The sequence below is a fragment of the Sorex fumeus genome, unplaced genomic scaffold (genome assembly GCF_029834395.1).
Source record: "Sorex fumeus unplaced genomic scaffold, SorFum_2.1 ptg000131l, whole genome shotgun sequence".
NCBI lineage: Eukaryota > Metazoa > Chordata > Mammalia > Eulipotyphla > Soricidae > Sorex > Sorex fumeus.
In genome coordinates this window covers 21,441,160-21,499,440 of record NW_026606188.1, presented here as the reverse complement: position 1 = coordinate 21,499,440, position 58,281 = coordinate 21,441,160, and the positions used below count along the sequence as shown (strand labels likewise).

Below are 58,281 nucleotides of genomic sequence, written 5' to 3'. Positions count from 1 at the left end.
AACAATACAGGGTGCTGGGGATTGTATCTGGGTTGGCTACATGTAAGGCAAATACCCTCCCCACTGTACTATATCATTCCAGCCTGGGATGAAATCTTTTTTATGGTGCTGGGGATTCAACCTAGGACCTCATACATGCAAAGTACCCCTCTGTCATTAAGCCACATCCCAGTCCTTTCTTCCCCTCTTTGCTTCCCTTTGCTGGTGTTGTGATGTCCCAGATAAAACATTTGGTTGCAGTGCAAATGGAGATCAGATGGCACTTGGTGGTGATGTTGGCAGGGATGTTCTCTACAATGTGGGGCAGTGCTGAGGATCAAATCTGCTACTCCAAGCCTGCAAGACAGGTGCTTGACAACTGATATATTCCCTGAGCTATACAAGAAATCATTCTTTAATAGTTACCTTCTCAAGTAGGGTTCAAACTTCCTTATTCTTCAAATGAGTCAGAGCAGTATTATAGTTAGAATCCATGTTCTCTGCCTCCTAAATTCAAGCTTCTCTAGCTTTATCAAGATTGGTAAACTCTGGAGTAATATAAAGATAGAATAAATGATTCCAATGGTAGTTTTTGCTTTAGGGGACAAACCTGCTGGTACTCGGGTCTTACTTTGGCTCTGTACTCAGGGACCACATGGTGTGTCATGTGCAAAGCAAGTCCTTTTTCACTGTACTATCTCTGGCTCTTCCAATGGTAGTTATAAGCACTTCATATGACAATCAGATTTATAGCTAGAAACTGTGATTACAAATCATCTCCATGGTGAGTTCAAAGCAGGCTTTGACATATTATATATAGATATGAGGAACTCAGATCTGCTGACATTGACATCCCAAAGTCTGAAATTCACATTGACTTTCAACAAAGAAACTTACATGGAAAACAGATTTATGACTAAGCAAAGAACTTCCAGTTTTTATTTTTACACATTTAAGAACAAAAATACAACCAAATCTTAAAAAAAATTAGGATGGATTAATTTATAATAAAAACAACTTAAACTATTAGCCCTTTTATTTAGGGCAAGGAGGCCAATATTTCCATTTAAACAGCAGAATTACACAACTGATAATTTTACTCCTATATGATGGCACAGAAACACAAGCCATGAAGCTCCCACTGGGAGCCCGCCTTTCCTCTAGAGTAGAATTCAGACAGTTGCTTCTAGGTCAGTCCTCAGGCTTTTAAAAACTACCAGTCTTATTTTAAAAAAGATCAACAACCATTCTGATGAAGAGAACACTTGTAAAACAATTCTCATAGAAAACACCTTAAGATAATTCTGTGGCATATTGCACTGTTTAAAGAAACAGCAAACATTAAACATAATGTACAAGGATTAGTCTCCTGTTAACAAAAGCCTAAATGGTTTCTCTAATTGTCCTTGCTTCTTGCAATTTATTAGCAGAGAGATGAACTTTAAGAAGCAAAATGCATTATATTTTTGGTTCTTGGCTGTAGTATGAACAAAAATGTAAAGCAAAAATGAGAATGTCACAAATTTTGGAATGGAAAAAAATATCTTTTGAAAGTGTTTCTCTATCCTTGCCTCCAAGTGAAGACAAAAAATTCACAGCAGTTTAGAGGATGATGTAAGATTCGGGGCCCACTAAATTATCTATTGATCCTACTGTACTCTTAAGGTGAAAATGATTTTAAAATTCTGTTATGGAGAGAGAGCCTATAGTAAGCTGTTGGAGCTCACACAGCATATGACGGATTCATTTAGATGAAGCACAGTTGCCTTTAAATACAGTATCTTATTTCCATACTCATGGAGAACAACTGTTAAACACAAACACACATAAAGTAATATGTAACTGATCATAGTGGGCCAGGCACTTAACTTGGGAAAAGAATCATAATTCGAGGTAAAATAGGGTTGTTTTCAACAGTCACAAAAACATACTATTAAAAAAACCCATTTTATATACCTAACTGAAGCTATTCAGTTTTTAGGAGTTTGTCACTGAACTGTGCCAAAATTCACATCTAAGTACATCTTACTAAGAAGTTATTACAAGGACATTTCAAATGTGAATTCTAGCCCCGTGTAGATAATCTGCTTAGAATAAGCTCAAGAAAACAGAAGGTACATATGAGGGCTATGGTTCCAGAGCCTGAATGAGTATCTCTTTCCCTGTGTTTGAGAAAAGGCAGATAAGAGGAAGCCTAAAAACATATTTTGACAACTGAGGTGGTAAGTCTTAATACAGCTTCAGCAAATTAGAGCAATTCTCTAAGATGGGGCAGGAACAAAGGAACAGAATATTTCTGCTTACAGAAAATGATACTCAGGAATACAACTCTCTGGATTTATCATACTCTGGGCACAGTATATGATCTCCCCTCTACTGAATTCATGTAAAGGCAATGCAGTGTTTGCTTAATATATGAAAGTTCATGTTAAAAAAAAGGACCTTAGTACAATATTTCTTTTGGGGGGGGAAAGAGGGGGAAGCGGCACATCCAGCAGTGTTCAGGGATCATACTTGGTGGTGCTGGGGAACCGTGTGGGAATGAGTGAGTGAGTGAACCAGAGACAGCCGTGTGAAAGGCAAGCACCTTAAACCCATTATGGTAAGTATTAATATTTAGTAAGTATTAATTAGAAGGCCAGAACAAAAGGGGGTCATTAAAGAAAAAAATTTCTTTTTTAATTTCAAATTTTTGGTCACACTGGCTGTGCTCAAGGTTTCCTATTGCCTCTGCACTCAGGAATCACTTCTGGAAGGCTTGGGGGAGAGATGGGGGGAAATGGTAATTTTTTTAATAGTCTTTTATCAAAAGTTATTCAAGTTTATCTTTATTAAAATTAACAGGAAATTATCTGCAAACGGAAAAGTCAAATCTTCTAGTCCCTTCTTGAACTGCAGTTTTGATTTGACGTCTGCTTTCGAACAAACTCATTAGCTTTATTATCTGGTATGCACAGACTGCTGGTAATCACCACAGCATTTAAAACCCTTCAAAGAACAGAAGAAAAAAACTCAAATTTTGATCTAAGACATCATCATTCTCAAAAACATGAGAAACAAAACTGCGTTTATCTTTGACAGAATGAGAAGGGCTCAGGGTGGTATGGCATTAGTGGGTTTAACCAAGTTTCTACAACGGCCAAGAGTGAGGGTGGAGAGTGTGGAGTCAATACTTAAGAACACTAAAGTGATACCAAGTGTGTCCAGTCACAGTAAAGGATTTGTAATGATGTTTTCTTTCCTGCTGGGACTATTAGCATGCATCAAGCAAAGCTACTAGCTAGAAACTAATTAGAGTTAGGGTGCCAAAACATGAGAATATGTGTTACAATTTCTTTCTATGATGCTAACTGGCTTGCTCAAGTTTTGAAACTGTGACTCTGGTCCATTAGCACCATGCTTAACTGAAATTATTCCTCAAGTCATCAAAGCTAGTCGTGTGAAAGAGGCTGAGAGAGAAGGGGACTGAGAGCAATTACAGAGATCATTAAGATACCACAATAAGCAGTGAAAATGGATCTGTTAATGTATTCAAGGTCTGAAAATCATTATTCACAACAATAAAATGGTATCAAATTTTTAAAATTCTGAGCACCTGCAAATGTAAAGCTTCCTAATGATTCAAATCTAATAGAAATAGCAGCTCATTGAACATCAGATTATTGGTAAGCTTAAAGTAACCAATTACATTATTTGGTAGGTGGTAACATACCTAGAGAGTTGGTGAAAATTAAGTAAAATTACAATTACAGCTGTTTCTATTTTCATCTTTGAGAACCCAAAACAGGTCTCTAAACTAGCTTAAGACAGAAAAGAAATGGCATTTGCTTTTATCTATTTTTCACTCAAAGGTAGACAAGTCATAAACATCTTGGAAATTAGTTTCACATGAGTTTCTATTCTTCTCAAGTATTATGTATGATGGTTTTGAGATATAATGAGGCCTGTATAATGGTTTGGAGATATCTATTCTCAAGTATCATAAAGGAATTCTACAATCTGCTTTTAGGGAAAAGGCACTTCGTTGTGGATACTGGTTTTAATGACATGAAAGTTGAGAGCACAAAGATAAACTCAAAATCCATTCCTCACTTTCGTACGTAGGAATACAGAGGAGGTGCCGGTCTTACAGAATACAGCTGACAACATTACAAAAATAATTAGCAATATCAACTACATTCTCAGCACAACAGTAATTGGACATTTCTATAAACTGAACATATTTCCAGGTTCAACATGTAAAAAGAAGCCCCCTTAAAAAAAGAATAAAGAAAAGAAGAAAAAAAAAAGGAAAAAAGACCAGCAGTTGCTACTTTAGAGCTCAAGACATTGTTTTCTACAGAATCTGTCTCTAGGTTGGTTTTCTGTTTCAGACTACAAATTGTTTCTCAGATTAAAATCCTGGGGTGGCAGAGGTGTATGTGCTAGGGAGAACCCAGGGTGGAAAGATATTGGGGAGTGACAGGAGGTTCATTTCTCTGGTCAGACACCAAGTGAGGAGGTAGTTACTGAGATCCTTCAAGAGGAGAATATTGTACTGATGAGAAGTGGGGGAGTAGCAGGAGCTTCTTTACGAGACTGAAGAGAGCAACAAAATTCCTCCTCCAGGGACGTCGGGACCAGATGTCAGTGCAGCTGAAACACAGGCAGAATCCATCTTAGTGGCACATGAAGAACATGTGAAACCAAGTCAACAAATAGACACAGAAGTTCATTCTATCCCAAACGCGTCCTACCTTAACAGTCAGTGGCTCTTTTCTGATGCTAGAACTTTCTAATATCTGTAAGAAAGGAATACACATCATATCACAACATCTAATTTTGGTGATCTTGCAAACTCCTACAGTGCCAATTACATGGTAAGTATACTTTTTGTAAGCGATGCTTTTTAATTAATTGCATTGAAAACATCGTGATGTCTGTAAAGTATCCAATTATTTTAAGAAATAGTTTATACCCTAATACTTTCAAGAAGGATGCCATGAGGATAATATTTTACAAGTCAGCAGAAACTCTGTTATATATAGCAACAGAAAAAATAACAGTAACGACTCTCCAAATTATCTGGTGCTAAATAAGGTTTATAATTATGTCAAGAAAGTACACTCTCACCTTGTTACATCACCATACATGATAACCCCATACAACCTTGAGTCCCATCATCACTGCTGTTGAGTTTTTTCATTCGATACTGGCGTATTTCTCTGACCAGTGTGTAAAAGGCATCTTCAACACCCTAAACACAATTTTAGTAAGGAAATGGTCAAGACATTTTTAAGAACACCACCCAAAATATAAGCTATCTCAATTACACTACAGATGGACTTAAAATTTCAATTAGTAAATAGTTAGCTGATACATCAGGGTGATTTGGAACATTAAATATAACATTCCGAGTAAATCATATTAACAGGCTCACACACAAATAACATGTTTTGCAAAAATCACTGTCACTGCCCTCCCTTGTTCATCGATTTGCTCGAGCGGGCCCAGTAACATCTCCATTGTGAGACTTCTTGTTACTGTGTTTGGCATATCGAATATGTCACGGGTAGCTTGCCAGACTTTGCCGTGCAAGTGAGATACTCTTGGTAGCTTGCTGGGCTCTCTGGCAAGAGGGGCAGAGGAATCGAACTTGAGTCGGCTGGGCCGGCCTCGTGCAAGGCAAATGCTCTACCACTGTGCTAGCTCGGAATGCCTAGGAACCCAAATCTTTCAAATGGAGAATCCACAAACTGGGCACAGCATTCTTAAAGAGGGGTTGTGATGCAGAAATATCGTTCAAAAATGTAAAACGGGGGCGGGAGTGACAGTGCAGCAAGCAGGGTGCTTGTCTTGCATACAGCCGACCCAGGTATCACTCCCAGTACTCCAAAGCGTCTCCTGGGCCCTCTAGGAGTGATTCCTGAGTACAGAGCCAAGATTAACCACTGAGTATCACCAGGTGTGGTCCCGAAATAAAAAATAAAAATACACAACAACAAAAAAATTGACAGTAGTGTGGTCCCAGCAGAACTAGAGTTGTAAAGATTACCTATGCATAGTAGGAGGGGGTGGCTAATGTCCCACAAGGTGGTAATGAAGGAGAAAGAACTAAGGTTTACAAATCTGCAAGGGTCTTTGTTTTACAAACATTTGTGCTAGAATAAAAATGTCATACCAGATTTTGGTAAATTCACTGGGATTGATTTATTTGGGGGGATGGGGGCTCAGGGGAGAAAGGAATCTTTCCCTCAGTGGGCTCAGGGATGACTCCTGGTAGATCTTGGGGGATTAGGTACTAGGGATCAAGAAAAGGCTGGCTGCACGCAAGGCAAGTGCATTATTTCCTGTACTATCTGGTACCTCATTTGGGGTTTGATCTGAAGATCAGGAGCCACAGAGAGCTCAAAGGCTGAGTGCATGGCTTGCATGCATTCTATTTCCAGTACTGCTTGATCTCCCAAGCGCTGCTGAGTGAGTGACCCACCAAACACAATGCTGAGAGCAGCCCAGGAGTACTGCCAGGTGTGGCCTAAAAACCCAAATCAAAATAAAGGGGGCTGGAGAGAAAGTACAGCCAGCAGGATGCTTGCATTGTACCATGCTGACCGAGATTCAATCTGGAGTGACTCTTGAGTGCAGAGCCATGAGTAAGCCCTGAGCAAGGCAGGTGTGGACCCCAGACAATACAAAACACAAATGGGTAAGCAGTGCTGGGGAAACAGTGCAGGAGGTCAGGAGTATCTGCCCTCCCTGTATATAGAAAAATATATACCTCGTTGATGTTTAATGCAGAGATGTTCTGAGAAGTCATTTTCTGGTAAAAAGATAACTAGTTCACAGACCACGAAGGCACAAATAGAAAACTATACATACTACAGTATGTTGTGTACATCTTTATCTTTCTGGCTTGGGGCCATATCTGGCAGTGCTAAGAGACTACTCCCAGTTTGGTCTGACAATGCTCGGGGTACCATGCAGTAATGAGTCAAAGTAAATATATTGGCCCTTTGAGTTCTCTTGGGTGTCTGCGTTAGTTTTTAAGTACCATGAGATGGAAAAGGTTTCTCCAGTAACACTGTGCATGACTGGCAGGAAATGTCTGTGACCACACTGCCAGTGGAGACCCACTGTTTCTGGCTGCCAACAGGACAGCATGGGTTGTACTTTGTATGCTGAGGGGCCAAGAACAAAATATGACATTAAATTGAACAGAAAAGAAAAGGCTGCCAGCACAGACACTCAAGATAGGCTGTTCTCATGGGACCATTGGAATTTGGGGACCACTGTTACTTACGCAGTCCACCCTTGACCAAAATATATGCAGGGCCTGATTCTAGAACATTATTAAAAATGGTTAATATTCAATGCCTGGCACCATAAAACAAACCAAAAAAGTGAACACTATCTCTAGCAGAGTCAAACAGTCCTCAAAACAAACCTTTCCCAGATGCCAAAAATTATACTCTACCTGTCTGGTCTTGGCTGAGGTTTCAATGAATGGAATCCCGTAACTTTTGGCCAGTTCATGGGCTTGTTTTGTATCAACCGTTCTTGTTGGCAAATCACACTTGTTTCCTACTAGCACCATAGGTACATCATCTGAATCTTTAACTCGCTTAATCTGTTCCCTAAAAAATGGGAACATGTTATAACATAAGAAAGAACATGCTTGCCTTGCATGTGTTTGATTCCTAGCATCCCTTCTGGTCCCTGGAGCCCTGCCAGGAGTAATTCCTGAGTGCAAAGCCAGGAGTAACCCCTGAGCATCACTGGTGCGTCCCCAAAACAAAAAATAAACTTTTAGATAAATGAGCAGGGTAAGAAAAGATTCTAGAACACTTTATTTAGCCCTGATAGTATCTCATATTCCTCTCCCCCACTACTACACACACACACACACACACACACACACACACACACACACACACACAGAGCTTTAAAAACCTTACATACTAAGAAGACAGGTTTAAAGACACAGAGGCCACAGGGAAACCAATATCAGGTTGATTCTCCAAAGAGTTTGGCTTCGGATTTACTTGGCAATTAAAAATCACAATCTAGGATTGGAAAGATAGTCCAGAGGCTAAAGCACATACACAGGCCTTTCAGGCAGCCAACCTGGGTTCAATTCGTGGTACTTCACAAGGTCCCAGAGCCCCACTGAACTGATTCTTGAGTGCAGAGGCAGGAGTAAGCCCTAAGCACAACCAGGTGTGGCCCCAGAACCCTAAACCAAAAGCAAACTAAATTCACAGTCTAGATTAAACTCAAAAAACAAACAAAAAGAAAAAAGAAAAAAAAGTGCTCTGGCAGTGAATATACATTTCTCTAGATGGCTGGTGTCCACCAGAGCCTTCAAACAAAATTATAGCTACAAATCCAAGATCTAAAATAAAACAAAATTAAAGAGGAACTAAAGGCACTGAAAATGACAGCATTCTCTTCAGTGACATGGAAGAAATACCACATGGTAGTTTGAAAACAACTGCTCTAAAATCCTTTTTATTCCCCCCAACTGATCAACTGTCAATTTAGAATTATTATAATCATGGAGATACACCCTATATCCACAACACTGTTCAACCTGATCCCTGAGTCAACAAAGCTTCTGAATACTTAATGATTCATTGTGAAATGAAATAAAGTTAAATTCAACCCTATTTAATTTTTAAAATCACATATGACATACGGCTCCCCTACCATACAGCACTTCTCAACTCTACCCTTGGACTATATACAACATCAGGACCTGAAATGCCTTTGTCCCTTGTTGAAGGTGATAAGATCTGAGAAGAAAAATGACCTCTAGGGGACTGGAGAGATAGTACAGTTGGTGGCTGACCTAGGTTCAATCCCCTGCATCCCATATGGCCCCCTGAGCACTGGCAGAAGTAATTCCTAAGTACAGCGGCAGGAGTAACCCCTGAGCACAACCAGGTGTGATCCCAAAAGAGAAAAAAAACCCTTCTAGATATTTCTTGGGTGCTTGGCAATTATGAAGTACTGCTATTATTCCAGAGGGAAAATGGGAAGTAAAGCAGTTCAGAAAAAATCCAGGTTTGGGGACATTGCTTCCTATAAGCAGATGTCTTCTTTGAACAATGTAAGCCAGGATCAAAGTTACCGACAGAACTCTCACCCAACGTTTTCTTTGGCAAGCACTTTCTCAGTGATTTTTAGTGTTGCTTTATTTTCACAGCAAATCTATAAGGTAGACACAATTACTTCCACAACACAGATTTGGAAGTGGAAGAAGAAATTTAATAGCCTGCTCCTCAAATCCCTTGCAATAGGGACTCAAGCTTCAACCTTGATAAGATCTAAATTCTCAACCATTCTACTTCTTCAAGAATATGGAGTCAGGAAAAAGGTGCTCTTGCTCCAGGTTTTTGGTGCTGGCTATGTTCCTAGTAACTGTGTCTCAGGGGCCTGGAAGATGAGACAGGATGTGCCTGGCACATGGCTAACCCGTGTTCAATTCCCGGGACCCAATATGGCCCTCTAAGTACTGCCAGGAGTAATTCCTGAGAGCAGAGTCAGGAGTAACCTAAGCATTGCCAGGTGTAGTCCCCAAAACAAAACCCAAATGAAACAAAACAACTATGTCTCAGACAACCTAATAAAAGCTTAATATGGCTTAATGGCAGAACACTTGCTTTGTCCTGTGGGGTCCTCGCTTTTCATTCCATTATCATTAAAAAAAAAAAAAGGAAAAAGAAAAAAAAAGAAACCTAAACCGTCTTTTGAACTCTTATTTTTTAAACTTAATCTTTAAAGAATTTTTACTGATTTACCAATACTCTGTGAACTGTGAAGTCCACCTTTATACCTTGAGATGTGTCTATCTCCCACAGAGGGCACGTCACCCAAGTTTAACTGCCATCCACACCGTCCCAAGCGCCTTCACTTTCTCCTAACCACACGCTCCCTTCCCTCTCTCCTTTGGAAACTGTCGTTATTTTTTATTGAACTCTTCAATTTCTGATTTTATTTTTCTTTTGGTTTGTAGGGCACATCTGACGATGCTCAGGAATTACTCCTGGCAGGCTTGGGGAACCATATGGGACACCAGGGATTGAACCTGGATTAGCAGCATGCAAGGCAAGTGCCCTATCTGCTGTACTATTACTCTAGTCTGCTTCTAAATTTTTAAAATGAGAAATGTTGTACTCATTTTTTTAAATGAGATTTTAAAAACCGAATTAAAAAAAAAAAAAAACAAAAACAAACAAAGAAACCCACCTAAATTATTTGCTTTGTAATACCAGGAAGTGAACTCAGGGCCTCACACATGCAAGACAGGTGCTCTACCACTGAGCCATATCCTTGACCCTCTAGGATTTTTCAAAACTGAAACTTTGAAACTTCATTTTCTATGGAGAAAGACCTTATGTTCTTTTGCACCACTTTCCTCTTTACCCTGTCAATTTCTTCATATATCTGACTGAAGAAGTTTCTCAAGAGGCATTTTTCCCTCTTGAATTCCCTTCTGATCTCTGACACCAATGCCTCTAGTTCTGAATTATTCTTTTAACAAACTTCATTGGATCACACATTCTAGCCATAAGTCCTAAAGAGAAATGGGGTAATTAATATAAATTAAACAACTTAAATCAATTCTTGTTCATAAAAAAAAAATCAGTATCTTCTATAGTGCAGGATCATTATTCTCCCAAAAACTTTAAAACTCGCTTACAGATCATCATCTCATTTTAAAAAAAATGCTCCTAGTACCTGTAGAGGTTAATATCTGCAAATGACTTGCTGTTATTGATGGCAAATACACAGAGGAAGCCTTCGCCTGTGCGCATGTACTGGTCTCTCATGGCACTGTATTCTTCTTGTCCAGCTGTGTCCAGTATGTCCAGCAGACAGGTCTCGCCATCTATAACCACTTGCTTTCGGTAAGAGTCCTGGGGCCACAGAGGAGGGCAGCAGAGAGAGGAAGATTCTGATTTTATTAAAAATCACAGGGAATGCAATGCTATTGCTAGGGTTAAATAAGATCCTAGCTATGTTTATTTCTTTCAGATTAGTCCCAGGAACTGGCTAATACGAACTGTAGGGAATCAATGTCATTTTGGGGAAGAAGACCCAAACCTTCTATATGTGCAGAGGAAATGATGGTTATTTTGCTCCAAAAGGGTTTGGGGGGAAGAGGTAGAGGAAAAGCCATGGTCATACGAAAGCTAACCTTACTGCAGTGACTGTTGAGACGATTGTAGCTGCTTCTGTACATTTAAAATCCCGAACATAGCAATTACAGTCTGGCTCTGGATGAAGTCCTTACATTAAAGATGGAATACATGAATACATTTTATTTTAGATACTTCAAATACAGAAATATTGGAGCCAGAATGGTAGTAGCTAGAATGCTTGCCTTGCACGCAGCTGACCAAATCCTGATATCCCATATAAACCCCTGAGATCCCTGAGCAGAGCCCCAGGAGTAATCCCTGAGTACAGCAGTTGTGCCCCCAACCCCAAAATATTCTTCTCATCATGAAAGATTATAGCTATGAATACTACTCTTTACTCTGATCCCTAAGGCTTCCAAATAAGTGGATTCCCCGAAAAGACAGAACTGCACAGATCATGTAAAAAATACTTTTAATATGGTTTTGGTAACATATACGCTCAAGCTCAACAGACTCAGCATCGAAACTTTCTTGTAGCATGGATGCATGGTTAGGTGAGGAAATAAAGTTCTAATCACAGCTTTAAAATACTTTATAATAACAAGTCAGAGAAGTAGTTGACTCTGGCAGGTGAGGGAATTCCAGACTGGAGGAGCTCATGAGAGAACTCTCTGGGACACTGGCAATGGTCTTGATTTTCATCTGTGTGTTGACAATGCCTGTGTTTCTACTTTCAAGGCTCTAGAGCCAGTAGATAATTAAAGTGATAGGGCAACTGCCACACTTGTGTAGAGCCCAGTGATTAGTCCCTGGCACTACATGGCCCCTGGAACACTTCCAGACATGGCCTTTCTTGCTACGCCAGTACACTGCTAGGCACAGCATTTATGTACAAAAAAAAAAAAAAAAAAGACCCACACATCTCACTAAGGGGCTGGAGCAATAGCTTGCAGGTAGGGTATTTGCCTTGCACACAGCTGACCTGAGTTCAATCCCCAGTACCCCACATGGCGCCCTGAACTCACAGACATAACCCTGAAGCAGTCAGGAGTAAGTGCTCAGCACCACTGGATGTTGCCCCAAACCAAAAATTTCATTTCTAGAGTTAGAATATTAATTGGATAAAATTGGATAAAATCACCTAATCTTTAAAAGGTGGAAGACGGAACGTACTGAAATTCCACAAAAACAAAGTAACTTTTTCTGAGGGATGTGTGGGAATGGGCTGCACCAGGGGTTGCTCTCGGCTGTGTACTCAGGAATCACTTCTGGTGGGCTCCGCGGACCATATGAGATGCCAGGGATTGAAGCAAGGTCGGCTGTATGCAAGGTAAACGCCCTAATCACTGTACTATCACTCCAGTCCCACAAAATAACTTTTATGTAATATTTATGCAATATTCTTCCATTATCAAAATAAATTAAACATATTTGCTTAAACAAACGTTCCTGTGGTAGGAAGGTCAAGTCTGGGTTAAGAGATAAGAAAAATGAAGCTCAGAGATACTATGATTTACATGTCAGTAACTAAAACGCAAAACCTGACTGAAATCTTAGATACACTGACTAGAAATCTCAAGTCCTTTCTACTTCTACACATTTTTGGCTACTTCATCTAAAAAGAGATCAGAGCAGGAGTAACAGTGCAGCAGGTAAGACAAACTCTTCCTTGCAATGTAGTTACCCCTGCTGCTTGGGCTCAACCCTCTCTGCCCCACATGGACCCCAAACCTGCTAGGACTGATCCCTGAGTGCAGAGCCAGGAGTGAGCCCTGAGCACCACTGGGCGTGGCCTTAAAAAAAACAAAACACCAAAATAACCCCAACCCCCAACCATTACTCAACTGTGCTACGTATGGCCTGTGTTTATTACTAAACGAATTTAAGTACAACACTGAGTTTGCAAGTTTAAAGAACTACAGAACTGAAAACTTTTTAGAAAATATTCCCCAACTCATCAAAATGAACAAGCACAGAAAACTGCCTATTATTACCGAAAACCATAACCAAAGTGGTTCCTTATCGTCTCTCCCGAATAGTGCTTAGCTAAGAGTGACCCACGGGAAGGGGCGAGCAGAGGGGGCCGCGGGCCTGCAGCCGCCTCACCTCTATGGTGGGATCATACTCGTCTACGAAGTGGTTCTGAATGAGCTGGATCGTCAGGGCGCTTTTCCCGACACCGCCTGCTCCGACCACCACCAGTTTGTACTCGGTCATTTCACACCAGCAGGAACCTGCGGGAAAGCAATCGGGTCAGCTGGCGAGCACAGGGCGTCAATGCTTCCGATAATCCATACGATCAAGCGAGTGTGTGAAGCTTCGGCTCGACCGCGTGACCGCTTTCGGCGCCCGGACTCGAGGGGCTCGCGCAGTCCGCCCCCCCGCCCCCGCGTCCAGGCCAGAGCGACCCCCGCCCGCCGCGCCGGGTCCCGCCCGCCCCGCCCGCGAGAGCTCCGTGGAGATGCGGCGGCCGGCGCGGGGCCTTTGTCTCCGCTCGCGGGACTGCCAGACCCCGGGACCGAGCACCGGCCCGCGCGCCCCGAGTTGGAGCCGGCGGCCGCCAGGCCCTCACCTCAAGCTGGGCCACTTCCGTTCCGGGCGGGTTTGAGACCGAACTCACTAAACAGGCTGGAGACCCCGGCACCGCCATGAACAGCCCCCAGTTGGGAGCGGCACTTCCGGCCCCGCCCGCCGCGTCATCTGTCGGCGCCCCGGCACCGCAGGCCCCGCCCCCCGTGATGTCGTCACACGGCGGCCGTGCCCCGCCCCGCCCCGCCCCGCCCCGCGGCTCGCTTCAATAATGAAAGCGCTGGGGCTAGAATCTCAAAAATCAGTAAAACTTTATTCGCTTCCATTCTTTCGCCATTAACAGAAAACTGGAGAAAGCAAAAATGTTTTATGTTTACAAAGATAAATGGCCTCTTTACCCAGAGATCAAACCCTTAAACGACAACGGGGAAGATGAAAGTGCCCTCCCCCACAATCCCCTGAGCTGACCCTTGTCACCATGGTTGAAAAAGCTGTCAGTCCAATGGCCAGGGACCCTTTACGTGGCCAATTCACGGTGAGATCTTCAAATTCAAACCAATTCTTTCTGTGACAGAGTGAACAGAAGCTATGCGTAGGGTCAAGTGCCTGTACTTTACAGGACACACCAACCAGGCGGCTACTTATAAAAAAAAAAAAAACAAGATTCATTTCAGGCACAACTTTTTTATTTTTTTTCTTTTGTTTTGTTGTTTTGAAATCAGTAAAAGAAACTGGGTCCTAGAAGCTGCAGTGGTCTAAGCAGCAGCAAATTTGTGCATTTGACCTTTATTTTTGTTTAAATATGTTTTAAATTATCACACTGCTGGCACACCTCATTTGCATGAAATTCTGCACCATCCATACTAATTGTAGTAAAGTTACTCAAACCCCCACCCACCCCAGGGACCAAAAAACCTACTCTGTAAGATAATTTTTACTGAAATCTAACCAAACTTTGTTAAGTGGACTGTGACAAGATTATAAATGATATGAAAAAATAACATTTTAAACATTTTGGCCATCAACTTAAGGAAATGGTTTGTCTATACAAATTTTTGTAATTTTTAAAAGTTATATATTCTACCCTCATATGATCCTCAGAATTAAAGCATAATGAAAAGGAAATAAAAGGAGAATGCAACTGAATGCTAAGGCAGAACATTTTGCCAGAAGTAATGAAGGTAGAGTATATACTAAATACCAAGTGCAGAATTTCATAGGGCCAACAAAATAACAGTCTATGTTTATTTTTCATTTACACAGGCGAAGTGGATTTGCAATTACCAGTTGCGTTAAATGCACCAAATAAAGCTCCTAAAATTGATACTATAAGGCGCCACCTTAAGTTTTCCAGGCTGCAACTGTGCATAATTTTAAAATGGTTTTCTTAAATTTATTTATTTTTTTTTAAACATAACATGAGGAAGGTGTTAAAACTGGTGTAATAGCTCAATAGAATAAGTATTCCAGATTCTGGGAGGGATGAAGGGGGGGAAGATATTCAGAACCCTTCACCAGAATCCCCCCAACTTGATCATAGTGGATTAATGATGTGCTTTGTGGATGTGGTTAGTCAATAACACCAGCTTGACGGATCTTTCTTTCCGCACCAAAACCCTGTGAAGAGATGTAATTGAGATTAGTGAGCTGGATGCATAAAAACTACTGTATTCACCCCCTCCCATCCCAGAACAAAGCACAAAAGCATTTCTCTTAATTGCTTTTAATCTATAGTAAGCCCTGATTAAGTATTACCCTAAACTAAGTGTAAGGCATCAAGAAAACTAAGAAATGTGCTCTTGCTGATAGAATTATAGGAGGAAACAAAAACAATTAGTAGGGGGGCTGGAGTGATAGCTGACCCGGTTTCCATATCCAGCATCCCATATGGTCCGCTGTGCACCGCCAGGAGTAATTCCCGAATGCAGAGCCAGGAGGAACCCCTGTGCCTCGCTGGGTGTGACCCCCCCAAAAAATTAAAAATAAATAAATAAATAAAAGGGAATTCTACCGAGTTGCAGGCAAATACTTAGTTAGGGTTCCCTGTTGCACTAAACTCCCTGAGTCACGCTAGTCTCTTAGCTGGTGCCCTCATCATTTATATGCTCCATACCATTGAGTTATCTGGTCCCCTGGGTTGACGAAGAACCATTAGGCGTGGAGCACTGGCATCATCCAGGGTGATGTTCTTCAACCGATTGACCAACCTATCTGGTCGAGGAGCTGCAACAGCTTTGGGGCCTTCGCTGTAGGAAAACCAAGAACCATGAGGCAGAGCAACACTGAATAGGAAGAAAGCAAGTACTTGCAAAGGAGTTTGTTTTCTAATTGCCCAAATGACTCACTTTTAATAAGAGGGGAGTCTTGCCTCAGCTAGCATGACAGGACAAACAAGTTTGCTTATATTTTTATTCACAACTGAAGGTTTATTACAAAATTATAGTAGTTGGAATAATCATTTGTTAAGGGTTATCCCCACACTGGTCTGCACAGTTTAACAGAGAAAAAGAGGTAGCAGAAGTTAAAAAACCAAAAAAAAAAAAAAAAACCAAAAAAACAAACCCACCTTAGGAAAAAAACAGAACTGTCTTGAGACTGGAGCAATAGTATACTGGGTAGGGTGTTTTCCTTGAAAGCTGTGGATCTGAATTCAATCACTGCACCCCGTATGATCCCCTGAGTCTGCCAGAGGAGCTCCTGGCAGACACCTACAACCACCTCTCACCCTGCCCCCAATTACATAAGCACTAAAACTACTAAGCTGTATTATAAGGATCACAAAAGACAGAAAGATTTAGAATCTCAAGCAGAATCTCTTAAAAAAAAATATAAGCTCTAAAATATATTACACGCCCAATTAATGTTTAATTCGGACACACCATGATGGAACCAAAGTAGCAAAAAAGGATTAAAAAACAAGTGGTGGAAAAAGTGAAGAAACTTGATGGAGATTAGGATGGAGACTAATTCAACAAAAGCTTACCAGACTCGCCAAACATTACAGGCGCTGCACTTGCCAGTGCGCTGATTGAGAATCACTGAAAATTCCACTTCATCTCCTGCCTGGAGCTCAATGCCATCCTGAACTTCTTTCACATGGAAAAAGAGCTTCTTACTATCTCCGACTTCATAGTTAATGAAGCCAAACTAAGAAAGAAACAAAAAAGCTGCTTAAAAAAGGTACAAGAGGGAGGAACACTGTACTCTGAATGAAGTACAATGCCTGACCTTAAGGAACAGGGTTGGAAAACCAAGCATCAACATTGGACAGTCCATTTCAACTACCTGTGCTAAACTCACAGAGCACTAGGGACCGCAAAACTCTTCAGAATGGTAAGTCTCAAAATCCTATTGCTTAACTGCATGAAAGGAAAGATTGTTTGGTACATTCCTATATAACACAGGATTTCTTAATTAAGCAAATGATTACAAAGCTGGTATCTGAAGGGAATGAAAAGTATCACAAAAGGAAAGTGAACAGCAGCTAAATAATACCTTCCTTGTGAGTACCAACGAAGAGTTTTGTTTTGTCCTCGAGTTTAGAACACTTTTAGACATGTTCTCTGTATGATCTATGAAAGAAACTGGTCTAAAGTGCAAAAAAGCCCATTTTCTTGAAATCTCAACTCCAAACTTATTTCACTCATGTTAATTTCCAAATATTATATAAATTACTTGTGTTTCTTTCAAGTGTGTCATTCATCTACTAGTGAAGCCATACCCAGCAATGCTCGGGGGCATTGGAGCATTGCTAGGAGTGCCCCATCTCTGCTGAGCAATACTCAGAGGCCATCAGAGCTAAAGTTTTAGACAGAAGACTGAACTCAGGGCCTCACCCATGTTACCATGTGGTCTTCCTGAGAAATTTACCCTCTTCATAATTTGCTTTTTGTCTTTATCTTAAAGTTAAAACATTTTTAAACTTTCATTTTCCCCTTATTTTTAGGAGGAGGGGGAACACACTTGACAGAGTTTAGGGGTCACTCCTGGCATTGTTTGGGACACTGAGAATATAAATGGAGTTTAGAGCATACAAGCCAAGTACCTTAACTCCGGTATTATCTCTCAGACCCTAATTGTTTAAGCTTTGTAAGTCTTTACAATTATGGAGAGGGCTGGAAACACACATTTGCCTTGCATGCAAGCCAACTCTTGTTTGATGCCTGGCATCACATATAGTCCCCAGAGCCCTGGCAGAAATAATCTGGAAGAATAATCTGGAACCAGAAGAAGCCCATGCAGACCTCTGAGAGTGTGGCCTAAAAACATAAAATTTACCTTAGATCACTGAAAACGAAGAAGAAATAAAAATAGAATACCAAAAGCTGTCCACTGGGAAATGAAAATGAGATCTTGGTGACTATTTGATTAACAATTTAAATAAAAGTATCAATTAATAATCAATTAAAGAATCAAATTCTTAATCATCAAGAGTAAACCCTGAACACAAAGCTAGGAGCATCTGGAGTTTGGTCTGACACCCTATCCTCCACCTAAGAAAAGAAAAAAATGGAGGGGGGAGGGGTAGGCAAGGACATTCAACTAGGATCTAGAGACGATACTACATACCTGATCTTTCACACATTCCACTGTGGCCCTACGCAGCGGTGTGATGTTGTAGGCCATAGTCTGTGCATTTTGGCCCAGAACACACAGCTGAAATTTGACACTCTCCCCTTTCTGCAGACAGTCCCCTTTGTTGGCCATTCCAACTATACCAAATGGATAAACTTCACCTTTCATATCTCCTGTAAAGAGAAACAGACACAAAATTCGCGATCTTACAACTGTATGCTGATGAGCAAAATAAACCTCTAGGTTGCAAATTGTTAAAATCCCTTTAACCTGTACTAAAAAATAAAAATCTTTAATCTTCAATGAAATTCTAAATATTAAATAAATACTACCATGGAATGGTAAAACAAGAATTTGTAGCTATGAGGATGGAGAGACAAAAGGCAAAGCTCTTGCAAGTAGCTGACCCCCAGGTATCACACATGCCCCCCTAGCACTGTCAGGGGTGATTCATAAGGAAAAAGTGGGTAAGGTCTGTGCCTAGAACGCTACTAACCCGGGTTTGAAAGCTGGCACCTAATTTGGTTTCCTGAGCCCCACCAAGGATCCCTGCGAACTGAGCAAGAGTAAGACTTGTGCACACCTGGTGTGGCCCAAATAACAAAAAATAAATTTGAAAAATAAATGAGCAGATTTTATTACTTAAATATTTGGGGTTCTCAAGCATTTTATGAGGGGAAAAGGGTGTTTGCCTTACGCGCCGGCTGACGCGGGCAGACCTGGGTTCCACCTCTCTCGAAGAACCAGGTAGGCAACCTACCCATGATGTATTCGATATGCCAAAACATTAACAAGTTTCACAATGGAGACGTTACTGGTGCCCATTCGAGCAAATCAACGAACAAGGGGAGGACAGTGATACAGTGCTATGTGAATTATACATGATCTTTTCCCCAAATGCACATAAGATCCAACCAATCAAAATACATACTGGCAGCAGGCCTGGAGAGATAGTATAGTGAGTAGAATGTTTGTGTTGCACATGCAGACCTGGTTTTGATCCCCAGCACAACATAGATCACCTGAGTTGGCTAGGAGGAATTCCTGAGTGCAGCAGTAACCATGAGCAGTGCTAGTGTGGCCAAAAGCAAAAACAAAAATATTACTGCCAGCTGCAGAAATCGTCAAAGGTCTACTGCAGTGCATGTTCAACATGTTAAGAGATCGTAGTTTGATGCCTGGTAGAACATGTTTCCCAGAGAACCACCAGAAACAACCTCTGAGCACCACCAGGTGTAGCCCCCAAACCACAAAACAAACAGCATCAAAGAAATTTTGAGCCAAACATAATTTGAGCATTTAAACAAACTCTGTATAGGCAATAACAACAAAGTTCAATTTCCTGATATTTCAACTCTATTCCATGATCACATTAAGCCTCCTTCAAACGGCACACTCCTCTCTCCTAGATCAGGTAAAAGTTAAGTATTTTTCGATTTATCTCTGTTATATCTATTCAACTCTAAGAATAATCAGAGACAGCATGTAAATAAACAGTTATGGTGGTGTTTCACTCAAACTCTTTTTATAGAAAGAAGTCACCATATTTCCTGAGCTCTGTCCTGGACTGCAAAGTGTTTGGTGGTGTCAGTGCAGACTACATATAACTGGAGGGTGAGGGCACAGTGCATGCCCTGGACATGCCTGATCCAGGTCTATCTATGGTGGCCCAGACACCACAGGGAGCGAACAGTACCACACCCTCAGGCCCTACCATTCCTACCTCCAATTTTAATAGCCTGACTAGCCATGAATTCATGCAAGTAGTCCCCGCCCCCCGCCCCTGAAAATTGCTTGGGAGTCCCAATGCAACCCCACCCAAACCCCAAAGACTTTGTGAAAGAGTTCACATACATGATGAACATACTAAATTGACAAAGATGGAGAAAAGGAGAAAAACATTAGGCTTAAATTAAAACTGAGGAAATGGAACCTGCTCTGAGGCCCAGATTTGATTAAACCCACCCCCAAATCTCCCCAGACTACTGCACATAGCCCAAATTACAAAGCCTCAAAACTGAAAATATATTTTGGGTGGTGGTAGTGGGGGCACACCCAGCAAAGTTCAAGGTTTACTCCTCACTCTGTGCTCAGAAATGCTAGGGATCAAACCAGAAGTGGCCACATGCAAGGCAAGTACATTATCCCTTGTACTCTCTCTGACCCTGAAAAGGCTTTTAATCAATCTTTCTCAAGATTCTACAGGTAAGTGAAGGTTTCCTTTTCAAATGAAAAATCAAGAACTAATGTTAAGCAGAATTAGAGATCTAATATTATAGTAATATCACTTAGTAGTCATTTAAATGAATTCATATTTTATCTTACACATTGTTAGAAGTTGAAGAGAATATCCAAGGAATTGCACTAAGGAAGATCTGAATTACTTGTCCAAGGTTATACAGGATAGAAATGCAACATGAAATGTAATGAAATGAAACTTGAGCCAGTTCCAAAAAATCCCAGATTTACGGGGTTCTGAAAAAAAAACTGCATTTTCTATCATATCTTTGGATAAGATACTCTATGTGAGTCAAACTATGATCTTCACTTGGAATTTAAGATCCCTCATCAAATCCATTTTAGTGGTCATTCTACTAGATAAATAACCCATCCTACTATGTCTACAGAAAATTCATTCTATATACAAAACTGTACTGTCTATTGGTAATTTTGAGGGGAAGAAAAGGGTAACACAAGAACTTGGTTACTGAAGAGGGGGAGAAAAAGAAAATGAAAAGTGCACTGGCTTATGTTCACAATTCATCCTAGTCTGAAGAAACATTATCAATGAACCTTTACAGAAGGAAAACATACACAGAACTGAATGGATTCTAAGAAAACTTCTTAATGTAAATACCTAAAAAATAATGAAACTATATAGACCAAACATGATTGCCACTCAATGCCTCTCTGGCAAAACACAGTACCCAAAAGAAGAGAGAGAGAACAGGGAGGAATGCCCTGCCACAGCGGCAGGGTGGGACGGGGGGGGGGGACGGGGGGGGGGATGGGGGAGGGGGAGGGATGCTAGGACCCGTGGTGGGGGAGGATGGGCACTGGTGGAGGGATGGGTACTTGATCATTGTATAACTGAAACCCAAGCACAAAAATTTATAAGTCTATAAGTGTACTTCATGGTGTTTCACTAATAAAAAAAATGATAAAAAAAAATTAAATTAAAAAAAAATCCAATCAACTTGTAAATATTTGATCATCATACATTCGACAGTAGTGGTTATTTATTTTTAATGTGGGACCTTCATCTTAAGCCTGTATTTTTTTTTCTGGCTTTTTTTGATTTTTGGGTCATACCCGGTGTTGCACTCAGGAATCACGCCTGGCAGTGCTCGGGGGACCATATGGGATGCTGGGAATTGAACCTGGGTCGGCTGCGTGCAAGGCAAACACCCTACCTGCTGTGCTATCGCTCCAGCCCCCTCACGGTCATGGTCACGGTCCTCCCGCTGTTCATCGAGTTGCTCGAGCGGGCCCAGTAACATTTCTGTTGTGAGACTTTGTTGTTACTGTGGCATATGGAACACATCTGTGGCATATGGAACACATCACGGGTAGCTTGCCAGGCTTTGCCGTGCGGGTGAATACTCTCGGTAGCTTGCCGGGCTCTCCGAGAGGGGTGGAAAAATCAAACTTGGGTCAGCCATGTTGGCTGGGTGCAAGGCAAACGTCCTACCAGTTGTGCTATCGTTCCAGCCCCCTAAGTCTACTTTTAATAGTACTTAGTTGTTATCAGTCGTATTTTGACATTATGTCTTATATATTCATAATATAAATCCATGCTGACCTCATTCATTTGTAAGGTGTATTTATCAGCAGGGGTGTATGTGTCACTTTACTTAATTTACTTTTAAAGAAATCTGAAAACTACAATTAACAAAAAGTCAGGACTTGCACAACAGTGCAGCTGGTCCGTGTTCGAATCCCCATTCCCACATGTGGTACCCAAGCCCAGTTAGGTGTGATCCCTCAGCGCAGAGAGCAGTAAGCCATGAGCACAGCTGGGTAAAGCCCCCAAACCATACAAATACAAACAAACAAAACCCAACAAAAAAGGACATACAAATTTCCAACATTCTCTAAGACATGCTCTTACCCTCCTCCACGATCTCAATCATTCCTTGGTACTCAGTCTGTGTTGGATCCACACTCCTCAAGGGGCGAATGACTTTACCAGAGTATATGGTGGGATCAGCTTCTTCAGTAATGCCATTCACTAGAAATGAAAATTTATTCCTCTCATTATTTCCCAAAAGGAAAAAAATCAAAATGTATCATAATAAATGCATAAATTTGAGTAAACCAGTTTGATTATTGATGTATCCAATCTTTTAAATAACTGAAATTTTTGCTCTTCTCCTTGAGCATAATATAAAATTTGTATACTAAATATATACAAAGTAACAAAATTTCACATCTTGTTTGCTGGTATTAATGACTAAAATATAAAATCAGTGCAGGCAAATATTTGATTTCTTCGTTGCTGTATCTGCAATACCTAAAACTGAGTAATAGAGTATTTAGGTATTTATTGAAGCAAATGTTTTTGCTGTCCTTTTCTTGATCTCACCAGAACACAGTGTTTGGTGGGACAAGCGTGAGGGAGTGGGAAGTGGGGGAAGGGGAGTGGCAGGGAAAATGCTTGCCTTGCATATGGCTGACCTGGGTTTGATTTCTAGTACCACAAGGTTCCCCAAGAATGGACAAAAAGTCAAAAAGGAAATTAAAAAGAAAAAAAAAAAAAGAAATGTTGGGGGGGGAGCAGGTAAAAGGTAAAGTTCTATTTCTCAGAGATTTTAAACAGTAACAATTTTTGTTGGGGGGGGGTAAGAAGTAGAAGTTACAATTTATTACCTGAGTGTGTCTTGTTCACTTTTTCTGCACTGACTTTATTGCCTTTGCCTTTGGACAAGCTGTATTCAACCATGTCCCCCAGTTCCAGGCTATCGACATCACCAGAGAACTCACTAAGGGGAAAGTAAATGACATTTAAGTAAGCGATGACCATAATCATCAACAGCAGAAAGTAAATTTTTTTTATTAGAGATGTTCACATATGCAGTATGCTTATTTATGAGAATACAAACACTACTTAAACATATTATATGCGACAGATTCAATCTTCAGAAACATCCTATGAAGACATACCATTAACCTTCAAGAAAATGAAAATACTAGGATGTGAATTTCATTTAGGTAGCAATTGGCAGAGTTAAGACTGGACTGGAACTGTTTGGTTCTAAGCACCTAAACTATTACCATCCAGACTCTAAAATCAAATGTACAACTCTCTGATAGCAGCATATAAATCAGGATTTGTTTCACAAAGAGATTCCTATTTAACGTTTAACGCAAGTACAGTCCTTTCTGTATCTTTTGACATGTGTTCTCTATACAGAGGAAGATGGCTGATTTTCGTATATGTATTACCATCAACTTAGCAGTATAAAATTAAAATTTAAAAATTACACAACTATCCAACAGTGTCTGACTCGAAAATGAATAGATGAATGGGAAGTTCTAAGTTCCCTAAAAGGCATGCCTCACCTGTAATGGAAAAAGATTTCCTTATCATGATTGGCTGTTTCAATAAATCCAAAATTATCCTTTAGAGTTGCCACATAACCCAAGAGCCTCTTGGAGTTGGAGTTACGACCTAAAAGTCGCACACAAGTTGCAATCTGCTGCCCAGGCCTCTGTTTGTCACTAATACTAAATTCAACCTGTGAAAAAAGGATGCTCAGAAACAACATGCCATATCAAGTTCCTAACTATAACTTACTTCCCTAGAAATTTCTACCCAGATAGCCCTTAAAAGACACAGATAAAATTTATTTTCATAAAACTAATCCTTTAACATCTCATTTCACTTTTCAGAGTCATGTTTCGTTTTCTCACAGACTCTTTAATTTTCTCTAAAAGAGAATTCTTATGGGCTGGATAGATAGTACAGTGGGAAGATAAGTTGCCATGCAGTCAATGTGGGTCCAACCCCTGGCACCCCACATGGTTCCCTGAGCACCGCCAGGATTAATTCCTGAGTAGAGAGCAAGGGGCAACCCCTGAACATCGCCACATGACCCCAAAATATAAAAATAAAGCAAACAAATCTCTCATATTAGCAGAATCATCTTGCCTTATCTCCTATTTGAGGAGAAGTAGAGCCTTCCACATCCTTGGCTTGAAAAGCAATGGTCAATTTCACCCCACAATCATCATAAGCAATAATACCATCCTCAGCTTCCTACAGACAAAACAGAGAGTCAGTATACAGTGAAAACATTTTTATAAGAGCCAGTAAGCTACTACTGTCCTGACATAATCCTCATTTAAAGGGGTGGCACAGCTACAGAAATTTTCTATTCCAGGTCTAAGAGAAACAAATTTTTCGTGGGAATAAAACGTGATTTTTACCTTAAGGACTTGTTTACTAATCTAATTAGTAATGTAATAGTAACTGATTTTAAGATTCTAATTTTAGCCACTGAAAAACAAAAAAGACCTTTGTAAATGTGTCATACGCCCGTTCGATACCTCTCTGAAATAACCAGCAATAAAATGGGTCATGTATTTTTATCCAGATAGAAATTCTGTAGAGTAATCTTATATACTGCAGTTTGAATCTCCCCCCTTGGAGTTTATAACATAGTATCAATATACTTACCAATAGATGAAAATAAAATCTAGTAAAGGGTCCAGCACACTTCAGAGCTCTAAATTGCTAGGCCAAAAACATAGCAATATTTTCCATACTAACATTTATATCACTGCTTAATACAGAAAGACTTAAGTCTTCAAAAATCTAAGAAATGTTTATTTATGAAATTGAGACAGACAGTAAGCAATGATACTGCATATCAACTACATAAATTATACTGTTTGAATTTGAAGGGCAGGTGTCAATGTGCCTGGGATCAAACCCAGGGCCTTAGGCGGACCAGCTTCTGGCTGGTCATAACTTTTTATGGTTTCAATTACCATTTCTATGACTATCCTATTATTTCGATGATTAATGCCTTCAAACCTAAATAATCTAGCTCTGATCCTTTCTAAGCTCCAGAATTTATACATAACACTCAAACCAACTCATTTTTAATCTATCATTCAAACTCCTATAAATGCTATATGAAGATGTTTATGAAATACAACGCACACATTTCATGTTTGGCACTTTGTATTATCAAATGTCATGAAAAAAAAACGATCTCCAAAGTTACAATTATCCTTTGTTTTACATATGAAAATGCGAAGTTAAATAATCTGACCAAGATTATACAAGTAGAGAAAACTGATGCTGAGTTTTATTTTCCTACTCTCACATCTCCCCACACCACAAAGACCTACCTTCTGTCAAACCACCTATTGCTTTCAAAGGAAAGCCTGAAAACTTCTCATCTGTACTTCTGAGAAATGTCCTTTCCTCACATATACCCACATGTTAAATGTAAATAATGAAATCATCCAAGATGTGCTAGGTTAGAATTTTCACCAGAGCTCTCACTGACCTTTTCAAATTTGGATAAAGTCATCCGTGAATTTCCAATAAATGGAATTCAAATGTGTGAGCTAAGTATACCCAAATTTGAAAGTTTTTAAGCCGTTTAGAATACAACTACCGCTGACACACGAACACTACAGATCTGAACTGTGTAGGTCCTTTTATACTCAGGATTGCTTAAATCACTGCATATCAAACATCTCCTGACCCTTCTGTTTCCTTCCTGTGTTGCCCCACAGGATATCCTGGGAACCAGTAGGGAGCCACTGGGCCCAGTTGAGAACTGCTTTCAATCATATATAGCTTTAATCACAGCATATAGGTAAGCATTCCTTTATCCCTACATTGTTTTAAAAGCATCAACCCTTCATCACTTTAGATAAACAGTTCTCAACAAAGGGTGACTTGGAGATACTTGGTAGGACTGAAACATATAAGGGGGCAGGAAGATATGGGTAAAGGAAGAGAGCGGTTTAATTAGTACAGGGCACAAAACAGTCAATGATCACTCCCCGGTTCCTGGCTGCCAAGGAAAGAATTATCCAGCCTAAAGTGTCAGTGATGAGGATTAAAACAAAACACACAAATAATCTTGCTTTAATTAACTGTTAATATAGAGTTAAGGAATCAATACTTCATTACTGTGTAGACACTGGTTGTCTTTAAGCACAAAATAGAATAAGGAGCTATAAATCATTAGAGCTCGTAAAACTTACCTTTTCTTTGCCTTTATTTGGGCTAGTGGTTTTAGGATTGGAAAAAGTGGCTTCTTTTTCTACAGTGCCCAGAAAACGATGATCTGAATGGGAATGGAATGAAACTGTGCCCTTGGGAAGTTTTTTAATCCTAATAGCATGATTTCTTTGGGCAGACAGCATATCCTACAAATGATAAACAAAAGTAACTTTGAATGGAAAATGCAGAATCAAGAAAAACCCAAAAATTCTCTTAAAAGTTACTTACAGGAACCACAGTAAACTCAACCTCATCTGCAATATGGAGCTGGTTCCCATCCAGAATTTCACTGAAGTGGAAGAACATACGAGCATCCCGATCCACACACTTGATAAAACCGAAACCATCTCGCATGGCAGCAATTACACCCTGAAACCCAAAATTAATATTTTCACTGGCTATGTAATGTGTTAAGACTGGAACACATCAAGTCTGGAAGTATCAGCTAAATTCATTAGAAATTCCACTGAAGATCCAAATTAAGTTTTCCACTTAAACTCATTGTCTTTACTAAAGTAAATGAAACTCTAAGAAACCATCTTGAGACTCCCCAGATGTGACTTGGCCAATAATTCTACAGGAGAAAGTTATATTTAAATATAGGGCCCAGCAGACAAATTACCAAGCTGTGTGTGTACTTCACATGCAGGAGCCCCAAGTTCAATCCCAACAATGCATGATCCCAAAAGCACCCCTGCAAAAAATTTCTATGCTGCAAGGAGCCAAAACAAAAACAATAAAATAAACATACACATGTAACTTCCAATTAATTCTTAATTTTGTGAACTTGGGGGTAGTGTTTTATTGAAAGCAAAGTTTAACAATCTGTTCAAAGCAAACAAATAAATAGAAGAAATGAAATATTCAGTGAAAATCAAACCATGACAGTGTTAACTTCCAGGGAATAATAGAAGCCCATACACCAGTTAGCAATTTTAGTTTAACTCAAAACTTTACCCTAGTTAAGGCATAAAAAGAACTTAAAATCTAGGGCCAAGATTAAAATACAGGAAGTCTCCTTTTATACTCCCTTTCGTAATTATAAAGGGTGTGGACATTACATAACAATAACTGGCACATGGCGGGTACTCAGATATTTTACTAAAATCAAGTTATTTTCAACTTCCAACGTTATACTTTGTATATATAAACAAATATAAGAAATTTTACATAACAGTAAACTAAATCAGTATTCTGACATTTTTTTTTTTTATTAATTTATTTTTGGCTTTTTGGGTCACACCTGGCAATGCTCAGGGGACCATATGGGATGCTAGGAATTGAACCCCGGGTTGGGTGCGTGCAAGGCAACTGCCCTACCTGCTGTGCTATCGCTCCAGCCCCAGTATTCTGACATTTAATCCCTGAAAAATCCTTATGGTAGCCAAGAACTTCAGTACTGTTAGCTATTAAAGTTATTCAATAATATATACTGTAAATCAAAATAGATTGTGCCTAAGCTTAAATCAACATACTCAGAGACCAAAGCAATACAGTACAGTAGGGCATATGCCTTGCACATGGCCAGCCTGATTCAGTCCCTGACACCCCATATGGCCCCTGAACACAAAGCCAGGAGTGAGTGATCTGAGTGAAGGGCCTGGAGTAAGCGTTGAAGTGTGGCCCAACCACGCCAACCTCTACCCTGCAGCCCATGATTACAACATCTTCAGACCTCCAAGTGTAGAGAGCACAATTTAGGTGCTGGCTATTAACAATTAAAGAAGAAATTTAAATGTCTCAAGAAACTCAATGCCCAAGCTCCCTAATTTTCCAGTAGCTTGGCAGTCACACCCACAAACTGCCCCCGGCGTCATATAATCTCATCAACATCAAGGGGAAGACCGAGAGACTATGAAATAAAGCTCCTGGAAAAGAGCGACATAGAATGTCCTAAAGTGCGTGGCCATATTTGAGGCCAAATGACCTCTTATACTCTAGTCCACTGATGTAGCAAAAGTAGCACACATTTGTTTAGGCTTGTAATCTCTTATACAAGGGATTTAATAACTGCAGGATGAAATACAACAATCTTCACACACTTTTCTCTTATGGTGGGATTGATGTTTGAGTATTAACTGTAATGAACTACTGTGAACAACTTCATAAAAATAAAAAAACAATTAAGGAAAAAAAAACTCAACAAACTGTTCAATTCCATTTACTACACAGATATGCTATGGGTAATAAGACCCCAAATAGACTTAAATATAAACTCCCAATGAACTGTAAAAACATGTTTGGGGACCAATCGTAATGTAAGCCATGCCTGTATAAGTACCCACTAGAAAGAATTCACAAGTCATATGGGTAAAACAAACTTTTTTTAAGTTTGTTACATCTCGAGTTAATATTATTGTCATCCTGTGGAACAATTTGGGAAAAACTACTATCTAAAAATACAAACTTGAATCAGTTTTCATAACTAAGGGCTAGAAAATCACCAACTCTGAAAAAACCTTAAGAAATTATTCTGCCCAGATTTCTATTCTAAAACTTTCCCAAACACATTTCAATATAACTTGGAAGAGCTAGACACCAAATGAAAAAATGACTTGATGTTTGTGTTCCTGATCACCTTAATAAGGGAACTTATACAATGCTACTGTTACTCTTACATTCAGTGTTGTATAGCTATGACACAGCTACACATCTAATGTTATATTCGATACTTACCATTTCTCTGGCTTCATTAGTGAACTGAAAAGTATTTGACAGAACTTCAATGTTTGTTGCTCGCTCTAATTTGTCACGTCGGTCTGTTGAAATATTAAACCTAACATGGTCGCCTTCCAGCAAGGTCACCTTGGATTTTGTATCTTTGTCTCCAAAGGGAAGTTCTTTAGGAATCACGAAGTCAACTTTGATGCGTCCTGGCAATGGGTCATTCTGATGAGAAGGAAAAACTATTTTAGCTGGAGATTTCTCATCCTTCCTAGTTCCAAGTCAAACAAGAAGAACACACAGCAAACCCATGTTATTTATAATGCACAACTGCCCGAAGGAAAAAAGGCGTTGACAACATTAAGTCCAACTTGAAAATTTCATGTTCTACGGTTATATAGCCATAAAAATCACAAAAATGCTTAATTATATACTCGGATACTGAGAGATTTTTAAGAAAAAGAATTTCAGTCATTTATATTTCACACTTCTTTAGCAACTGACACCACAGGTCCCATCCTCCCCAACCCAAATAACAGGGAAGTTGGAGAAAAGGGAAAATTAAAAAAGCAGACCTGAATTATATAACCCATAAAGTTTCCTAACATTCATTTTTTTAACTTCTGTCATGTTATTAACTAGTTAAAAACAACCACCATCCACTGACAAAAAACACAGCTCTCATGGACTTATCAGTGGTTTCTCATTTAACCATACTTAAGATATTTCGGTGGGCCAAGGAATCCGCGATAGAGCACAAGCCTGGCACCATCAACCCAGCAGAGCCAACCAAGTCAGCGGCACTAGGTGTAGCCCTATTTAAAAGAGCACATATATTCGTACAGAGTTCCATGATCAAGACATCATATTATGTGGAATGAAATTTCTGTATCCCAGCTGATTATTACTGCTGAGGCAAAAAAGACTTCTGAAAAATACAATTTACCTGGTTTTTACTGGGTACTTTGGGGATAACTTTGGTTACAGTTCCTTCAAAATGCTCAATGCTGATATCTTCAAAAATAACTGTTCCTTGAGGCAATAGTCTGACATCTGTTGCAACTTCTTTACCCTAAATCAGTATGGAAAGGGAAGCCATGTAATTTTAAGTGTTTCCTACAAATGTTATTAATTCAATATTGACCTTTTATTAAAAGACCAAGCATTACTTGGTCAACAATCTTACATTTCTGTCCTTGATTGTGAATTCCACATCATCTCCAGGCTGCAAGGATTCTAAGTCACCCTTAAATTCACTATAGTGAAAGAATATCTCTTTTACAACATCACCTCTTTCAATAAAGCCAAACGCCTCCTAAAACAAAACAAAACAAAAACCAAAAATCCAAAACCAGGAGTTAAGTGTAATTTAGATGATTGTAACTCACAGTTATAAATTTAATCTCTTTATAAATTGTATTAGATCAAAAAACATGTTCAGTATAGTCTATCAATCAAGCTGCCATTTAAAGAAAATAACAAATCAGTAACCAAGAATTTTAAGAAATTATCTTCCATAAAAAAGTATTTTTCAGATAAAAATTAAGAATAGTCCAATGTGATGCCACTTACCTTCATGGCACAGACCACTCCCTGACAGCGGGCTTGCTTCTTTTTCAACAGCATGATGTTCCGAGCACTTACAGCACCAGTACTAGAAAGAACACGGGTGGGGATGGCAAGTGGGGAGGGGAGGAAAGGCATTAGCTCAGTTAGTATGGATCTTAAGATACATGTAACAACCTAGTTTGGGTGCCTGCAAGAGTATTACACTGTCACCAAGAGCAAATTTAGGGTCTATGATACTTGAACCTTTTCATATGGCTTCATATGCCAAAAAATTCTGCTTAGACTGGACATGCATACTTTTCTCTTACACTATCAAAAACTATGTCTTTCTATGAATACCTAAGGTTCGACTCTGCATACCTATGAGTACAAAATTAATCTGCTGCCAGCAATGGGGAATCCAGGAACCTTAGGAAGTTCATTCACTGGTCAAACATTTGAGCAGTGATTCTTTGGATGAGCAAATATAGGGAAGATCCAGACGGAGAGTGTTCTTATTTGCAACAGGCGTTGAACTGATTAGTTATCTAACTGATTTCAGATTAAATGGTCATAAAGAAAGCAGTGATTGGAGTAGGGGATGTAATTAAAGGAGAGTGTATACATGTCTCACATGTGAGGCTCTGGAGTTCTTCCCTGGCACCAAATGCCCTATCCACAATCTAAGAACTTCTGGGTGTATCCCTTCTAAAAGTGCTGATTTTAAGAGAAATTTGCTGTCTTTAAAAGCAGCAATATTCACCTTCACTAAAATCAGGTAACATATGTTGCCTATTTTATTCTCATCTATGAGCAGCAGCAATGAGTATCTGACTTCTCATCCAAATATGGCACAGATGTATAAGAGGACAACAGTATTTGTTATATTATTTTCAACTGCTCATCATGGACCAGTGCCGGTCCCGCAGATGTAGAACAGTGAAAAATGGTGATGTTGTTTAAGAAGCTGCCAGCAATTATCTTCCTTACTCCCATATGTTCTACCATGCTTTTTAACAGACAACGGGGAAAAAAGTTGTTGTCACAAATGCTGGTAAAAGGTCTTAAAGGCAGGTTGGGATTTAAAAACTGTTACTAGTTACTTTCTGAGCACATATCTTATTTTACAAATACATAGTATTTATCGTGTAAGGTTTTTATGGACAATTATCAATTATCCATTACTGACTGGATTCCACAGGACGTCAAAAGATCACGTGGATGCCCACCTACAAGATGGTCAGCCTTCTTCGTCAAGACCTGAATGATCGGTTTGAGGTTCTGCATGTTCCTAGAATGAGCAGATGCCATTGGGCTATGCTAGCACGGAACAGGGATGGAGACGTTACTGGCACCCGTTTGAGTAAATCGATGAGTAACAGGGTATCAAGTGATCAATTATCTTCACACAATAAACGTACGACTCAGACTGGGGCTAATAAAACTTACACTCACGACTCAAATCTGTTCCTTAAGATTCTAAACTAATAATTCTGCACATGCTCTTCAGACTATTCAGGACTGAAAACCTTTTTTTGCCAAAGGCTGTTTGGACTCTTATAAGATCATTCATAAACCATACAATTCAGACAAATATACTTATCTGTCCTGCCCTGTACCAGGACCAGTCTACATGATTTCTTGAGTACGGGCCAGCTGTTCCACACCACAGTCACATGCAGCTGAAAAGTCCATTCCTAGCACTTTCTCCTTTTCTCCTGAACTCTTTTATTCCAAAATAATTATCTGTAGGTTTCCACAACTACATTGCGGGGGGGTGAGGGGGTGGGGAGGGAGGGAAATCATACCTGATGATACTCAGTACTCTTGGCTCTGAACTCAGGAATTACTCCTGGCAGTGCTCGGGAGACTATATGGAATACTGGGGATTGAATCTGGGTCTGCCGCATGCAAGACAAATGTCCTACCCACTGTACTATCACTCCAGCCCCCATAGCTACAGTTTTATGTCACTCTCTTCCCCACAACATGCTTGTTGCAGATGTATATGCAACAGTTCTTCAATAACTCTACCCAGATAAACTTGATGCCTCAAATGTATATGTAAATGTGTAAGTATATAATCCTTCCCTAATCTTTGACACTATTATTTCCTTAGTCCAGTTAAAGGTACTATCATCTATCAGAAACATGAATTTGTCTCAAGTCAAAAAGCACCTGGCACTCATTCCCTCACTTAAGATATACACACCTTTACCTATCCAATAGTTTTCAACTAATTTTTCCGCCTGCAGCACAAAAAAATCATTACACTTCATAATTTTATCTTCTAAGTGACTTCATTCCTCACCAGCCATCCCTGGCCTCTCCCTGGCAAGGTCTTGATTTCCCTCTGGCACCAACCCTAGTTTAGAACACGGCCATCACCAGAATCCTGTCATCTCTATTACAAAAATCAAACATCAGCCTTTACTTAAAACACACAGATTTCTATAATCAGAGGATAAAGTCAAATTTGATCTATGAATCAATTTGAAACTATTGATTTACTAAAAAAAAATGACACTTCTGTCGCTAATGACTTCATATCCTTTCATCAAAACTTGCCTCAAGTGTTACTTTTCAAAAACCTTCACCGACCCCTAGAAAAACTTCATTTTCTTTTTTTTTTGGTTTTGGTTCACACCCAGTGATGCTAAAGGGTTTATCCTGGCAGGGCTTGGGGAACTTATGGGGTACAGGGATCAAACCTGGTCGGGCATATGTGCAAGGCAAACGTCCTACCCACTATACTCTTTCCAGCATCAGAATTCCAAAGTTCTGACTAAGCTTTATATCCCTGTTTCTTACCCCTTGCACAGAATCACAGAATATGCTCAAAAGCTTAATGATGAAGGCCTGGAGTGACAGTACAGCGGGTAGGGTATTTGCCTTGCATGTGGCTGAACTGGATTCTATCCCCAGCATCCCATATAGTGCTCCAAGCACCAGGAGTAATCCCCAAGCGAAGAGCCAGGAATAACCCCTACGCATTGCTGTGTGTGACCCAAAAAGCCAAAAAGGGGGAAAAAGTCTTGTTGTTGTGGAGAAAATTTTGTATATGATGTATACACGAAACATGTCTTGATCTATCTTGGCATATATTCATTTGTTCCATTATCTTTTGCTAAAGATTTTCTTTAAAAAAAAAAAAAAGAATAAAAAACTTAGATGGGGAGAAAGGCACTTACTGTTTATTGTTATCAATTACAAAGTTTATTTTATCTCCAGTTTCCAGCTGAACATTCCCTTCAACGTCTTCAGGGGTGTAAGTCAGATAAAATACTTCCTGTGAATTAATAAGTTATTATTAGTACATTGGAAGGATGCAAATTCACTGTATACTGTGATTTACTTACTTAAAATACCTCAAAACTGGTATGTTAAGCCAAATTTCTTAGTATTAAGTGCTTAATGACAAGTAGGTTATATTATTCATATAAACACACACTTCCCCTCCATGATGCTGATGACTTCTGGGAGTCCACAGCTGAGCAGCAATCCAACTTCAAAAAAGCTTACACACAGGGAAGCATTTGCCCAGAGACTGAAGTTATATTTAAAAAAATACCAATTTTTATGTAAGGCATTCCAAACAAAAAAGCTGGAGTTAGTGCTTAAAGGAACCAGAAAAAAGATCCCCGCCACATCCCCCCAAAAAGTGAGTAAAAGGAGCATTTTACCTTTAATTTCTAACTAAGGTCACACTTGGGCAAGCTAAAACACTTGGAAAGTCCTATGGATTTTAAAAATGTTTTGATTATGCTGCACTCGAAGCCTCTTAAATCAAATTTAAAACGGATTTTATCAATTGCAGCTTACGTTTGCTATTTCGAATTTTAAGTACGCTTATAGATCACATGGTGGATCAGGCAAAGGTTTAAGAAAAATACACAAGTTTACCCCATTACGTTCGTAGCATACACTCCCTGTTGGACTCTGACCCGGGGCAGCTGGAGATTTACTCTCTAAGTTGTGAGGAACAGCGCACACAACCTACCAGTCAAAAAAAAAAAAATTTCCATTGCTAATCATTTCAGGAGCAGCACTGTGCAATATAAACTGAATTTTAATATCCTCTAGACTATACATAGGGATGCATTTTAATATGATCCACAAGAGGATGTCATGCTGCCAAGTTTCAAACTTACAGTTCCTAAATTGACTGTAAGTGTAGACATTGGGTTCTGTGTAAAAACCCAAATTGACTCTTGACCACATTTTAATTTCAGGCCAAGAAATGCCAGTGCTTCTGATATAATTTTAAAATAGTAATCTTTATATACTACAGCTTGCGTGCAAACTGAGGAGATGGGAAAAATCTTCCTTTTCTAAAGGGAAAGATATGCAAATGCAGGGCCCTAAGAAAACACAAAACATCAAAGTCACTAACTTGTCCATTAATTCGTTCTTCAGGGAGAATTTCTGGTTTTATCTTCACCAGTTTAATAGCAATGGGTTTCCCAGTCCGCCGGTCGGATGAGACTTCGAATTCAACATCATCTAAAATGAAGAAAGTGTTGTGTTTTTTGAGCTAATAGTTTAAGATGGCATCTCACTTCTGGCTTAACAATGCAGCAGCTGTGTTGTCTTAACCAGAAAGTCTCAAAGGAGGGACATAGAATGACTGCACTCATTTATGGAATATAAAGTAACATAATGGCAGACTAATACCTAAGGATAGTAGAGATAAGGGCCAGGAGGATTGCTCCACAGCTTGGAAGCCCGCCACATATGCTGAGGGGAAAAAGCAGCTGAGATAGAGAAGGAACCACCAAGTAAATGATGCCTGGAGGGCTCGCTCAGGATGGGAGATGTGTGCTGAAAGTAGACAAAGGTTCAAACATGATGGCCACTTAGTATCTGTATTGCAAACCATAACACCCAAAAGGAAAGAGAGAGAGAGAAAAAGGGAATGTGCCAGCCACAGAGGCGGGGGGGGGGGGGGGGGGCCTAGCGCGCCAGGTGGGATACTGAGAACATTGGTGGTAGAGAATGGGCACTGGTGGAGGGATGGGTACTGGATCATTGTATGACTGAAAGGTAATCATAAAAGTTTAAGTCTGTAACTGTTTCTCACGGTGATTAAAAAAAAAAGTCTCAAAGTCTGAATCTAGGAAACTAGTAAGCACGTGAGTGAGTTTTCCTGCCCCTCTCCAGACCTATACAAAACAGTTGATCAAGTACACTGATTCTGCATTTTAATGAGCTTTCCAGGTAATTCTGATACATACTATAGCTCATATCACTGCTTTCGATTCAGCTAAGTATATAAAAATACGCTAGCTCAGTTTCCTTGTCTCTAAAAGGAAGATTAACTAAAATGCCTCATAGTCCATAAGAGTATGTAGGCCATATACTTATGCTGGCGACTATTCTGTCCTTTTCCTCACAAAGATATTTAAAAGTAACATACCAAGACGTTATAGCTTCAGATCTTTACTAATAGAATTCAGATGTACAAGTGATTTCTATGTCAAGTATGATCAATTTCCCAAAGTAATATCAACTTATTTACAAAGCGTATTTTCATATACTTAAAAATATACATACAGCTAATTGTTACAGAATAGGTAGCTATTTAAAAAATTTCTAACCATGTCCTATACAAATAGTCTTTCATTTCTCAAAAAATTGCTAGATTAGCAGTACTATTTATTACAGAAAGGTTATCATATACATCACTTTACTTCCTTTCAACACTGCAAAACTTTTTTCTCCCCCACAAAAGGAAAGAGGAGGAGGGAGGGAGGGGGAGGTAAGAAGGGGGGGAGAGAGAAAGAGGAAAAGGTCTGCCATTAAGAGGCAGGTTGGGAGGCTGGGCAGGACACTGGGTGAGAAACGTACAGTGGGGATGGGATGGATGATGGAACACTGTATGACTGAAGTGCAATCATGTACAACTTTGTAACTGTGTATCTCAAGGTAATTCAATTAAAAAAAATAAGAAAACACCCACTAGGAATCATGACTTTACTAGTTTATATAGATGTCTATACTTCAGGAATTGATGCAGTGAAATGTTAAAACTTCAAAATTGGTATTCAACAAAAATCTGTGAATTTTTTTTTCTATTTTTGATCACATCCAGTGATGTTCAGGAATTACTCCTGGTGGTGATTGGGGGACCATATGGATACCAGGAATCGAACCCTGGGTTGGCCGCGTGCAAGGCAAACACCTTACCTGCTGTATTATCACATCAGCCTGTTTGTGAATTTTTAAAATTACTTTTAAATTAAAAGTAATTTTAATTTTAAATTTAAATTTTAAATTACTTTTCTAAAAAGAATCAACAGATTACCTCCTACTTTTAAGTCCTGCAGGTTGCCATTATACTGTGAACAGTGGAAGAAGAGTCTAGCTTGACGTTCTGAACACTGAATAAATCCGTAAGAGGTCAGCAGTTTCTCAATAACCCCAGTTTCACGCAGTGCTGCCGAAGTACCATTGGGGTACCCATTGTGTCCATTGTTGTGGAGAAGGTTTGGATCAAAGCTCATCTGTTCAAAAAAAAGAAGCTCCTCAATATATACAGACCAATATTATCTCCACAACATACTAAATCTATTAACAAGGCACTTAATCTTTAATATAAAATGGAAAAGAAAATAATGGTAAGAGGGAAGATGATGAGATTTTATTTCTGAAATGTTAATTTAGCAAACAGAACATTTCAGAGGATATCAATTTAAATTATATGAAGACCCACTCCAATGTATGATAGAAATTTCACTTGACCAAACACAAGTTCTCTACTTAGGTAAAGAAACTGTATTAAGTAAAAGCTGCCTTTATGTTATTAAGTTATTAAAACAATTTCAGGACAAAGGCAATTGATATTAGAATGGCAACACAAACCACCAAGACTGATTTTAAGAAATTTACCACCTATTTTAAAATTTAAATATAGAAGTCTTAATATAGTTTGGTAAGCCTACATCTTAAAGTTTCATAGTTCAATTACTAGAAATTAATGTAAAAGCAATTTTTATGGTAAAAGAAATTTTCTATGTAGTACTTTAAACCATGAATACAATAATCCAGTTAGGTCCTTTAATGGCAAATAACCCAAAACACTAAATTAGAAAACAAGAGTTTCTGAAGACAAAATTCCAAGACAGCAAAAAACAATTCTAAAATTTTCCAATCTTTTCATAGGATCATTTAAAGGAATCTTTTCATGTATTTCAAATACATATGAAATGTCTATAGTTTTTTGTTTCTATGATCTTTAAAGAACGTATTCTTTAGTGAGAGGAGGAAATATTTAAATACAGTGCAACAGGGTCTTTTTAGATGAACAAACACTGCACCAAGCTGGACACTCCATTTGACTTTATGTGAGTAGAAGCATAAAAAACTGAAGGAAATAGGGAAAACAGGAAATTTTGGGGGAAAAAATTGGAGATTTTTCCAAATAGGAAAAAATTCCTAGTAAAGTTTATACCTGTAACTGACATACTATGATAGTACTAAACCACATTATTTACAACTTATTTTAGATTTCCTTCATTGAAAATTTAATTTAGAAGGGTTTCAAGTGCAATTAGTATTTTTCATTAGAAAAGAAATGGATTAATGAAGACAAACCACTCTGACAGGTTAAAGTACAGTAAGGACAAATACAAATCAAGCCATCATTTACATACATAAGTAAATTCTAGTTCAAAATAGTTGTTATTTTGTATTTGACATGTGTTAATCTGTTTAATATTTATAAATCCACAAGACAGTAATAACCCCAATTACCCAATGAAGAAACAGATGCAAAGAGCTCTAATGCCTTGCCAAAGTCAACCAGCAGGAAGTCAACCAGCAGGAAGCCTACCTCTAAAATCTGGGTTCTCGGGGATTTTCAAACTTAAATTTTTCAGCAATCTAGTTAAAAGAGTTCCCGGCACCCCATATGGTTCTCTAAGCACTGCCATGAGTGACTGAGTGCAGACAGAGGTTGCCAGGAGTAAGCCTTGTGCATTGCTGGGTGTGGTTCAAAAACAGCAAGAACTTAATTTGCTGATGGCAGGGGCTTGCATTTCTCAATTTCCTGTAAGTTCAACTTACAGGAGGCGAACTTACCAATGCTTTAATTCTTGGAACATACTTTGAATAAAAACAGACCCTTAACTACTTAACTTTTATTTAAATATTCAAAACCCAAGAAATAGGAAATTAGAAAGCAAGATGCAGATTAATTCAACTGACTGGAGTGGCCTTCCTAGGTCATGCAAGTAAGCTGGGATGACCACTTCCCTGACTTACAGATCTTTGATATGTGGGGAAGGTCTTCTTTTGTTTTTTAGTCCCAGATGAGGTAGATGATGAAGATAAAGGTAAAGAAAGTGTAGGAGGGGCTGCAGGAGGGGCATGAGGATTTGATGACATAGTAAAAACGTCCTCCATCTCAGATAGCTGCGGCAATATAGCATTATGTTTATAAATAATTTAACACACGACAGTTAACCTTTATCTTTACAGATTTACCATTACATTATTTTAGCAAAATGGCAGTTAAGATTTCTACAGACAAAAATAACCATTAAAAAGTCAAACTAAAATATATTCTTTAAAACCTTTAGAAAATCCATAATTCCTAATATTTACAAATTTTAATTCCAATAAACGGGTTATGAGCCATTGAGCCAAACTTTTTAACATTCCACAACTTTAAACACAATCCAGTATTCTTAGCTACCTGTCTCTCTCTCAAGAGTACACACAGAATAATCCAAAGGAAAACCATTAGAATTAGTTTTGCCCAATAATAAGCATTTATAATTATGCGGTTTGGTGTTTGAATATTAAGTGTAATGAACTACTGTGACCAACTTAATGAAAATAAAATTAAAAAGTAGCACTGTCCTCCTGTTGTTCATCGATTTGCTCGAGCGGGCACCAGTAATGTCTCCACTGTGAGACTTGTTACTGTTTTTGGCATATCAAATACGCCACGGGGAGCTTGCCACGCTGTCTGCCGTGCGGGCGGGATGTTCTTGGTAGCTTGCCAGGCTCTCTGAGAGGGACAGAGGAATTGAACCCGGGTCGGCTGCATGCAAGGCAAACGCCCTACCCGCTGTGCTATTGCTCCAGCCCAAAATTAAAAAGTAAAAATAAATAAATAAATGCATTTATAGAGGTGAGCCTGCTGAATTGGTTAGCCAAATCACATCCATGACTGAGGTAGCTGGGATCTGTAAGACAGTATAGAAGGTAGGGCCTTTGGCGTGCATACAGTGAATTTGGGAGGTGAGGGGGGTCAATCCCTAGCACCCCATGTGGTCTCCAGAACACAGCCATGAGCGATTCCTGAGTGCAGAGCCAGGAGTAACCCCTGAGCGTCACCGGATATGATCCAAAAACTTAAAAAACAAAACAAAACAAAACAGATTACTCAGGCTCTCTAGAGAACTCAAAGAGATAATAAAGCTTTAACTTAATTGCTTCAAGCATATTATAGTTCATATTGACCAAATAACCGGAGCGATAGCACAGCGGTAGGGCGTTTGCCTTGCACGCAGCCAACATGGCCGATCCGAGTTCGATTCCTCCGCCCCTCTCGGAGAGCCCGGCAAGCTACCGAGAGTATCTCGCCCGCACGGCAGAAGCCTGGCAAGCTCCCCGTGACGTATTCGATACGCCAAACACAGTAACAACAAAGTCTCCAATGGAGACGTTACTGGGCCTGCTCGAGCAAATCAATGATCAACGGGAGGGCCTTTTAACCGGCAAACAAATCTAGTTCTCTAGTTTAGCTGAACTATACTCAGAAGAAAAATGGCCTGATGATTCCCAAGAGTTCTACAAAATAATGCTAATAAGGCAATCAAGGTTGAATAAGTCTAATCTGAGTACTAGTTCTTTAGCCTTCCTAATAAACAGATCACCATCTAGCAAGACATAAACAAGTCTGCCAAAACACTACAATAAAACCTGTAATAAGACTAGTAGCAATAAAACACAATACAAGCACATCATGAGCAGGATATTATAAAGTTTATAAATGTATGAATTGCAATGTCACTTATAAAATAAGTGTCTAGACTTTTCTAGTGTGTTAAACTTGCTTTTTTAATTTTTGTAATACCATTCATTCCATCTTTGCCTATTATTTGTACCATGTTTTATAATGCAAATGCAAGAGCATCATCACCATTTATTAACAAATGACACGTACATACTGATGATATACGGCCAGCTTACTGACAATATGACCAAGTTTACTTAAAGATCACAATTTCTAAGTTACTGACTTAGATCTTTATTAATGCACAAATGATATGTTCTGCAGTCCAAAACTGTTCTCAAGTTTCCAGTTCTACCATACATCCTTACAGATAGGTGGTTAAGCTTCCCATTTGTTTCTATTCACAAACCAAAATTAGAATACGTAAGAACTGTAGGAGCCTGGGAGATAGCACAGCAGGTAGGGTACTTGCCTATCAACTGGCAGACCCAGATTCAATCCCTGGCACCCCTGAGTCCAGCCAGCAGTAGGCCCGGAACAACATGGCACCACCCCCAAAACAAACATACAAATTTTATGTATTTTTATAAAAAGAAGTAACAAAAAAATCCCTATTATTTCTTTCTATGCCCTCTATGACTCAACTTTGTTTCCTAACAAGAACGCGAACATCAAAATTTCTCTTATTCTCATCTAACTTCTCTATGCATAGACTTGGTAATGGTGGTGGGTGGAAAATGTAAGAGAGCTGGAGACATAGGACAGAGCTCAAGATCTTGCCTTGCCAGTGGCAAGTCATGGTTTGATTTTGCGCACTGATGATTCCTGGAGTCACCAAGAGTGACTCCCAAACATAGAACCAGGAGTAACCAGAGCACTGCCAGAAACCCAAATAAAAACCACAACAAAATTGAAAAAGTTTTCTTTTCCCCTCTCTTACAATCATTTCTGGCTTAAGTTTCTTTCTCTAGCTTTGTCCATTTCCTGGATTTTTTTTTCTTTTAAAGGAAAAAATATGCTCGTCACTTCGAAGAAGTTGTTTATATGTTTAAATTCCTATTAACTCGGCTAAACTACTTCTATAGTGTCTGTAATTATGAATAATGACCCCTTCTACTGGGGGTGGAGGGTATTCCTAGCAGTGCTCAGGAGTCAGGGGACCCTATCCAAGAGATCAAATTGTGGTCAGCTGCACACAAGTCAGGCACCTTAACCCCTATACTCTTTCCAGCTCCACGAATCACTTCTCAACCATCATCACCGATATACTTTGAAAGTAACATTAAAATGGAAGCTCATTAAAAAAAAACAACAGCATAATAGAAGTGCAGTGGAAAAGCAGACGGAACTGAAAGATGCTCAGTGATTTAAGGGCTTGCCTTGCACATATCGAGTTTGACTCCTAGAGCAGCTGCAAACACTGAGCTGACCCTGGTAGCTCTAGCAGTGACACCCCTTCCGCAAGTACCAAGCAATAGTGAGGGAATATGGGGTGGGGTCAGACTCAAAGTGACATGAGAACAGTAACAGAAGGCTTTGTTACCGTTTGGGGACTTCGGTGGCAGTGAAGGTGCAGTATGTACATAAAAAAGAAAGGCAAGAGGAATCATCACAGGACCCCAAAGGGGAATGCAAAGAACCCAGATGATTCAATATCAATTGCATGAGCCTGAGGCCTTTCTGGCAGTGCTTGCTCCTGAACATTTGTAGGGCAAAAAGTTGCAAATGGAAAAGGTTCCAGCACCCTGGTTTAGAAAAGCCTGTCTATTTCACTAGAAGACATTCTAAAATAAGACTTACATTGTGAGGGCCACTCCAGCACAGCTCGGAGACTACTCCGATAGAGTCTGTGTGCTTCTAGCAAACCTCCAGTCCCTAGAAGGATCATAAACTTAACCTAAAGTTTCTTCCTTTCCCTTAATCTAATGTGTCTACTTAAAAAACAACACAACCACAACAACAAAACAACATTTTTCAAGGTCACTGGTCTATGTGCATTCGGAGAAATGCTTCAATAAAGCAGTATTTGGGCCTCCCAAGATACGCTAGTTGGTCAGGTTGTGCTGGAGCCACCTGAGCCAACACCTGGTTTTACCCAGGGGGAGGACATGGAGGGGGGGAGGTGGAGACTAAATTCCAGACCTTTAAAGTACCTCCCCAGTCTCTCTAGATCATTTATTAACTTACTAGAATCAAGTTTCTCCTAGTATTTCTGTTCTTAAATTGTAAGAATGCTCACATGCACACAATGTTCATAATCTTTTGTAACTTGGGAGTACAACTCAAAGGGAGAATTTTAAGACATTAGTTTCTTTTCAGGCCATACCCAGTCGCATTCAGGGCTCACTACTGATTCTGTGCTTAGGGATCACTCCTGGGTTTGGGGGACCATATGTAGTGTGGGGATCAAACTCTGGTCAACTGCTTGCAAGGCAAATGCCTTACCCATCCCTCTGGTCCCTGTAACCTTCCTTTTAAACAGTCTCTTAAACCTTACCTCAATGGAGTTGTTGAGTGGTCAAATGATTTGCTTCCAACAACAACAAAACCAAAGTGCTTAGCCCCTAAGTAATCATATACCTCCATTAAGTCTTTTTTAAAAGCAGGACATGGGGCTGCAGAAAAAGTACTGCTGGAAGGATGTTTGCCTTGCATATGGTGACACAAGTTTAATCCCCTGTATCCATATGATTCCCTGAGCAACATCAGGAATAATTCCTGAGTGCAGAGCCAGGAGCAAGCCCTGAGCACTGCCAGGTAAATACTGCCCAAAACTTAACCTCCCCCCAAAACTGGAAAAATAGGACAAGAATAAATCTGGCAGCATATGCCTAGAGATATTGAGAAACCAAGTAGAAACAATCTATGTACATATCATCTCGCTGAGTTATACTAAGATACTCTTATTTTAATGAAAAGTTTTTAATCACTGGCTGAATTTTTGCCAGCAATGAATGGAGAACAAGAACCATGCTCCCACAAGTAACTTTAGAAAATAAAGCAAAACATTTGTTTCTGGTCATGGATCTCCATTACTATTCACTTAGCTGGGGCTTTAGCTTACTTCTGGTATTCTAGGCTTTACTTTCCTTTTGCTATTGTCCTAATCAATCAATACAAGTGGTTGTCAAACTAACCCTTTCACATACCAAATTTCTTTTCAGTTTTATTTTTTAGAACTAATTCCAACTCCTCTGTTTATTCATTCCCAATCAGGTACTTCTTTCATTCTTATGATGTTCTTTGAAATTCTGGGGCTCTAGAACCTGAGAGATGGTATGGGGAAGGGTTAAGGCTTCGGCATGGAGCTGACCCCAATTCAAGTCCCAGCATTGCATGTGGTCCCTGAAGCACTGCCAGGTATGCTCTTGAGGAGAGCCAGGTTTGATCCCCAGGATCCCATATTGTCCTAATCCTGCCAGGAGTAATCCTTTAGCATAGAGCAAGGAGGAAGCCTCTGTCAGTTTGTATTCCTCCCTCCCCACTGTCCCTACCCCTCCCTTCCACACACACACACACACACACACACAGAGGAAATCTAGGCTCTAGGGCTAGAGTGTTCAATGGGCAACCCTACCTCTGACACATCCAGGAGTGATCCCAAGTAATGAACTGGAACCTGAAAACTGCCAAATGTGCCCCACCCCACAAATGAGCAAACAAAAAACTTGGGTGGGTTCTACTCCATATATGAGGTCCTGAGTTTAATCCCCAGCAGCATAAAAATAAAACCCGGGTCCTGTTGAATTACTAATTTATATTCTGATTTACAACTATACAATCAAGGGCAACTTTACTATCAATACACTCCCCACTTTAAGTATGTGTATACATCTGTACATGAATAATGTGAATATATACAATCTAATTTCTGACAGTTAAGTCATATGAGGGTATTCATAGCAAACATTAAAAGATTAAAGACATCCTCTAAATCCTCTTCTACAAATTCATATCAATAAAGTAAAATGGAAAACTTAGTATCTAGTCTTCTTACCCTTCTGAATTAAAAGGCCAAACTATAGTTTTGGTTTGTATTACTTTCCTTATCTAACCCACAGTGCTAACAGTAAAATCATTAAAGAAAAAAATTTTCATGAGGCCAAAGTGATAGTAGAAGATAGGGCGTTAGCCTTGCACAGAGCCAACCCAGGTTTGATCTACAACATATGATCACGCCAGGATTAAGCCCTGAGCAATGCTGGTGTGGCCACAAAACCAAAATTAAATAATGGAATGAAAAAAATATTTAAGGCGGGCCGACACTCGGTAATGCTGGGGGGGGGGGGCGGGGGGGGGGAGGGAAACTCCTGATTGCACTCAGGAATGACTCCTGGCAATGCTCAGGGGACCATAAGGGATGCCAGGATCTGCACAAGGAAAGCACCTTAGCCACTATACTATCTGTGGTCTCCAGAATAATTATCTTAAAGTTGAATAATTATGTGTTAATAGAACACAATTTGATAAATTGGTGCTATTGGTAATTTTTCAGTTAAGGAGTGATTCTATACCACAGTAAGGTTGTTAACCTTTAAATAAAATGAAGATAAAGGTCTGAATCCTTCTTGAAATGATGACTATTTTATAAGACAACCTAGAAATGACCTATTTTCACTCTTCATTCTATTTGATCACTGTGGCATTTAAAACAAGGCTTATCACCAACTTTTTGAAATTATCTTCCTTGGCATTCCACTCTGACTTCCTCTAGTTCTTTGCACAGTTTCTTCTTTGGCATTTCTTCCTTTATCACCTATAAAGTGATGACTTTTCTGAATTCCAAGTCTTTATTTTTACCCATTTTTGAAAATCTGGAAACTAAAGATTAAAAAGGAAAATTACCCTTCATAATCCTACCTCCTCCAAATAACTAACATTTCAAACAGCTTCTCAACTTTTGATCACTCTCTTAACAAAATCAATAGATTCTCAAAACAGATTTTAGGTTTAGTACATCCTTGTAACTTTCCAAATCCTATGAAGATTTCTAGTTTTGACAACTGGACAAGTACCTCCAGATTTCACATTCACCTGGTGACCAAATTCTGTCATATCTGCCACTCATATATGGTGTCTTTCCCTGCTTATATTCCAGCTTTTATCATCTTTACAATCTTATCCAATCCTCTTAAGTCTTGAGCATCTCCAGCCTATCTCTTAAAAGTGATAATTTGTCCTTTAAAAATACCCTCCCGAACATATAAAATCTAAAGTAAACTGATCTCACCTTTGAAATGCAAACTCCATTAAGCTCACATCTGATAATTTTCCTACAGAATACAACTGATCTTTCAGAACCTACCTTTAGCCAAACCTCCCTTTCACTTACTCTCTCCTACATTAAAACCATACTTCTACCCTTTCCATAATGAAACCATGGGGGTTATCTAACAAGTGCCTTCACAGCTCTGTGGTCCTATTCTTTCTCCTCTCCACACTCTACAGCAGACAACTCTCCCCTCTTCCAATGTGTCATTTGGTAGGCCCACTTTACTTTATATTACACAGATTTCAATGACTACTAGGGGTATTCCCACCTAAAATTCTAGCTTCTAAATGCAGGATGGGAGTTGTTAAGAGATAAAAAGTCCAAAAAAAAAAAAAAAAAGAGATAAAAAGTGGAAAGAAATCGGCATACAGTAATGAAACTTGCCTGAAAAATCTCAGAGGTTAGGCAGTATTTGTACATTGCCACTGTCTAACAAAAGGCAGTAAATTTCAGGTTGTTTTTTTCAAACTAGTAGAGAATATAAGTTGTTTTCAGATAGTGTAAAAACAGTTTTGATTTGGTTTTTCTAGGGAACTAAAAACCTACCTCGCAGTGATAATCAAATATTGCACTTTCAGTAGTATTTGCTGATTCTCCTTTTTCAGCACACGTTTCAGAGGATGAAAGTTGCTAGTATTAAAAAAAGAGCGAGAGAAAATGATCTATCAAGCTAATAAAGAATACAACGGCTGCTGCACCGGGCAATCTCACAGCACAGCACTGAAGAAAACAAAGACTACTAGCAGCGTCGGGAAGTGCTCTTTCAAAGCTGTTGAGTAGGCACAAACTTCTTGTTTCAGATCAAGTGTTGTGTCTTCAACTTAAGTGTACTCTTCTTTGGTCTTGTTGGTTGTTTCGAGGTTTGTTCCTTGCCTGATCTGAACTTGAAGCAGCAGTTTCAGGTGGTAAAGTCTGTTCTGTTACACTTCATACTAGAGATAAGAAATAGAGACATTAAATATGAGTTATGAAAAATAAGGCCAGAGAATGGGTAGAAAATAAGGTCAGAGGCTGGGTAGAGAAATAGCTCATTTCATTGTAATAGTTAACCAAGTAATAGAGGAAACCAAAAAGTTTATTTGACGTTAACTTAATAATGAACACCTCTGCGATCACACTCAACACTTGAATATTTCAAAACTCAAAATTGGGGCTGGGGAAATGGCTCAAAGAATTTGAACATATACATTGCACAAGGAGCTGGTAGTTTGATCCAGAAGCTCAAAGCTAGGAGCAGACAGAGTACTGCTAGGTGTGGCACAAAACCCAAATAATGCGGGGACCACAGTTAAATTATTTAACAGTTCCCACTGTGTCCCTCTCAATAAACTCTAATAACATAGGATATTTAATTTAGTACAAATACTTTTAATAAATATCCTGCACTGTTAAGTATTATAAAAAATAAAAAGTTCCTGCCATGAGAATTTACACTCTTGCTAAGAATTTATAGAAAAATCAAAACATAGGACAAAATAGCAAAATGTGATTAATACTTGGTATCCAGTAAATCACAAATACTAGAAATACAAATATCTCCCATGTTTTACACTGTAGGCACATTGAAGCAGCACAGTTGAGTAGAGCCAGAAGGCTTGTAAGAGCCATTAAATTTGTTTTAGAGAAATAAATTATTTATTTTTGACAACATGTTGAAACTGGAATACTTTAATGCTAACAAAAACTATCTAAACACACAGAGACACAGTAAGATTTCACTTATATATAAGAATAGGTATTTTGAAATTGGCAAGATATGTTAAACAACACAAACGTTAAGAAATAAACACATTTTTAAGAGAAGGAAAACAAGCATGCATTATCACAGAAGCTCAGTGAAGAATATGCCATTAAAGTCTAAGTTCAGTTTACGAGCAATGAACATGTGACTGATTTCCTATGCCTGGCATCAAGCGAAGTCTACTGCTTGAAAGACTGACATGTGTGACTAATTTATTCAGAGAACTTTATACAGTGACTTAAGTTAAACTTAAACAGTGGGGGAAGTTAAAGTGAACCGGAATGTGAAGACAGGTGAAGTCTTAGTGTGAGGCATTTCAAGTGATAAAACTGCCGTATCTCTTATGGAAAGCATATTAAATCTTGAAATCCTTCGGGAGATGACTGAGTGATGGTCACTATCACTATCCTCCTGTTGTTCATCAGTTTGCTCAAGCGGGCCCAGTAACATTGTGAGGCTTGCTGTTACAACTATCTCATTTGCATGTCACCATAAACAGAAATGTCTACAGTGGAATGTCTAGAGAAATGTCTACAGTGGAATAACAAAGTGTGAAATGAGGCCAAAAAGATAGTTTCAAAGGCACATGCCCTAGGTCCAACTGGGTTCAATACAGTGTGGCTCCAAGCACCTCTGTAAGTGACCTTATGCACCAATTGGTGTGGTCCAAAACGTGGAGACGGTGAGTAAAACAAAATACACATAAAACTGCAGAGCTGTGCTTTTTATTTAGTTATCGAATTGATTACCATATTTCACTGCATTATCATCACAGATATGATGTCAATTTTATTATTGCTAGAGAGCAGGGTATAACCAGCACTGAAGTTGTCTTTTGTCCATGCCTCCCTCCACCCCACCCCCTTTTTGATGCCACAAATGGCTGTGCTGAGGGGGCCATAGAAGGTTTCATGGTTGGAACCTGGGTCACCTGTGTACAAGCAAACACCTTAACCTCTGCTCTATCCCTCTGCTCCCCCAACCCACCCCCCCATGTTTTTAAAGGTCTGGAGAGAGCACAGAGGGGAAGACATCCACTTGCATGTGTCCATGACACTGGTTCAAACCTCCAGCACCACAGCTGGTTCCAAACACCTCCAGGGGATACCCTTGAACACAGAACCAGGCACAGCCAAGTGTGGCCCCCCAAATCATGCTGGTATTACCAGAACAGGGCTCATAGACTATGCAGGGAATACCGCATTTCACTTTAATTAAAATATTAAAGCGTTAATCTATATGGGGAAGAGAAAAAAGTGCCTTGGTTTTAGATATGCTGAGATAAATAATATATCTGAAATAAATCAGAACCAAGAGTGACTGTAAGATGAAAAATCAGTGGTAATACAGCTGAAGACTAGAACTGAATCCTAATATTGCTTAACAGTAAAATACCATGTTCTTTCTTTTTCTTTGGGGGGCGGGGGACTGTATCAAACAGAGGGCCTCACATGGAGCAAGTGGTTTACACTGGGCTACAATATAACCCTGGCCCTAAATTTCTTCTTCCCATACTCAAAAAGTTAAACTCAGTAACTGCTAACCTGCGATCTATTTTGATGGTGATCACAAGCATTCTAAGACTTTATATTGTTACTTCAAAAATCAAACGTTATGGGGCTGGAGCAATGGAACAACGGGTAGGGCATTTGGCTTGCACGCAGCCAACATGGCCAACCTGGGTTCGATTCCCAGCATCCCGTGTGGTCCCCTGAGCACTGCCAGGAGTAATTCCTGAGTGTATGAGCCGGGAGTGACCCCTGAGCATCGCCAGGTGTGACTCAAAAAGCAAAAAAAAAACAAAACAAAAATCCAAAGTTGTATGTAATCTTTCAATTCTATTAAGTTCACTCTCCTATTGCCTAGAGTACTTCTTAAAGTCATAGCTCTCAAATAAATCATTAAGATTTATTTTTTTAATTTGATTTCTTATTTTTTTTTGCTTTTTGGGTCACACCCGGCTGGTTACTCTTGGCTTTGCACTCAGGAATCACTCCTGGCGGTGCTCGGGGGACCATATGAGATGCTGGGAATCGAATCTGGGTTGTCTGCGTGCAAGGCAAATGCCCTACCTGCTGTGCTATTGCTCCAGCCCAAACATGAAGATTTAAATAGAAAAATACTTTGGTTCCCACTCGGAGAGTGAGAAGTGGCCTGCAGTGGGGGTGAGGGATCAGGACTGTGGTGCCACAGGATGGGGGTATGCACACAGCATGTGGCTCCACCCCCGTCAATTCTTGACATTTTTGTCCAGTTATCTAACACATCTGGTAACTCTTAATGTCAATGTTTTCCACTTACTGTCACACTACACTACCAGACTAAATTCCAAACTTCGGGGGGGGGGGAGGGGAGAGAGAGAGAGAGGAAGGGGGGGCCGGAGAGGGAGAGAGAGGGAGGGGGGGGGGAAAGAGAGAGAGAGAGAGAGAGAGAGAGAGAGAGAGAGAGAGAGAGAGAGAATAGGGCCAAGGGCATACTTTGCATGCAGGAAACAGGGTTTACTCTCCCCCACCTCAAGGTCATCACCCTAGCACAGAGCAGCGTGCAGACAGAGTACCACTTGGTGTGGTCCAAAACACACACACACACACACACACACACTCTCTCTCTCTCTCTCTCTCTCTCTCTCATATTCTCTCTCTCTCCCCCTCCCTATCTCCCTATCCCTCCCTCCCTCCCGAAATGACCTCCAACTTCATAACATCGCTCTACCCCAAAGAGTTCATTTTTCCAACAGTTTAAGACAAAGGTCACATTTCTTTTTTTTAATTTTTAAAATTTTTTAAAAATTTTTATTAGTGAAACACCATGAGGTAGAGTTGGGTCACATTTCTACTTCAACCACCTGGGCAACTTCAATCAAAATCTGGATCTCACCTTGAAATCCTAACATTAAAGGATTATCCAGGTTCCATGTGTTTTGTTGTTACTGCCAAACTGGAGGTGCTCTGCAGTGCTTGTGGGAACAGGGAATTAATCCCTCAGATCCAGGGTATATCTGACTTTTGAAGTGGGGTTTTAAGAAGAGCGATAGCACAGCGGTAGGGCGTTTGCCTTGCACGCAGCCAACATGGCCGACCCGAGTTCGATTCCTCCGCCCCTCTCGGAGAGCCCGGCAAGCTACCGAGAGTATCTCGCCCGCACAGCAGAGCCTGGCAAGCCACCCGTGACGTATTCGATATCCCAAACACAGTAACAACAAAGTCTCCAATGGAGACGTTACTGGGCCCGCTCGAGCAAATCGATGATCAACGGGAGGGCCTTTACCTTTACCACTTCAAAAGTGGTGTGCAGGACCCTTCCGCAAGGTTCAGGCCTGTGGGGTCGCAAGGTATCTCTATTCTACATTCCCACATTCCTGTCTCCAGAGATAGCAATAGTTCCACTTCCCTCTCTAGATCCTTACCCATGTTCCTTGGGAAAGTTTTGAATTCCACTTTTCTAATCAGCAATTCCATACCCCAAACAGAAATATCAAAAAATAGAAAAGCCTTTCTTGGTCAATGGCATGAACATTACCTTAGTTCCACAATGAGGCAGGAATAATCACCATCACCTGCCTCATAATCATTTCTATATGTAGCTTGCTTACTTCATATTTATTGAGTCCCCCAATGTATTCCAAACTTCTGGGGGGAAAAACAAGTTTATCAAGGCCCCCTTCAGTAACAAAACAACTGAAAACACAGCAAAAACACAGAAAGAAAAAAAAAGGGCAGTTAATCTGCAATAAGCAAACACCACAGAACAAGAACAAACAGAACAACTTTTGGCAGCTTAACTTTAAATGTTCCTGTTTTGGTTAACTGTATTGATGTTTTCATTATTCAACCAATAAATAATCTCTTAGAAACACAGACTTAGTGTTTCTAAGTCCTAAAACTAAGCTTTTACCTTAATACTGCGTCTATACTCAGAACTCTGAGGGGTAATACTAAGAATTTCATCAAACTTCTCAGAATAAAGTTTACTACAGGAGAGGTAACAAAGCTTAAACTGTGCAAAGCTTGATAGGTGCTAAATCAAGTTTAGTTTATTAATTTATTTATTTTTCCCTTGCAGGGTGAGCCACACCTGGTAATGCTCCAGGCTCTGTGCTGGGAAGGGTGGGGCGGGGCAGGTCATTGGAGGCAGATGGGGACTAAGCAGTTTCAGGGATGCTAACAGCGAAAAGACTGAAACCCTATGCATTTCTCTTTAGTTTCACTGAAACAGTATGTCGTGAACAGAAAAAGACCACTTCCAGAATCTGAAATCTGTAGTACTACAGATAGTCCTGGGCATCAAGCATGTCAGTAAGGATAAATCAAAACTAAAAAAACCCCACAACAATCATGAATAATTTAGAATGGCTGAATGTTGTATCTCTACAGCTTTCTACAGTTAACTAGTTTTTAATAAAATTGACATAAGAATACTTAAAAGGTATTACTTGGGCACCTTGATAAAACTGGCTATCTACTCATGTAATTTACAACTTTTGCCTTGTTCTCTGAACATAAATATAAACGAAAATAACACAGACAACCTCACTCCCCACCCCCACCTGGATACTTAACTCACATGAAATTCAGTGCACTTGGGGGCAGAAACTATAGTGGGGTAAAGCTACTATAATAGTAGGGGATTTGTCTTGCACGTGGCCAACCTCCATTTGACGTCAGAACCCTATAAGGTCTTCCAAGCCCACCAGAAATGATTTTAAGCACAGAGCCAGGAACAAGCCCTGAGTACCACCAAGCGTGATCCCAAAACTAAACCAAACCCCCTACACTAATTGTAAGGAACTAAGGAACAACTTAAACATAGATATGAGTCCCCCTGATTAATCAATTTCACTTGCCTTTGCTCGCATGGCAAACTAACACCTTTAGTGAGTTATCGACTATTATATCATAGCTATTTTAGAAGATAAGCCAATTCCTTTACTTGAACAGATAATCCAAAACGTATTCTCTAATTTACCTTTCCTAAAAATCACTTATTTTCTTGGGGCCAGAGTGATAGTACAGTGGATAAGGCGTTTGCCTTACACACAGCTGACTCAGGTTTGATTTCCAGCATCCCACCAGGAGTAATTAGTGCAGAACCACAAGTAATGCCTGAGCATCTCCGGGTGTGACCCAAAAAGACCAAAAACAAACAAACACACACACACACACACACACACACACACACACACACACACAGCCACTTATTTTCTCTTTACTCATTTAACTCAATGGCCTAACATAAGCATAAACATGCACTAAATTAAATTAATGCATTTTGATGAAATATATTTATGTGCACAGTAACCCATTAATGTGATCGCAGCGTCACATTACCATGATTATCTTGCTAAATATTTTTTAAAGTCTGTACACCACTCACTTGTAAAGAATGTTAACAACTCAACCACTTTATGAAAGTTCTAGCTAACCCACTTTTCCCAGAAAGCACCTTCTTCCTTTGAGAAGAGCAAAGACTCAAATAGGCATCATGAGACTGAAAAGGTTCTCTATTGTTGATTTATGAGTAATACTTCCCAGTTCATATTTCTTGATGCATTAACTGTAGTTCAAGTATCTATATATATCTCTCTCCATATCCTGTACAACTGTAGTGTTTAATACATTTTAATTCACTTTTCCTTTAGGATCTAAGAGAAAAAAAATAAGTTTATATAATTGACCAGCTTAAAACAATTTATATCATTATGTAAAACAGAAATACAAGACAAGGTTTGGGGCTGTGTCTCAGTGATTAAATCAAGCAAAATCCAAACAAAATGAAACAAAAAATTTTAAATTGCGGCAACTATCGTTCTGCACATGTTCTGTAGTTGTGCAGGTTTGTCAGTTACTGGAATATTTAAATTTTAAATAACTAGCCATGGGGCTGGAGTGATAGTACAGCGGGTAGGGTACTTGCCTTGCACGCGGCCGACCCGGGTTCGATTCCCAGCATCCTATATGGTCCCCAAGCACCGCCAGGAGTAATTCCTGAGTGCAAAGCCAGAAGTAACCCCTGAGCATCACTGGGTGTGACCCAAAAAGCAAAAATAAATAGCCATTTCCGTGCAATTTGTAACTGTGGACAGCTGTTACCTGAACGAGGCTATAAAATTCTAGGTTCATCTATCACGTAACTGCCTTTATGTAGACTCTAAGTATTGAAAAAAAGTATAAGAAATATTCCAGGTAAGGAAACCAGAAAAGTATAGAGAACGTTGTAGAACAGTACAGTACAAAGCATACTGTGGTTCAAATTATCCTTATACTAAAAGTCAAAAGAAACAGGAGCAGCTTCAGGCCCTAAGGAAAATGGGAGGGGGAGGGAGTGAGAAAGGGAAACAAAGTATCTTATTTCACCTAATATAAGCTTAATGTTACCATTTTCCATAAATAATCTTTTTGTTTGTATTTGATTTGTGTGCCACACCTGGAGGTACTCATAGGTTACTCCTGGCTCTGCACAGGAATCAGTCTTGGCTGGTACTGGGGACCATATCGGTAGCTGAGGATTGAATTCTGGTCCACTGGGTGCAAGACAAGCACAGTACCTACTATACCATCTCTCCCTCACAGTAATCAATAATTTAAAATTGAATATTTATTCTTTTGATAACCAACCATTTACAATTATAGCACATTTCAATTTAGAGCTGTATACAGTTCAAGTGCACAATGAAAATGCATGGGCAGCATTGTGCAAAGTGTAGTGAAGAAAAAAGGCACTATAACAATACCAATGGTAGGTTAACACCCCCCCCCTCTTTTTTTGACAAAAGGAGACAGCATCTAAAATATATGACCAGGGCAGGAGTTTGTATTTAATACCCTCAGTACAGTGTAAATAGGGGCTCTTGAGATAGTGGAGCAAATAAGGCACTGTCTTTAAGGTGGACAACCTAGATTCGATCCCAGCACTCAATCAGGTCAAGGAAACCCCAACAGGAGTGATCACTGGAAGTGCAGCCAGTAGAGAGCATTGCTGGGCGTGGCCCAAAAACAACAAAAAAGAAGTATAGTGTAAATAACTGGTTATAAACTACTCCTGGCCGAATAGACAACCAACGGCGAGCAAACATGTTCAATCAAGAAAATAGCTGACCATGGGGCAAAAGCAATGTAGGAGGGCATTTGCCTTCCACAAAGCCGACCCAGGTTCATTCCCCAGCATCCCATATGGTCCCACACAAAAGATGACACACAAAAAACAACCCCCCCAAACCCACCTATTAATAGTTGAACAATTTATTTTCAACCGCTCTTTTACAACATGACATGAAATACATCAATGCTCCCCTAAAGTATCATTTAATACATCTGAACTAGTACTTAAAATACCATATTCATTTTAATGTTCCTAACAAAAACTACAGCACAAAAGAAACAAAAAATTATTCAGGCATGCATTATAAAGTGAAATGTGTGTACATGTGAATTAGGTACTCAAACACAAAGGTGAAAAGCCTTCCAGTATATCAAGACAAAAGGGTCTTAAAAAAATCTTGAGTACTGCTCAGTGAGAGCTTAACATCAAGAAATGATGGGATTCTATAAAACAAATCACTCCGCAAACTGTAATTTCACCACTGCTACTCTAAGTTCTTAAAATTTTAATTTTAATTCTTTTCCCATTCCCAGTAACTGTTCTCCGTAATACAGTCTGGGTAAAAGACCTTAATTCCTTCTGGCCTGTCAAAAAGACTAAACTAAGAAGGAAAATTCTTTGTGCTTACTTAACAAGACCAAGATTTTGGCTTTATTTTGTAAAATAGTAGTAAAATTCAACTTTGAAACTGTCCAAGGGCCAAAGAGAGTACAGGGAGGTAGGACACCTTGCAAATGGCCAACCAGGCTGGAGCCCCAGGCACTGCAAGCAATTTCCCAGGCAGGGCCAGGAATGATCTGAGTGCAGAGCCAGGAGGAAGCCCTAGGGGTGTGGTCCACAAGCCAAGCATGCTCTTCCCACCCCCACCATCTTAAATGCTCTTTATCTACTTCAACTACTTGGGCTTTGTAACAGTGTGAATGTAATTAGTGACACTAAACTGCACGATTAAGAAAAGGTTAAAAACTATCTTATGCGTCAAGTATTTTTAATAAAAAACAAAACGAAAAACAACAGTTGGATACCTGGCTCAATCTGTTGTTAGATGGAAGGGAAGAGGAGGATAAAGCATGACACATCAGCTTTCACTCATTTTTGGTTAGGAATTTATTAGAATTATAAGCATATTCTTTAAAGCTCTTAAGTCAGAACTTTTTTAGAAAAAAAGAAAACCTATTTTCTGTGCCTCAAATACTTTACTTTTCAACTCAGCTGCTATATTCAGGTCGATGGTAAACATCCAGAGAGCAACTGCAGAACTAAACTACAACTATCTCTTATTTCCAGCCCAGGGCTAAAAGAAAACAAAAATAGAGTATTTCAATGTTATGGCACAAGCTGATGTCCACTCCCTCCTTCCCCAGAGTACTGTGTTTCCAAGTAGCACTGAGAATGCCTGCCTTCTGGAAATTCCAAATGAAAATTACTCACTGGCTCTGCACAAAAAGAACAGACTGGGTTATCACTTGAAACTTTCGCCTACAGAGCGATGGTTCCAGGTGGCAGCTAGTTGGTAGCATGATCAGAAAAATCGAAGAACCCCCCCCTCCAAATAGATGGTAGCCACCAGCGCGTCCTCCCTCCCTTCTCCACCCGGTCTCCCAAAGAGCAACACATTCTTTCGCTCATTTTGGAAGCAGAACACCGCCATTACCTCCCCCGGCAGTGCTCAAGCTCCGCGACTGCAGCCTGAAGGCCATGTTTGGGAGCGGCCTGGCTGTGAGTAACGCCGAGCAGCAGCAGCTGGGTGTGCCTCCAGAGAAGCCTGAGAGCAGAGGGCTGCACCCCGAGGCCGCGCGCGGAGAAAGCATGGGCCGCACACCTCGGCACGCGTCCGAGGCCGCCTGTCCTGGCTGGGGTGGGCGCCGACAGCACAGGGGCGGAGACGGCGGGGAGGGCTCCCCAGAGTTCTGACAGCGCACACCCAGCCCGGGACGGAGGGGTCAGCGCTGAAAGCCAACTCCTAGGACCTGGTGCTTTCAGAAAGCCCAAGGCAGGCGGGGTGTGGAGGCCTGCGTGCCGAGAACCAGGGCAGTTCGGAGTGCCAAGGATGACAACTGCGGCGCCACCGCGCCAGGAACAGCCGGGGCAAGGAGAAACCCCAGATCACGCACGAAGCACCACCGCCGCCACTGCGCTCTGGCCCTCGGAGTCCGCTCTCCGACAACGAGAACTCCAAGGTCCAGAGCCGGCGTCGGTCCCCTGCCTCGCTCTGCGGCTCCACCAGCTCCACACAAAGGACCACGCCACCACCCCCTCGCCCCGCCCGCCGGGACTTGTAGTTCCCGTTTCCCCCGCCAAGCCGCAGAGGAGGAACTGACCGGACTACAACTCCCAGCAGCCCCAGCGCCCACGCCCCGCACCCCTGCCTCCATCTTGGCTGCGGTCGGGGCCTCCATTTTCGCTCCCTCCCCCCACTTTAGTCACCGCCACCACCACTACGCGCGACCACCCAGCCTTGACTCTTCGGCTCGGCTACGCGGCCTGACGTGAAGCCCAGACGGTTGAACGGAGGCCGGGTGGAAAAGCTCGCGGTAGGAATTCAGGGTGAGCGCGTCCCTACTTGGAACTCTCGGAGTGTCCACTTTGACTCGGAAGTCTGTCTCATTAGTATGGCCCCTTTCACCCTCCCTTAGCCGGGCTCCTTGCTACTCCCAGTTGGACCCTAAGGTCGTACTCACCCCAACAGCTCAGCGCCCCCTCTCCAGCGCCGCCATAAGCAGCACGGCCCGGTACGTAGGAATAAATCTCGCTTCTCTCGCGAGAGTTGCCGACCAGGAGCGCGTGCACAGGAAGGGGTGGGCCGGGGTGGGGAGGTGTACTCCGAGTACGCCTGCGCACTAGGACGAGTGACGCCCGAGCGCACGGTGCGCGTGACCACAGCCAAGATGGCGGCGGTGCTCTTTCCTGCCCCTCCCGCCGCGCCTGGGGAAGCCATGTCGAGGCGCTCTCGGGGCTGACCGATTCCCCGGGACGCCGGGGCCTGCGTGTGCCTGGGCAACTAGACCAGAGCGAAACCGTGAAGACCAACACTCTGAGGCTTCGTCCCTGGAGATCACGTGAGGGATTTTCTCAGCGGTAATCCAGAAACCCTCAAGGCCCGCTTTTCCTCAAGGCGGTGCGAGTCTCTCGCTTCCCCTCACGACAGCGAGCCTGTCTCCCTAGACTGGCATTTCCGTCAGCGCGAGCCCGGCTCCTAACGAGCGGGTTCGGACGGCCTGAGTGTGAAGACGGCACGACCCCCAAACACAAACGCCCCGCTAAAGCCAGAAGCGGGTGGCCGCGTGTCAGGTAGTCGGAAAGGCGGGATCAGTGAGCAAGATGCTGGAGTCAGGGAAAAGATGATTCATCCGAGGGTGCAGGAAGAAAGACGGAAAAGGATCCTGTTGAGTGACCACGGAGGACACGGAGGAGAGGGCCGGAAGGCGGGTGTCCCTCTCGGCACTGCGCGGCCGGTAGTCGCGGTATCCACAGAGCACGGAATCAACCATCAAGAGGCACCCCTCTATTTTCACTTTCAGCAACGTTTTTTCTTGCATC

At 40.4% G+C, this 58,281-nt stretch overlaps 2 protein-coding genes across 4 annotated transcripts; both read right to left on the bottom strand.

Moving 5' to 3' along the window:
* Positions 1-894: 894 nt before the first annotated feature.
* Positions 895-13,785, bottom strand: NRAS (NRAS proto-oncogene, GTPase). Its single transcript, XM_056106530.1, has 7 exons — positions 13,675-13,785; positions 13,209-13,336; positions 10,699-10,877; positions 7,433-7,592; positions 5,092-5,215; positions 4,716-4,760; positions 895-4,614 (listed from the first exon to the last, which is right to left on the bottom strand). The coding sequence occupies exons 2-5, from the start codon at positions 13,317-13,319 to the stop codon at positions 5,096-5,098; spliced, it is 570 nt and encodes a 189-aa protein (XP_055962505.1). The 5' UTR covers positions 13,320-13,336; positions 13,675-13,785; the 3' UTR covers positions 895-4,614; positions 4,716-4,760; positions 5,092-5,095.
* A 138-nt stretch (positions 13,786-13,923) lies between these two features.
* Positions 13,924-57,548, bottom strand: CSDE1 (cold shock domain containing E1). Of its 3 annotated transcripts, XM_056106526.1 has the most exons (20): positions 57,423-57,548; positions 46,449-46,834; positions 36,971-37,169; positions 35,060-35,169; positions 34,570-34,662; positions 33,858-33,955; positions 30,691-30,772; positions 30,305-30,433; positions 30,065-30,190; positions 29,131-29,343; positions 26,683-26,823; positions 26,436-26,600; positions 24,358-24,465; positions 23,769-23,944; positions 23,076-23,188; positions 22,318-22,437; positions 18,201-18,379; positions 16,615-16,778; positions 15,745-15,877; positions 13,924-15,248 (listed from the first exon to the last, which is right to left on the bottom strand). In XM_056106526.1, exons 3-20 carry the CDS (start codon positions 37,167-37,169, stop codon positions 15,201-15,203), a joined length of 2,397 nt encoding a protein of 798 aa, XP_055962501.1. In that variant the 5' UTR covers positions 46,449-46,834; positions 57,423-57,548; the 3' UTR covers positions 13,924-15,200. The 3 variants fall into 3 exon arrangements, with proteins under 3 accessions (XP_055962501.1, XP_055995143.1, XP_055962500.1); XM_056139168.1 differs by lacking the exons at positions 46,449-46,834; positions 57,423-57,548 and adding an exon at positions 38,929-39,084; XM_056106525.1 differs by lacking the exons at positions 34,570-34,662; positions 46,449-46,834; positions 57,423-57,548 and adding an exon at positions 38,929-39,084.
* Positions 57,549-58,281: the final 733 nt, after the last annotated feature.

Coding starts and splice junctions, on each gene's coding strand:
- NRAS (XM_056106530.1), bottom strand. CDS start 13,319: ATGACCGAGTACAAACTGGTGGTGGTCGGAGCAGGCGGTGTCGGGAAA. Junction 10,878..13,208: donor AGTATGATCCCACCATAGAG/GTGAGGCGGCTG, acceptor CTGTGGCCCCAG/GACTCTTACCGAAAGCAAGT. Junction 7,593..10,698: donor GCAGATATTAACCTCTACAG/GTACTAGGAGCA, acceptor CCCATTTTTTAG/GGAACAGATTAAGCGAGTTA.
- CSDE1 (XM_056139168.1), bottom strand. CDS start 39,069: ATGGAGGACGTTTTTACTATGTCATCAAATCCTCATGCCCCTCCTGCA. Junction 24,466..26,435: donor CAAATAAAGGCAAAGAAAAG/GTAAGTTTTACG, acceptor TTTTGTCTGTAG/GAAGCTGAGGATGGTATTAT. Junction 23,189..23,768: donor GAAATCTTTTTCCATTACAG/GTGAGGCATGCC, acceptor CTTTCCCCTTAG/TGAGTTCTCTGGTGATGTCG.